The sequence below is a fragment of the Bos grunniens genome, chromosome 12 (genome assembly GCF_055505025.1).
Source record: "Bos grunniens cultivar Pamir isolate PY7600 chromosome 12, Bosgru_T2T1.0, whole genome shotgun sequence".
NCBI classification, from domain to species: domain Eukaryota; kingdom Metazoa; phylum Chordata; class Mammalia; order Artiodactyla; family Bovidae; genus Bos; species Bos grunniens.
This window is the reverse complement of record NC_141176.1, coordinates 36,270,678-36,334,454: the sequence shown is the minus strand read 5'-3', so window position 1 is coordinate 36,334,454 and position 63,777 is coordinate 36,270,678. Positions and strand designations below refer to the sequence as shown.

Below are 63,777 nucleotides of genomic sequence, written 5' to 3'. Positions count from 1 at the left end.
CATATAAATTGGAATTGTCATTTTAAAGCAAATTCAGGTATTATCTTTATTCTTGCTTAGTGAACAAAACGCACAGCCTTATAATTATGGCATTTTATTGTTCCATTTATATTACAGACACAAATTACATCTGTCAAAATGTTTTATATGTTCTGCAGAAATAATAATTTATATAGTATAAATAGAATCTGAATTTTCTTATTTGAATCTATTTCTATTAGTACAAAGCAGAACTCTCTTCTCTGTTCTAGAATAAAAGATTCATTATAAAACTAAGAGGAAATGGAGTTTCATGAACAGATGAGCATTCAGGAGCTAATCATGTGATCTGAATGAAAAAAATTAAGTGATTTTTACATTAAGCATCATTTATCAATAGTCTGTTAACAGGAAACTTAAAGCAAGCCACAAACTTCAAATTAAAGAACATGTAAGAATGCAGAAACCTTACATGAACCGTTAGTGTCACACTTTTGAAGACGCAGAGATCCCAAAAAGCAAGCTGCTGCTGCTGCTGCTGCTAAGTCGCTTCAGTCGTGTCCGACTCTGTGCGACCCCATAGATGGCAGCCCACTGGAGTGGGTTGCCATTTCCTTCTCCATTGCGTGAAAGTGAAGTCACTCAGTCCTGTCGGACTCTTAGCAACCCCATGGACTGTGGCCCACCAGGCTCCTCCGTCCATGGGATTTTCCAGGCAAGAGTGCTGAGTGGGGTGCCATTGCCTTCTTCGAAAAAGCAAGCATCATAGTACTAATCTAGGTCTCAAGATAAATTTTCCACCAGTGTAGGAATGAAAAGTAACATGAAAATCTATTGCTATTTTATTGCTTTTAAGAATTACATTGAAATTGCAAAAACATAGTGTTTTTAGAGATGTGTATGCTATTTAGGGACGCAGGTATTGGATTTTTTGCCCTCTTTAAGTTAGTAAATATTTATCAAATGCTTATTACATGTGTGGGACTGTGCTACACATGGAGTGACCAAAATAATCCAGATCCAGTCCACCCTCTCAGACAGCAGGAAAGGCATGCTTGTCACACTGCTCAAAAGGTAGCACCACACGTGTTACACAGCCCTGGGCATGGCCTTGGAGGGTGGGGAGACCTGACACAGTACAGGGAGAAAGAGGGAGTACACTAAGATGGCAACTGAGTTTGGCTGAATTTTTTCCCATACGGACCCTGGGCAACCTCAAAGGCCTTCACACTGTCTAGAATGTTCTGGGAATATTTTAGTACATTACAAAGACTATGTGCTTATTGATATATTTATGTGCTGTACTGAGGTAAAGTCCTAAAGACATGTATGTCCTATTTATTCTGTGTTAGATGTGTGTTCAAGTAATGGTAACAAGTGAGCGGCAAATTAGATTTAAATTCTTGACTCATGTGAGACTGTGTAAAATGGCTGTGACTATAATTATTTTAAAGTTTCAAATGTGCAGGGTAAAAGTTATCTTAGTTAAGAAAATGAACACAAAATGTAAGAACATTCAAAGAAATTATGTCAAAATTCTCTTTCTCGTTGGCCAACAATGAAATCCTGTTACACGCCATTATTATAAGGCAGCTTTAAGCCAGTTAGCATTTGCTGGTTGACACGAACAGCATTGTCTAATCTGTTACAGTTGTAAAGTTTCTGTGAATTACTTTTCACTACAAAACACGTGCACTGCCCTCAACAGATGCTTATCTCGGCAAGAACCAAACTGCTGAACCAGTGGAATCGGCGCCAGATTAGCTGAGGTTTACTTTGAATACACTGACCTTCGGGAAATTAGTCCGTTTTCCACTCTAATCTTTTAATGTCTGATTTGCAATACATTTCCCAGCACCCGGAAGGCCTGCCAGCGAAGTGAAGCACATGTCATAAACCATCATTTTGAATTCTTGGGTGATTAAAAACCAAAGCACCATCCACTCCCCTGCTGTTGGCATATGAACATTTTTAAATGGCACATTTGGGCGAAACCTTGATTAAGCAAACCCTGGCGGACTGCCCTGGTCGCTGAAGTCCGTGTCGCAGCTGCTCTGGACCGAGGGGTCTGCCCACCGGGATGGAAGGGTCTCACCCGGCCGGACAGCGAGCACGTGCCCGCGTCCGCAGCCCCAGAGCGCTGCCCGAAGAGCGCAGACGCGGGACCAGCCCACTCGCCGCAAATTCTGCTGAAACCCGCCGCCACGCGTACACGCGGCAACAAACGAGGCCGAGGCGCTCAGAGCCAGTCTGTCTTTAAAAAAACTTTCAGAGAGTTTCTTAAAGGAGCGCAGGCGAGCCAAGACCTTGGGGAAGAGCGGCGCGCGCCCCGCGGGAGTGCCGGCGCCACAGGGGCGCAGCCCAGGGAAAGGTCTGATGCCATCGCCGGCCACCCCCCACACCCCGAAAAAGCCATCGCCGCGCCAAGCTCCAGAGTTCCCCAGGGAGTGCCCAAGTCGCGCCGACCTGCCCGCTGCTCCCAAACTTGCCAGGACCCTGAGGGGTAGCCCGCAGCCCACGCTTACCCGCCGCGCCGACCCGGTCGCTTCTCCCGCGGGCAGGGCTCGGGCCGCTCTGCTGGACACCCCGTCTCCGTGCGCTCGGCTCGACGCGTGCGCCCGGCCACCCGGGCTCCCCGCCCCGGCGCCATCCCCGCGCCCCGCGCTGCGCCCCGCGCCCGGGCCCCGCGCCCCGCCCCGCGCCCCGCCCCATCCCCCGCCCACACCCCACATCCCACACTCGCACCCCCCATCCTACACCGAGCGCCAGGGCCCCGCGCCCCGCCCCGCCCGGCCCCGCGCACATCACACATCACACATCCCACTCTGGCACCCCGCATCCTACACCCGCATCCCGCTTCCCGCCACTAGTTCACACGCCGAACTCCCGCATTCCACACCCGCATCCGCCTGCTTCTCCCCGGCCAAGTTGTGGCTCCACGTCCCCCACCCCCCACCCCGCACCTCCCGCCCGCTTGCTTAGGGCAGTAGGGGTGCGGGTGTGGGACTTGAATGCGGGGTGCAGGTTCCACGCCGGGTGCGTGTTGCCTAGTCGCAGCGGCCCACGCTGTCGCGGGGGCGGTAGTGGTGCCCTGGCCGGGGGCTATAAATAGCGCAGCGAGCCTGGCTCGCGTCAGACACACTTAATTCAGTCCAGGGCACTGGGATTCCTGTTGGTTTTTTTTAAGAACAACCGAGTCTCTGGTTGCTTCCAGGGTTGCTTGATTAGCGCTCAGATCTGACGAGCTAGCTGCGCACCCCGCAGAGTTTACCTGTTCAGGTGGGATCTGAACTTGAGGGCAACCCAGGGGGAAAGAAAGCTAAGCTGCTAAAGGCTCGTCTAAAACACCTTCCCTTGTAGAACTCGGACGTGTGTGTGTGTGTGTGTGTGTGTGTGTGTGTGTGTGTGTATTTAGTAGGTGGTGGTTACCTGGACCTAGGTTTTTTTGGTTGTTAGGGGTTTTTTTTTTGTTTTTAGGTTTTGTTTTTAAATTGAGAAATATTACTATAGAAGTCTTCCCTGGTGGCTCATACAGTAAAGAATCTGCCTGCAATGCATAATACCAGAGTTCCATCCCTGGGCCAGAAAGATCCCCTGCAGGAGGGCATGGCAACCCACTCCAGTATTCTTGCCTGGAGAATCCCAAGGACAGAGGAACCTGGCAGGCAACAATCCATAGGGTCACAAACAGTCAGACACGATTGAATGACCAACACACACACACACACACAATAGGTCTTCAGGTATTTTCTCACTTTTTAATTCTCTCTGAGAAGTACAAGAATGGTTTTATTTTTTCTTGATTATAGAAGAACTAAAATTTCTTAGTATTTATAGTCTCTTTGCGGGACACTTATTGGTATTCCAAGGCTAAAACGTGTAAATACAACATTGCAATGATTTAAAAACTTTTCATTAAAAATGCAGATTTAAAATGATGTTGTGTCACTCAAATACTTGCACACCATGTCATAGCAACCTGATTCACAATCGCCAAAAGGTAGGGACAACTCCATGAATGGCTTAAAAAATGTGCTTCTATGTAGAATGAAATATTATCCACCCTAAAAAGGGGAGGAGATTCTGACACAGGCTGCCACACAGATGACTCTTGAGGACATGATGTTAAGTGAAGTCAGCAGTCACAAAATACTGTATAATTCCACTTATGAAGTATCTAAAGTTGTCAGAAAGTAGGGTGGTGGATGCAGCGGCAGGGCTGGATGGGAGTTAGTGTTTAGTTAGTGTTAGTTTCAGTTTGAGAAGATGAAGTTACGATGGTGGTTGCAGAGCAGTTCGAATGTACTAACACAGAGAACTGAATGATTAAAGTGGCTAAAATGGTAAATTTTATATTATGTAGGTTTTATTACAATGAAAAGTTTCAGGGACATTGTGTAAAGACTACCAAAATTAGGAAACAGTGGTTTCTTTGCACGTATACTCTCTAGGTAGACAACTAAGATGTTAATCATATGGTTTCGGTTTTAGATGTGAAGACTGCCCATTTGGTTTCAAGAGAGATTGTGCTTAGGATAATTTCAGGGGAAAATACATATATATACATATACATACGCATATGCTAACCTGCTTAGAGCTGAATCCTCAAACGATAGACCCCATTTCCACATGCTATTAATATGTGTATCTGAAAAAAGCATGCAGTGAAGACAGCCCGGAGACCCCAGCTCGTGGTCCCGCGAAGGCATCGCCCTCTCTGGTCTTTCCCGGAGACCGCGAAGATGCGCTCGCCTCTGCTGCCCTCTGGCGGTCAAAGACGGAACTAACCTTCAGGGCCTGTTGAACCTGGGTGCATCTGCGCTTTGTATACAAAGAGAAGTTCAACAAATATTCAAATATTCGTTCAATATAGATGCCCTTCCTGGACACGATGGCCCAGAGTAAACACAGTGACCCTGCCATAATCGTGTTCAGTAGAATTTAATGGTGTGGCTCAGACGATAAAGGGTCTGTCCGCAATGCGGGAGACCCGGGGTTCAATTCCTGGGTCGGGAAGATCACCTGGAGAAGGAAATGGCAATCCACTCCAGCACTCTTGCCTGGAAAATCCCATGATGGAGGAGCCTGATAGGCTACAGTCAGTCCATGGGGTCCCAAAGAGTCGGACACGACTGAGCGACTTACTTCATTTTCACTTTTCTTTAAATAGCCAGATTTAAGGTTCATAAAAAGTTGTTACTTGGTTTTTTCCTTTTAGTTTAAAATTCATTACATACTTATACTAATAGGTGATGCGTGGTATTTTAGTTACTCGTGAGGTATACATATCTTCTACTGTACTTTTGAAAATTAATTTAATTACTATTTTTATAAAACATCTGCTCATTCAAGGCCGTGGATGAGTGCTGGAAGAGGTGTGATGATCCCCACTTTCTCCACTCAAAGAATTTCTAGTGCTGAGCTCTGGGCCCTATCCTGCCCACTGGAGCAATTTGCAGCCTATTCTGACTTGCTGTTGTTGTTTTGTCGCTAAGTCATGTCTGACTCTGTGACCTCATGGACTGTAGCCCTCCAGGCTCCTCTGTCCATGGGATTCTCCAGGTAAGAATACTGGAGCGGTTGGCCACGTCCTCCTCCAGGGGATCTTCCCGAAGCAGGGATTGAAGCCGTGTCTCCTGCATTGGCAGGTGGATTCTTTACCACTGAAAGAACCGGGGAAGCCATGGAAAACAGTATGGAAGTTCTTAAAAAAATTAAAAAAAAAATAGACTTACCATACAATTCAGCAATCCCACTTTTGGGAATTACCAAAAAAATTGAAAGCAAGGTCTCAAAGAGATGTTTGTCCACTGGTGTTCACAGCAGTGTTAGTCACAGTGGCTTTAAGGCAGAGGGAAGCCAGTGTCCACAGACAGATGAATGGATTAGCAAAATGCAGTCCATGCATACAGTGGAACATAATTCATAATTCAAAATGTGGTCCATGCATATAGTGGAGCATAACTCAGAATTCAAAAGGGAGGAAATTCTGATGCAGGCTGCACGTGGATGAATTTTGAGAACATTACCCTAAGTGAAATAAGCCGGTCACAAAAAGACAAATACTGAGTGATTCCTCGTAAAGGAGGCCCCTAGATTAGTCAGATTCAAGGAGACAGAAGGTAGGATGGGTGAGGGCAGGGAGGGAGGTGGGGAGCTGGTGCTTAAATGGGGGGCAGAGCTTCAGTTTTGCAAGATGGACAGAATTCTGGGGACAGATGGTGGTGGTAATTGCACAACATTTTGAATGTATTAAAACCATTTAACTGCATACTTAGAAATGTTTACAATGGTACATTTTATGTTATGTGTATTTTACCACAATAAAAAAGTGGAAAAAGCCCTCACACTTACTGTATGACCCTAAAAGAAACGTGAACAGAGAAGTTAACAGGGAGGTGATCCCGGTGGCTGAATTCCATCTCCTCAAATTGAAGAGTGTGATTTCTAAAGCAAGTAGAACACAGCTGATAAAACAAGCATGTGGGAGGCCCTGCTTGCTGGGTTATCACCCCAGAGCACAGGCCTCTTCCTGGCGTTTCATGCTTTTCAGAAATAAAGACCGTTTGGGTTGAAAATGATCTTCCCTCCGACAATAACAATGCAACTGCCCACAGCTGCTCGGTGGTTTTTAACTTTTAGTTTTCAAGCTGCTTGATCAGACCTGAGCCTCACAACACAGGTGTGAGGGCAGGGGCACTTCCTCGTGTTCTGGAGAAAGAAGCCGAGTTGCAGGGAAGCGACCTTTACCACTGCTGGTAAACAACTCAGCAGCTAACACTTTGGACTATGAATCTATTCATAGTACTTTTTGTGTAACACCTCAAGACTTGTGAGGCTGATGAGGAGAACTTTGTCGTTTATGAATGAGGAAAGTCCTGTAACACCAGGGAAGGGTCAGGCCGCGGGTTGTGATGCTGGGCTGGTGTTTCTGGGGTCCTCACGCACTTCCATCTCTCACTGTCTGCAGAAGCTTTATCCTCTGTCATTGCCTGGGGAGATGTTATGTTATTTTGTCTATTTGAGAACTGGGGAAACTAAGACAGTGCTGTGAAATGAAAAGATGCTTGCTCCTTGGAAGGAAAGCTATGACAAACCTAGACAGCATATTAAAAAGCAGAGACATTACTTTGCCAACAAAGGTCTGTCTAGTCAAAGCTATGGTTTTTCCAGTAGTCATGTATGGATGTGAGAGTTGGACTATACAGAAAGCTGAGCACTGAAGAACTGATGCTTTTGAACTGTGGTGTTGGAGAAGACTCTTGAGAGTTACTTGGACTGCATGAAGATCACACCAGTCTATCCTAAAGGAAATCAGTCCTGAATATTCATTAGAAGAACTGATGCTGAAGCTGAAACACTCCAATACTTTGGCCACGTGATGGGAAGAGCTGACTCATTGGAAAAGACCCTGATGCTGGGAAAGATTGAGGGCAGGAGGAGAGGGGGATGACAGAGGATGAGATGGTTGGATGGCATCATGGACTCAATGGACATGAGTTTGAGCAAACTCTGGGAGATAATGAAGGACAGGCAAGCTTGGTGTGCTACAGTACATGGGGTAGCAAAGAGTTGGACATGACTTAGTAACTGAACAACAAAGACAGTACATGTGTACTAAGTCACTTCAGTTGTGTCCAACTCTTTGAAACCCTAAGGACTGTAGCCTGCCAGGCTCCTCTGTTTATGGGGTTCTCCAGGCAAGAATATTGAGTGATTTGATTCTTCTCTATTTTTATCTTGATGAGTCTGGCTAAAGGCTTGTCAATTTTGTTTATCTTCTCAAAGAACCAGCTTTTATTGATCTTTATTATTGTTTCTTTCATTTCTCTTTCATTTATTTCTGCTCGGATCTTTATTATTTCTTTCCTTCTACTAATTTTTTTTTTCTAATCAACAAAACTAGAAATGAAAAAGGAGAGGTTACAACAGACAATGCAGAAATACAAAGGATTATAAGAGACTATTATGAACAACTAAATGGCAATAAAATGGATAACCTGGAAGAAATAGACAGATTCTTAGAAAAGTTCAATCTTCCAAGATGGAATCAGGAAGAAATAGAAATTATGAACAACCCAATTACAAGCACTGAAATAGAAGCTATGATCAAAAATCTCCCAAAAAACAAAAGCCCAGGACCAGATGGCTTCACAGGAGAATTCTATCAAACATTTAGAGAAGAGCTAATGCCTATCCTAAAACTCTGTCAAAAAATTACAGAGGAAGAAACACTTCCAAACTCATTCTATGAGGCCACCATCACCCTGATATCAAAACCAGACAAAGACAACACAAAAAAGGAAAACTACAGGCCAGTATCACTGAGGAACATAGATGCAAAAATCCTCAACAAAATTTTAGCAAACAGAATTCAGCAACACATCAAAAAGCTCATATACCATGATCAAGTTGGTTTTATTCCATGAATGCAAGGATTCTTCAATATATGCAAATCAGTCAATGTGATATACCATATTAACAAATTGAAAGATAAAAGCCATATGATAATCTTAATAGATGCAGAAAAAGCCTTTGACAAAATTCAGCACCCATCTATGATTAAAACTCTTCTAAAAATGGGCATAGAAGGAACCTACCTCAACATAGTAAAGGCCATATATGATAAACCTATAGCAAACATTATTCTCAATTATGAGAAACTAAAAGCATTCTCTCTAAGATTAGGAGCAAGACAAGGGTGTCTACTCTTACCACTATTATTCAACATAGTTCTGGAAGTCCTAGCTACAGCAATCAGAGAAGAAAAAGAAATAAAAGGAATTCAGATCAGAAAAGAAGTAAAGCTTTCACTGTTTGCAGATGACATGATATTGTACATAGAAATCCCCAAAGATAGTATTAGAAAATTACTAGAGCTAACCAGTGAATTTTGCAAAGTTGCAGGATACAAAGTCAATACACAAAAATCACTTGCATTTCTATATACTAACAATGAAAAATCAGAAAGAGAAATTAAGGAATCAATCCCATTTACCATTGCAACAAAAAGAATTAAATATCTAGGAATAAACTTACCTAAGGAGACAAAAGAACTGTACACAGAAAATTATAAGACACTGATGACAGAAATCAAAGGTGACATAAACAGATGGAGAGATATTCCATGTTTCTGGGTAGGAAGAATCAATATTATGAGTTTAGTTCAGTTCAGTCGCTCAGTCGTGTCCGACTCTTTGCAACCCCTTGAATCCCAGCACTCCAGGCCTCCCTGTCCATCACCAACTCCCAGAGTTCACCCAGACTCATGTCCATCGAGTCAGTGATGCCATCCAGCCATCTCATCCTCTGTCATCCCCTTCTCCTCCTGCCCTCAATCCCTCCCAGCATCAGAGTCTTTTCCAATGAGTCAACTCTTCGCATGAGGTGGCCGAAGTATTGGAGTTTCAGCTTCAGCCAGAGAAGGCAATGGCACCCCACTCCAGTACTTGCTTGGAAAATCCCATGGACGGAGGAGCCTGCTAGGCTGAAATCCATGGGGTCTCGAAGAGTCGGACACGACTGAGCGACTTCACTTTAACTTTCATGCATTGGAGAAGGAAATGGCAACCCACTCCAGTGTTCTTGCCTGGAGAATCCCAGGGATGGGGGAGCCTGGTGGGCTGCCGTCTACGGGGTCGCACAGAGTTGGACACGACTGAAGTGACTTAGCGTAGCATAGCATTCAGCTTCAGCATCATTCCTTCCAAAGAAATCCCAGGGCTGATCTCCTTCAGAATGGACTGGTTGGATCTCCTTGCAGTCCAAGGGACTCTCAAGAGTCTTCTCCAACACCACAGTTCAAAAGCATCAATTCTTCGGTGCTCAGCCTTCTTCACAGTCCAACTCTCACATCCATACATGACCACTGGAAAAACCATAGCCTTGACTAGACAAACCTTTGTTGGCAAAGTAATGTCTCTGCTTTTGAATATGCTATCTAGGTTAGTCATAACTTTCCTTCCAAGGAGTAAAATGACTATATTTCCAAATGCAATCTACAGATTCAATGTGATCCCTATCAAATTACCAATGGCATTTTTCACAGAACTACAACAAAAAATTTCACAATTCATATGAAAGCACAAAAGACCCTGAATAGCCAAAGCAGTCTTGAGAAAGAAGAGTGGAGCTGGAGGAATCAAGCTTCCTGACTTCAGATTATACTACAACGTACAGTCACCAAGACAGTATGGTACTGGCACAAAAACAGAAATATACACCAGTGGAACAAGATAGAGGGTCCAGAGATAAACCCATGCACCTATGGGTGCCTTATTTTTGACAAAGGAGGAGAGAACATACAAAGGGGCAAAGACAGCCTCTTCAGTAAATGGTGCTGGGAAAACTGGACAGCTACATGTAAAAGAATGAAATGAGAATACCTCTAACACCATACACAAAGATAAACTCAAAAAGGATTAAAGGCCTAAATGTAAGACCAGAAACTATAAAACTCTTAGAGGAAAACATAGGCAGAACACTTGATGACATAAATCAAAGCAAGATCCTCTATGACCTACCTCCTAGAGTAATAGAAATAAAAACAAAAGTAGAGTGAGACCTGATTAAACTTAAAAGCTTTTGCACAGCAAAGGAAACTATAAGCAAGGTGAAAAGACAACCCTCGGAATGGGAGAAACTAATAGCAAATGAAACAACTGACAAAGGATTAATTTCCAAAATATACAAGCAGTTCATACAACTCAATACCAGAAAAACAAACAACCTAATTAAAAAGTGGGAAAAAGACCTAAACAGACATCTCTCCAAAGAAGACATACAGATGGCTAACAAACACATGAAAAGATGCTCAACATCGCTCATTATTGCTGCTGCTGCTGCTGCTAAGTTGCTTCAGTCATGTCCGACTCTGCGACCCCGTAGATGGCAGCCCACCAGGCTCCCCCATCCCTGGGATTCTCCAGGCAAGAACACTGGAGTGGGTTGCCATTTCCTTCTCGACCCCATGAACCATAGGCCTCCCTGTCTATCACCAACTCACGAACCATAGGCCTCCCTGTCTATCACCAACTCCTGGAGTTCACCCAGACTCACGTCCATCGAGTCAGTGATGCCATCCAGCCATCTCATCCTCTCTTCTCCTCCTGCCCCCAATCCCTCCCAGCATCAGAGTCTTTTCCAATGAGTCAACTCTTCCCATGAGGTGGCCAAAGTACTGGAGTTTCAGCTTCAGCATCATTCCTTCCAAAGCACACCCAGGGCTGATGTCCTTTAGAATGGACTGGTTGGATCTCCTTGCAGTCCAAAGGACTCTCAAGAGTCTTCTCCAACACCACAGTTCAAAAGCATCAGTTCTTCAGTGCTCAGCTTTCTTTATAGTCCAACTCTCACATCCATACATGACCACAGGAAAAACCATAGCCTTGACTAGACAGACCTTTGTTGGCAAAGTAATGTCTCTGCTTTTTAATATGCTATCTAGGTTAGTCATAACTTTCCTTCCAAGGAGTAAGCGTCTTTTAATTTCATGGCTGCAATCACCATCTGCAGTGATTTTGGAGCCCAGAAAAATAAAGTCAGCCACTGTTTCCCCATCTATTTGCCATGAAGTGATGGGGCCAGATGCCATGATCTTAGTTTTCTGAATGTTGAGCTTTAAGCTAACTTTTTCACTTTCCTTTTTCACCTTAATCAAGAGGCTCTTTAGTTCTTCTTCACTTTCTGCCATAAGGGTGGTGTCATCGGTATATCTGAGGTTACTGATATTTCTCCTGGCAATCTTGGTTCTAGCTTGTGCTTCTTCCAGCCCAGCGTTTCTCATGGTGTACTCTGCATATAAGTTATATAGGCAGGGTGACAATATACAGCCTTGACATACTCCTTTTTCTACTTGGAACCGTAAAACAGATAGCCGACAGGAATTTGCTGTTATTACTCAGGAAACTCAAACAGGGACTCTGTATCAACCTAGAGAGGTGGGATGGGAAGGGATATGGGGAGGGAGGTTCAAAAAGGAGCGGATATATGTATACTTATGGCTGATTCATGTTGAGGTTTGACAGAAAACAACAAAATTCTATAAAGCAATTATTCTTCCATTAAAAAAAAAAAAAGACTACTGGAGTGGGTTGCCATGCCATCCTCCAGGGGATCTTCCTAACCCAGGAATTGAACCTGGTCTCCTGTGTCTTCTGCATTGTAGGCAGATTCTTTACTGTCTGAGCCACCAAGGAAAGAGAATGGCTTTTGCTTCAATCCATCACAGGTGCCTGGAGTCCTCTAGAAGGGGGTGGTTCCCGCTGCTGGAAGCCCTGCAGGGTCAGGCTGGGGGGCAGGAAGGACGCAGTGAAAGGTGCCAGGACTGCACCTGTGGAGAGGTGAGGAGGCCAGCCTTCCACAAGGGAGGAATGAGTTCAGATCCCATCAAGGCTGGATACCAGCTCGGTGTGTCAGTGCATTAAATAAAACCTACTAGGTGCCCCAGCTGACCTTGGACATTTGTCAGAAGGACATCTGAGCCATCTTGTGTAAGGGCAGGAGGTGGGGGGCTTCCTCATCCGCTGGGAGCCTGGGGTCCTCTGAGACCGAGCGTCCAGGGCACAGAGCGAGAGGGGCCAGAAGAGCACTGGCCGCCCTGGGCCCCCTGAGATGGCTCCTGATGCAGCCTCTGCCCTGGGGTGCGTAATGGGGACAGCCGTGTCTGAGGCTCGGCTCCACCGCAGCCTGGCTCTTGATTAACCGGACTTTTTTCACTGATCACCTGTTTCAACTGCTTTCTACTTGTTTCCTTCTTGACTTCTACCGGTTACATTTTCTTCTTCATCACCTTCTCATTTTAATTTTACTTTTGCCTAACGTGTCATTCTTGTTTTCCTCCCCTGACTCCTTGGGGTGGACGGCTCCCCCTCCACACCCCACACCTACACCTGTGATGGGAATGAGCACAGGTGGGTGGGCAAGCCCCCCTCCCCCCTATAACTCCTGCTGACAGAGTCCCTGCCCTCAGCAGCGATGATCAGACAAGAGCTAAGTATGTTCTTCAGATAACTGAGAGGATGTCTAAGCTCAAATCATAGACCTGACCCTTATTGTCTCCCCATTCATTAAGGTTCGCTTGCCCAAAATAGCACGAAATAGAGAGCATCTACGTAGTCTGTAGTTTTCTTTAAGAGGTCAGATTTTTTCCCTTAATTAATTTATTTATTTGGCTGCCTTGCATCTTAGTTGCAGCATGGGCTCAGTAGTTGCGGTGCACAGGCTTGCTGTCCCATGGCATGTGGAGCCTTCCCAGACGAGGGATTGAACCCGTGTCCCCTGCACTGGGAGGCGGATTCTCTGTGTCACCAGGGAAATCCCCGTGGGATGGTTTTGAAGATGAATCCAGGTGGCCCGGGTATGAAATAGTCTAATACAGTACACAGCTGCCGCCCCCAAGTGGCTCTTATTACTGGTACTTGGAAACTTTTCCAGCAACTTATCATCAATGCTGTGACATTTATATTGTAACTTACAAGAGTATCGGTCCCCAAGAGATGAGGGGGAAAAACAATCTTTCACTGCAGACAGTCTGAGAAACACTGGTCTGCACGTCATGATTCCTGTTCTTGGGGAAAGTTCTCTAGAGTGGCCAGAGGTGCATCTATAGTTAGTAAAGTCCTCAGAAAATTGCTGAAAGAAGCAACTGGGGACTAAATGTCACAGGTCAGTTCTGAGTGAACAGGCAGACACAGGACACCCTATTACATCCTCTTTCTCCTTTCTGTTCCTCCACGGCCCCCTGGGGGCCAGCAGGGCAGAGGCAGAAGGGATGCTGGGCACCTGGCCTGAGCCCCTGCCCTGTGCATGCACACCGAGGCGCCCAGACCAGGAGCCCCGTGTCCCCACACACGGAGACAGACTTACTTTTCTGCATGTTCCAGATTCATTTCACTTGATGCATGGGAACGTGTTTGTAAGTGGCTTGCAGCTGCTGGGAGTATGCAGATGTGTCATTGTCTTCACATCGCCGACCCTCTGGAGAAGAAAAAAAAACTGACACTGCTTTCAAGTGATTCCCGTGTAACGTCCCCGAGGCAGAGAGTGTTCCCACAAGGGTGACAGGAAAGATCATGTGTGCAGGTTTCAGGAAGCAGCACTCTCTTTCCAGAGGCTGGGCTGGCCTTTGGCCAAAGAAGAGAACACACAGGCCGTGTGCACTCTTGCCAGCACTTGTCCCTCGAGAAGAATGAGGCATGTTTAATCCTTTCCTTTCTCTCAATGAGCACAGGCCTGTTGGGGGTAGACGCTCTCCATCCAGCTTGAACGCCATTAACTCGGCAAGTGCCTAGTGCAGGCAACGCCGTCGCAGGGAATCTGAGCTCTGCTGGAAGTGGCGAGGACTGTCTGCTCCCTGTGAAGGATCCGCCACCCATCTGCCAGGAGCCCGGCAAGGCAACCACCAGGCTAGGGGCGAGGCCGCGGGCTGAGCCGGTCACTGCGTCCTGGAAACTCGCAGTCCAACGTGATGGCCACCAAACAGTCACCTTCCCAGCACACACGCTGAGCTCCGTCGACTCCAATGCACAGCTGATGGTAAATGGTCACGAAGGCAGGTCTTTAGTAAAAGCAAAGCCATGTAAAGTGAAGTTTTGAGAGGCAGGGATCCCTCTGCTTTGTTCCACTAGAATAAAGGCTCGGTCATGATGCTGAGATGTCGTCAGTGGTAGGACACAGCTCTCTGCTTCAGGGATGGTCAAATGCGAAAGAACCAAGGAACTGTTTGTCTTAGAATCTGCAAGTGAGCGCCATTCCCTCCCCAGTGCCATCCTCTCTGACTGAAGGGCCCACTGCTGCCTCTATCCTGGGGGCACCGCTCGCCTGCTCCCTCCGGCGCTGTCCCTGGCTGTGAGGAGGTGAGCAGTCCTCTCTCCTGCAAGGAGAGCCGTGTGGGGCCAGCCTGGACGAGTCTAGAACTGTTCCTTCTTCATCCCTGGGGTCAGCTGCGTTTCCTCACCGGCCTCTGGGCTTTCCTGCGCATGAAAGTCCAAGTGCTGAACATCTACCCGTTCAGGTCTCTTCTCCTTCCAACCGGACCACGTGTCCACCCTCTGCTCTGAGCTCCGGTGGAGCAGTGCACGCAGTCTGGACAGTGACCCGGGAGTTGGGACAGAGAAGCTGAGGACTTGAGGGTCCTGGAGGACAAACTGGGAGGATGGGTTGACGCAGGTGCAGAAAGAAGAGTGGGGAGGAGAGGCAGGACCTGGGTGCCCTTTATTAGGGTCTGGGGGTAAGGCAGGGCTGGTCAATTCAAACAAAAGACTGGGATTTTGTTCAGTTCCTTAGGGTCTCATCTCAGGGCACATGGGAGGCTTGGGCGGGTCAGGACAGAAGGATCACGGGGGCTCTGCCCCTGCTGTCCAGGGTCTGAGTGCATGAAGGGCTAGGGTCCCCCTACGCCACCACCTCCCACGCCCCCAGCCTCCTGGCCGCTCAGAATGGCGCTGAGGCAGCAAACACGCAGCAGCTCAGCTCTGCCTCACCACCTCAGGCAATAAACAGAAGGACTTTCTTGTCCTGACAAGACAGAGACAAATCACTTTTCAAAAAAGGACGACAACCACAGAGGTGTCCATTTTCTGCTTCTTGTAAAGATGATGGCTCTCTTTGCTGTTCTGGGAGCTTTGTGTACGTTTTCAGAAATGCAAAGGTAGTCATGATGCTTGAGAACAAAAAGCCCATCAAAATGCTTTTTGTGAGTAAAAGCTGTGCTGACTGTCAGGAGCAAACTCTTCCCCTACATGTTTCTGGACTTGTGTGAGTGTCACAGGCGCTTCTGTGTCTGTCTAGGGCAGAAGTGAAGCCCAGGCCGTCACTGCAGGGACGCAGTGCTGCAGTGCTCCACCTCTGGGGGCCCGGGATGTGCGTGAGCTCTCACGACCTGGCCACGGGCATTTCCTCTGCCTTTCATCTCTATCCCGAGAGTAGCTCTGTTTTCAATGTTCTCCTGACACAGGCGGCAGAGACCACGGTGAGCACTTCTGAGGTGAGGAAAAGTCCCTCCTGTGTCTGAACATGGGCTTCTTCTCTGGATGACCTGACCGCACTTGAAAAGGAGTGTTCTCTGTGGGGCAGGAAGGCTCCAGGCTCAGACTTGTGTTTGCGTCATGTTTACAGTTAATCTACGGGCTTAGGGAGTTATTTGGGGGCATTATAGCACTAATAAACTGGTTTGGAGACGTTCGTAGTGTTTGAGGTATGTCTGAGCCCAGAACTCTTCTTAGTGCTTATGGTCACCAGCAGTGTCTTGTGTGAAGACAATCCATTGTCTCTTGTGTTGAGAAAAGACATCTTAAAAAATTACAGTAAAATATACATGACATAAAATTCACCGTATTAGCTATTTTGTGTGTGCACTTTGAAGCACACTCACATCACTGTGAGACCATCCCCAGCACCAGCTCCAGAAGCTTTTCATCCTCCCAAGCTGAGACCCTCTGCCCATTAGTTATGCCCCGTCCCCCGGCCCAAGATCGTGGAAGCCATCCTTCTATCTCCGTGAATGTGACTAATCTGGGGACCCCAAGGAAGTGGAATCTTACAGTCTTTGTCCTTTTGTGTTTGATTTATTTCACTGAGCATAATGTCAGGTTTCACCCATATGGTAGCCTGTGTCATAATTTCCTTTTTTTTTTCAGGCTGAGTAATATTTTATTGTGTATGTGAGCCACATTTAAAAAAATCTGTTCATCTGTTGATGGACACCTGTAGTGCTTCTAGTTTTTGGCAAGTGTGAATAAAGCTGCTACGAACACAGGCAAACACATATCTGTTAACACTGAGATCTGTTTCTTTTGGAAAAGGTAGGGCAAATGAGAAAAATTAATGCTTTATTGAGTTCTTGTGAGTCACAATTGCCCAAAACCATTTTTAATGTCTTGTAAATATTAATTGTGTAAATATCACAATTAATAAAGTGCCTGAAAATTTTGAGTGGAATGTTATTAGGTGATTTTCCCATCTATAACAGAATTAAGACCAAATAACACTGAATATTTAGAGCTGCTGTGTTAATATTAGATGATGGTTTAAAAAACATTTTAAATACGAGACTTTCCTGCCCCATAGATGAGTCCTGAATAAGAAATAATCTCAGCAGAGCATTTACGGCCCTGGATGGTAAGATTTCAAAATACTGGGCTCCCCAGAAACCGGCCAGCCAGTCGTATCACCAAGTGGTAGAAAGAGGCCTTGATAAGTCATGCAGCATCTCAAAGAAAAGGAAGAATGCCAGGCTGAACACTGTCTCCCTTCCTGGCCAAAGGCTGCATCTTCCTTGGTTTACTTTGTGCTCCTTTCGGCCCCAAAGAAACCATTTCCAGCCCAGTTCTCTCCTGTGGTGCTTGGCGTGCCCATCACCCCCAGCACGTTTCTGTTCTGTTTGGACACACCTGCCCTCCACACCATGACTGCTTCTGGAATCATCTGTGTTTATCAGTACCCCCCACCTGCGGGGACCTCGGTGAGTGTGTCCTTGGAGAGGATACCAGATTCGTAAACACACTCAGGCTGTTCGCCCAGTCTGTCATAATATCCTTACTCTTAAGAAGAAAACGTGGGAACCAGAGACAGCTAAATACATTTACCTGGAAAACTCCAAACTCAAATCCTGCTGGTAAATGAACTGTGGTGGAGCGCAAAGGAAGAGTCTGGAGGCATTCCACGGTCAACACTTTTACTGGCTGAAATGGCCTTAGGCGCGTTAAACCGACAGGTGACATGAAGTTGGAAGGAATTGCTTCCAACATATTCATATAAACTGAATATGCGGCCTGCTGCTGCTAAGTTGCTTCAGTTGTGTCCAACTCTGTGCGACCCCATAGAGGGCAGCCCACCAGGCTCCCCCGTCCCTAGGATTCTCCAGGCAAGAACACTGGAGTGGGTTGCATTTCTTTCTCCAATGCATGAAAGTGAAAAGTGAAAGTGAAGTCGCTCTGTCGTGCCCGACTCTTAGCAACCCCATGGACTGCAGCCTACCAGGCTCCTCCGTCCATGGGATTTTCCAGGCAAGAGTACTGGAGTGGGGTGCCATTGCCTTCTCCATGGAGGGTCTAATGAAGCCGAGGGATAGGCCAAGGTCAGCAGGTTGGAATCCACTTGGGAAAACGCAAAGCCCTGAGTTAGGCTTGAAAATCCACATGGTGCTTGCTACAAAGGGAAGTGTAGTTTTCAAGGAGATGGAGGTGCCAGGGAGCAGGGAAAGGGGGTTGCTCTTTGTGAAAAACTGGTAACAGTGTGACAGCTAGGCACTAACAAGCCACAATTGCCGCTCTGAACATTCAGTTCAGTTCAGTCACTCAGTCATGTCCAACTCTTTGCCACCCCATGAATCGCAGCACGCCAGGCCTCCCTGTCCATCACAAACTCCCAGAGTCACCCAGACTCACGTCCATCGAGTCAGTGATGCCATCCAGCCATCTCATCCTCTCTTCTCCTCCTGCCCCCAATCCCTCCCAGCATCAGAGTCTTTTCCAATGAGTCAACTCTTCGCATGAGGTGGCCAAAGTACTGGAGTTTCAGCTTTAGCATCATTCCTTCCAAAGCACACCCAGGGCTGATCTCCTTTAGAATGGATGGTTGGATTTCCTTGCAGTCCAAGGGACTCTCAAGAGTCTTCTCCAACACCACAGTTCAAAAGCATCAATTCTTCGGCACTCAGCCTTCTTCACAGTCCAACCCTCACATCCATACATGACCACTTGGAAAACCATAGCCTTAACTAGACGGACCTTTCTTGGCAAAGTAATGTCTCTGCTTTTGAATATGCTATCTAGGTTGGTCATAACTTTTCTTCCAAGGAGTAAGCGTCTTTTAATTTCATGGCTGCAGTCACCATCTGCAGTGATTGTGGAGCCCAGAAAAATAAAGTCTGACACTATTTCCACTGTTTCCCCATCTATTTCCCATGAAGTGATGGGACCAGATGCCATGATCTTTGTTTTCTGAATGTTGAGCTTTAAGCCAACTTTTTCACCCTCCACTTTCACTTTCATCAAGAGGCTTTTGAGTTCCTCTTCACTTTCTGCCATAAGGGTGGTGTCATCTGCATATCTGGGGTTATTGATATTTCCCCCCACAATCTTGATTCCAGTTTGTGTTTCTTCCAGTCCAGCGTTTCTCATGATGTACTCTGCATAAAAGTTAAATAAGCAGGGTGACAATATACAGCCTTGACGTACTCCTTTTCCTGTTTGGAACCAGTCTCTTGTTCCATGTCCAGTTCTAACTGTTGCTTCCTGACCTGCATACAAATTTCTCAAGAGGCAGGTCAGGTGGTCTGGTATTCTCATCTCTTTCAGAATTTCCACAGTTTATTGTGATCCACACAGTCAAAGGTTTTGGCATAGTCAATAAAGCAGAAAAAGATGTTTTTCTGGAACTCTCTTGCTTTTTCCATGATCCAGCGGATGTTGGCAATTTGATCTCTGGTTCCTCTGCCTTTTCTAAAACCAGCTTGAACATCAGGAAGTTCACGGTTCACATATTGCTGAAGCCTGGCTTGGAGAATTTTGAGCATTACTTTACTAGCGTGTGAGATGAGTGCAATTGTGCGGTAGTTTGAGCATTCTTTGGCATTGCCTTTCTTAGGGATTGGAATGAAAACTGACCTTTTCCAATTCTGTGGCCACTGCTGAGTTTTCCAAATTTGCTGGCATATTGAGTGCAACACTTTTACAGCATCATCTTTCAGGATTTGAAATAGCTGAACTGGAATTCCATCACCTCCACTAGCTTTGTTCGTAGTGGTGCTTTCTATTTAACTAAGATGACCATTATATCTACTACTGCGGGCAGGAATCCCTCAGAAGAAATGGAGTAGCCATCATGGTCAACAAAAGAGTCCAAAATGCAGTACTTGGATGCAATCTTAAAAATGACAGAATGATCTCTGTTCGTTTCCAAGGCAAACCATTCAATATCACAGTCATCCAAGTCTATGCCCCAATCAGTAACGCTGAAGAAGCTGAAGTTGAACAGATCTATGAAGACCTACAAGACCTCTTAGAACTAACACCCCAAAAAGATGTCCTTTTCATTATAGGGGACTGAAATGCAAAAGTAGGAAGTCAAGAAACACCTAGAGTAACAGGCAAATTTGGCCTTGGAATACGGAATGAAGCAGGGCAAAAACTAATAGAGTTTTGCCAAGAAAATGCACTGGTCATAGCAAATACCCTCTTCCAACAACACAAGAGAAGACTCTACACATGGACATCACCAGACGGTCAACACTGAAATCAGATTGATTATGTTCTTTGTAGCCAAAGATGGAGAAGCTCTATATAGTAAACAAAAACAAGACCAGGAGCTGACTGTGGCTCAGATCATGAACTCCTTATTGCCAAATTCAGACTTAAATTGAAGAAAGTAGGGAAAACCACTAGACCATTCAGGTATGACCTAAATCAAATCCCTTGTGATTATACAGTGGAAGTGAGAAATAGATTTAAGGGCCTAGATCTGATAGAGTGCCTGATGAACTATGGAATGAGGTTCGTGACATTGTACAGGAGACAGGGATCAAGACTATCCCCATGGAAAAGAAATGCAAAAAAGCAAAATGGCTGTCTGGGGAGGGCTTACAAATAGCTGTGAAAAGAAGAGAAGCGAAAAGCAAAGGAGAAAAGGAAAGATATAAGCATCTGAATGCAGAGTTCCAAAGAATAGCAAGAAGAGATAAGAAAGCCTTCTTCAGCAATCAATACAAAGAAATAGAGGAAAACAACAGAATGGGAAAGACTAGAGATCTCTTCAAGAAAATTAGAGATACCAAGGGAACATTTCATGCAAAGATGGGCTTGATAAAGGACAGAAATGGTATGGACCTAACAGAAGCAGAAGATATTAAGAAGAGGTGGCAAGAATGCACAGAAGAACTGTACAAAAAAGATCTTCACGACCCAGATAATCACGATGGTGTGATCACTGACCTAGAGCCAGACATCCTGGAATGTGAAGTCAAGTGGGCCTTAGAAAGCATCACTACGAACAAAGCTAGTGGAGGTGATGGAAAAAGAGGAGCTACACACAGACCTGGAGAGAGTTCTGGGGCGTATTACTGAGTGAGACACCATCACAGAGAAAATGACCTAAGAAAAGCAGACCGACATGGCCGTGTGCGTCTGTGCGGGTTTGTGTGTGAATATCTGCAGTGCAGGACCTCTGGGGCAGGTTTGCATCCACGGGTTAATACGGACATCGAGTAAGGCTGCAGAGGAGACCTGCACCTGGACTTGCTTCCGTATTTAATCTCAAAGCCAATGTACTTCTATATTAATTTCACAATCTCATACATCACATCACTGGCCTTTTTGATTGATCATGAGGAAAGATGGGGCGGCTGTTAAAAAGCAAACTCGAGATCCCACTGCTTTAGCCACAGGCTGCGTCCATCTGTGGCCGGGCTATCTGTGCTCAGAGGACTGGGAAGAGCCCCTGCTGCTGGACCTGGGCGGGGACTAACCGGGGCTCCACTGCAGAGGACAGGGCGAGGCCTGTCTTGTTCCTTCTCTTCCTGGACCTGGTGGATCCGGACACAGGAGCTGTTTCATCGTGATGAATAAACGAGTCAGAGTCTGCTAACGGGAACGCAGACCCATGTGGCTGGAGAATGAAGTCAGGGTTGAACTTGGACATGTTCTTGGTGACGGGAGGTTCCTGAGAGGCAGACAGACTCCTCTGGGTCCAGCAGAGGGCAGGATAGATGCTGGAAGCAGGTGTCCTGGAGGAGGCGTCACCCCAGCCCAGAGGCCTCCCCTTGGGCACGCTGTACCGCCTGGCCCCTGGCACCACTTCTTTCCCTTTTATTTCTCTCCAGTGCACTCATCTTCAGGTATTTGTTGGTATTTTGTTTGCTCCCAGTCCTGTTGCCCAACAGTTCCTGGTGCTCAGTGGGCGCTCTGTAAATCTTGGCTGAGTAGATAAATAATTAGCGACAGGCAGGAACGGAAGGCGGTGTCACCAGAGCGGGCCCCTCAGCCCTGCCGGTGCAGGGTGAAAAGGCTGCCAGCTTCCGGAAGTAACTCCCCAGCTCCAGAATTGCGCGCCCCCCACCGCCCCCGCTGTGCTCCTGCCCTGAGCTGCGCCCCCCACACGGAGGAGGCGTGGCCACCCCAGCTCAGGAGCACTTGGTAACTCGGAAGGAGGTGTGAAGTGACCCTAACAATATGAATCAAAGCTTTTTTCTTTTGAGATCTTTCTCCAGGTGCAGGGTAACAGAGCCTCTCCTCCCCTTCTTGGTGGTCTCAGCCACTCCACCCCCTGCCCCCCCAAATTGTACTTATTTCAGGCTTTGAGTAAATGGACGCTTTCCCCAAGCTTTGGGAGGGTCATTCCTTCTAGAACCCCATCCATCCACCCCCCAGCCTGGGATCCACCTGGTGGAAAACAGAGACAAGTGTAATCACTTAGCGCTTTGCTGCGTGGACACTTTGATGTAAATTATCTTATTGGGTTTCTGTGACCCTCAGATACTGTTCAGCTGGCGCTTTAAGATGAGGAACCAAGTCTGACAAGTGAGTGAGCTCCCTGTACCCACGACAGACCCCTCAGCACCCTACCTCCCCTCAGGCTCTTCCCTGAGGTCAGGGACAGCGTGAGGGACCGCTCAGGCCCTGGCCACCCCCAGATTCCCACCTTCACCTTCCTGATTCAACCCAGATTTACCTGCCCACAGCTGCCCATGCATGGAAGGGTTGAGGTGTCCTAATAAACCCTGAACAAGAAAGCCTTAGCAGCTGGGCTGTTCCCACTGCCTCTTACGGGCTTGCTGTGGCCAACCTGACACAGGGAACTTGGGTGGACTCTCCACAAATAACACAAAAGTAGAGCTTTTTTTCACCTACAACAAATTAGAAATGAGTGGCTTGAGATATATATTAGGATGATCGTTTTTAGAGTTCAAGCTCTAATTTTCAGGCATGAGGCCAAACCTGTCTATAAACTCTTAAAAGTGGTCAGTAGTCGTCTGTAATTATTTTGACCCAGTCTTTTAATACCCAAGAGTCATAATCTTCATAGCTTGTGAGTGCATCTATTTAAAAAGTCACATGTTCCTGTAACAGGCTGTGTGGAGGGCAGCCTGGAAGGTGGCCAGGGACCATTTCTTATCCCTTCTCTATCATCTGGAGGAAAAGTGACTGCTTTCTGTCCTTCTAAACCTATCTACAAATGATATGGGCTTCCCAGGTGGCTCAGTGGTAAAGAATCTGCCTGCTAACGGGCAGGAGATGTGGGTTCAATCCCTGGGTCGGGAAGATCCCCAGGAGAAGGAAATGGCCACCCGCTCCAGTATTTTTGCCTGGAGAACCTCACGGACAGAGGAGCCTGGCAGGCTACATTCCAGGGGGTCACAAAGAGTTGGACATGACTCAGAGGCTAAACAGCAACAAAGGAGCGTATGGTTCCTCATAAACACACTTGTAATTACCAATGTGTAAAGCGCTTTCAGGTCCCTGGATGAGATCTCTGACCACCTTGGGTGTTTCTGGCATCCCAGGAGTGCGCTGGGCAGCAGGCCACACACACGGACTGGAAGGTGCTCCCGGAACAGAAGGCAGGTGATAAGACCAATTTGGTTGCACACAAATGGACATGAAACCCCATAGAAAACCCCATAGAAAAGACACCTGATGGAATTTTTCTCATGGCTCAGCCAGCCTTGACTGTGAATAACATTTTAACATCTTTAAATGATTCTTCTAGGAGCCAGCCTGGTCACATGACCCCAGCTCAGCATCCTCCAAGCAGCAAAGCCTGTCCACACCCACACTGTGCATATTTCTCAGGAACCCACTAGTGGTGAGCATAGGGCAGGAATAACCCTTTTGTCTCCTTCCCCAACTATCTTTCTGGTGACACAGGCTTTTCCGTAACTCAGGCAGAAGGATCCCAGAGTCTCAGACAGACACAGTGGTAACTTACCCATTTAGTGTTATGAAATTTTTCATATACTTTTACAAAACCAGCTATAGATGAAATTAGAAGCTACTATTCTATTCTATTCAAAGGGCTTCCCAGGTGGTGCTAGTGGTAAAGAACCTGCTGGCCAATACAGGAGACATGAGATTCAAGCAGCACATCCCTGGGTTGGAAAGATCCCTGGAGGAGTGGCAACCCTCCACTATTCTTGCCTAGAGAATCCCATGGACAGAGGATCTTGGAGGGCTACAGTCCATGGGGTTGCAAAGAGTTGGACGTGATTGAAGCTACTTAGCACACATTCTGTAATAGATTTTAAATAACCATTATATGAATCAATTATATTTTAATATTTAAATGATATATGAGATGTTACAAAATTATTTTAATTACAAGTATGTAATTTAAACTATTATGTATTATTACAAAATGTTTTTATAAACTATTCTTGGCAACAGTAAAGTATTTACTCTCATTGAAGTATACTGAGTACCATTTTTTTGAAACCATGTCAAGCATCACGAAAATATTAGGATTCTGTCTGTCCTATAGAACTGCTAAATAGTTATCTAAACCCTAGTTTCTACTTTTAAAAAAATGTCTATTAAATCTATTTTCACTTTAAAAGCCTGGATGCTGAAAAGGGAAGTGAACAAACCTTTGAAGTAGATGAAACTCATTTTTAATTGTCAGAATTTAGAGTCTAGTTTTTACACCTCTTTTTTAGAAACAGTTACTGCCCCTTCCCCCTCAGTTTTCCATTTTCTTCTGCACCATTAAATCATACTGTGGCAATAAAATAGTCCCAAGCAATCTCTGTAAGTCAGCATTCTACCCGTGGGAGTGGAAAAGGCACCATGGTAAGGAAGCTCAGGGTGTCTTGAACCACCCCACCATTGGTAGTAACTCATGGTATATAAAGTCTTCATTCCTCATGCAAAATCACATCTAAGCTTTTGAAACGAGGCTGTTTGCTATTAGAAGCCATCGCCAACTATTAGAAGCCCTAGTCTGTTTCACTGAGGGAAGCTGAAATGCGTTCCTGTAGCATACACCACATGTCACACAATGGACAGCCTCTTGGGGGCAGTGTAAACCACTCACACCTGAAAGGCCATAGTTAAATTCAACAAGAGCATCTAATTATACCCCGTTTACATATCATAATCTGAGCCTTTGAAATAAGAGGAACCTATAATGAATGGTTCCTTGCAGATCAAAAGAACACGTCATATTTTAAATTTTCACTTAAAAAACGTGTAACAGAGTTTGAAGCATTAGGGAGCGCGTCCACTGTTGAGGACTGAAACGTCAAAGCAAATAAAAGAACCAAGATTCTCTGTGTTCACCTTTAATGCAGGGGAAATGGCAAAGAGAGCCCTAAGTGGATCAACCAGACCCTGTGCTCTTCAGGCCCTGGCGTTTCTCTCCTTTCCTCAAAGAAACGGAGACAAATGCCATGTCCTTTGCCTAAGTAGGCATGGCCACCAGGGCCAGCTTTGCCCCACGAGGACTGGTTTTAGAGAAAAGTGGCAGAGGCTCTGAGTCTGCCTTCAATGTGACACTTTCAGGGGTGGGGTAGGGGGCACAGCCTCTAGGGGCATCTGGGGTTGCATGTGCGATCTACTGGGGAGGGGGTCAAAGGTGGCCCTGAAGCCGAGCTGTACCCGGGGCGGGGTGGGGGGTACCACCGGCTGACTGTGCCCCACGGCCGAGCACAGATCGCACTCCTCTTCTATCTAAACACGACGACCACTATAGTTACACTGGTTTTTTGGACTTTGCAGAACAAAATCGAATCAGCAAGTAACACAGCTCAGTGACATTGAGCAGGATGCAAATTCCAGACACTGCGATCATGAAGACTGTGAAGACGGTCTTCTCTGTGGGCCTGGACACGAAGCAGTCCACCGTGTTGGGGCAGGGCCAGGCATTGCACTTCACCAGGCGCTGCATGGCGAAGCCATCATACATCACGTAGAAGACATACATGAAGGCAGCCTCGAAGATGACGCGGAAGAAGATGCTGCCCGTGTAGGTCCACCACAGAGAACCCTCGATCCGGACCTTTTGCTTCTTGATCTCTTCAATGTCCTTGAACTCGGTCTTTATCTCTCCCCTGATGAACTTGCGCTTCTTCTCGTGCCTGTAGTAGGCCACGTGCATGGCCACCAGCAGGGCAGGTGTGGACACAAAGATGAGCTGCAGCGCCCAGAGCCGGATGTGCGAGATGGGGAAGTAGTGGTCGTAGCACACGTTCTTGCACCCAGGCTGCAGGGTGTTGCACACGAAGTCGGCCTGCTCGTCCCCCCACACCTCCTTGGCGGCCACCACCAAGATCATGATTCGGAAGATGAAGAGGACGGTCAGCCAGATCTTGCCGATGCTGGTGGAGTGCTTGTTCACACCCCCCAGGATCGTCTGCAGTGCGCCCCAGTCCATCGTCTCGTTTGGGCGGCTTGTGCTGGAAAAGAGAGCGACACAGCGCAACACGGGGTAAGCATGTGGGACCAGCTTGGGGAGGCTCAGAGAGGCTGGCCCATGAGCACCAGCCATCTCAAAGGGCCAGTTCTTACACAGCCTCCCTCAACAAGGGGAAACAAGAGCAACCAGGCTTGCCATGGGGTTTGCAGTGCAGCAGGCAGTCGACCGTGGACGCGTTCTCTGTTCTCTAGAAAAGAGGGGTGTACTCACCCCAGTAACGCACCCAGCCTTCAGCACAATGAACTCGTGGGGTGGGGAGGGAGCACCCCAGCAAATGTGCCCACTGACCCAGGGCCCTGGGTGTGCTGACCAAACCCTCAGCAGACACCCCGTTTGGGTCTCCCTGACCCTCCAGCAGCATTCAGCACTCCCAAGTGTTTGCTGGCCTCCAGCTCTGGATGGTACTCTGGGCTCGTGCCTCCTGGGGCCAACCTCGCCTTCAAGGCCAAGAGGCCATGTCTCCCCACAGGACCTCCTTCCTTAAGTTATTTCAGTTTTCTGGACATGGGATGCAGTGGCGAAATGACTGTCCCCAAGGGTAAAATTCATGTTTAACATTTCCCAATGGGTTTCACTTCCTTTCCCTGTACAAAAGGGAGCCAGTTAGAAACGGTCCTTCCTCAGGGAAGAGCCAGTGTGTGCCTGGGTTTCTGTGTGCGCTCTGTGTGAGGGCTGGGGTTCTCGTTGTCCTGCTGGGACTGACCAGTCAGTCAGTACTCAGGTTTGAAAACTGTTCAGATGGTACATTTTTATTGTGGCTATGGTTTTAATTTAGACGTGCTTCTAAAGAGGTGCATCGTAAGAAAATAAATAAAAGCTTAACTCAGTGAGTCCCCAGGGACTGGCCGTTGCAGGCACCCTCACGGTATTGAGGGTCAATGTGGACGCTGGGAGGTGACATGCTGCTCACTGGAGAGGACCTGGGGAGCCCGGGCATTCGCCTCCAGGAGCTGGTGGCCTTCTCATCGCAGGGTATGAACTGTCTTCATTTACGTGCAGTCACACCCGTCTGTCTCAATCAAGCCTCTTATAACAAGGCTCCACCCTCCACACAATCTGATGAGTAATCTGTGTCTACACCTTCCGAACTGGTTCTCAGTGCTTCTTCTTGCTTAAAAGCTTAGTGTTCTCCTTATTCTGAGCAAGTCGGGTCCTGTTTCCCGCTGGACTTCCCGAGTAGCCAGGGTAGGGGGGGTGTGCAGTCTGATCACCCAGCCGCCTATGGGGCACTGCTTGGGGCACCCAGGCCTGGCTGAACCATCCATGGCCACTCCTTCAGAGGAGGCAGCCCAGACACGAGAAAGTCAGGACAGGAGAGCTATGAGCACTGAGACACTTGGGCAGCTTGGCTTGAAAGAGGGAAATGTCACCTGGAAAAGGCTCAGCCCTGACCCTGAACACAGATGGCCTGGAGGCCTTGAGTTCCTCTGAGCTGGCCCGTCCTGGCCGGCAGCGTGACCACCATCCCTGTGAAATCAGACCCTCCACTTCTCGGCCTCATTTACTAAGGGCCAACAGGACACTCTCTGAATTAGCCCGTGTGACTTGTATCAGTGCATCTGGCTAAAGATTCGGGGTGGGTGGGTGCCAGCTCAGGACCCGCATTCCTTTAACCAGTCAACCAGTGGCTGATGTTCAGAAAACAAAGTGGAAAGTAAACCCTCCATCCTTGTCCTTTTGTAAAAGCTCTTGGTTGGGCGGCAGCTTCCTGTCCAAAGATCCCTGAGGCAGAGGAGCTAATTAAAGTTTGACCCCCATGGGACAGGGTGACAGGAGAGGAGGGCTGGCCTGGTGACCAGGCCGGACAAAAGCATTCTCAACATTCATCCTGGCACTGACCCCTGCCCTTCCTGACCTGTCTACACCACCTGCTCGGTGGGCGGAGGGGCGACCTTGTCGGGGGGTGGGGGGGTTGCTGCTGGGTGAGGCGCAGGTTGTATAAAGGTCACCAGGAGTCCTTCACCCGTTAATTCCTCAACCCTCACTTTTTGGGTGGTGGCCCTTGTCTCCACAGACTCCGCCCCCGACTCAAAGAGGGGATGGGGACGCGGCTGTCACCGCATCTAGAGACGGGGGGCGCGGGGTCAGCTCTCAGGATGCGGGAGGACGGTGAGGCCTGGGCCCCGGCAGGCGGGGGAGCCCCGAAGCACGGCTCCCCGTGTGTAACCGGCGCCCCGAAAGCCGCCCCCACGACTGCGCTTGGAAGCCCAGCTAGGAACTCGAGCTCGGCGAGGGAAAGAGGCCATGCCGGCCGCTGGGCTCCCGCTCCGCCGCGGAAGGTCAGCTTCCTGCAGGTTGAGCTTCCGCTTCAAGCCCGAGACCGCGTTTTCTTTCTGAGCGAAACCTCCGGCGACCGGAGGCTCCGGGTGAAGAGCCCGGCGGCCGCGCCAGCCTTGCCGGAGGAGCCGCGAACACCCCGGGCGAGTCCGCGCACCTGTCCGCTCCCGGCCCTGCTCCCGCTCGACCGCGCGCTGCGCACCAGACTCGGCCCGAGGAGCTCCGGCCACAGGTTCGCGATCGCCTCCCGCCCGGAGCCCAGAGCCGCTGTGGCCACTGGCCCGGGCGCGGGGCCTCGGTGCGCGCCGGGTGCAGCCTGGGGACCCGGGTCCCTCCCCGCGGGGTTCCAGAGCCCCTGGCGGTCCCGGGGTCCCTCTCCGAGGGGCTCCACAGTCCCTGGTGGTCCCAGGCTCCCTCTCCGAGGTCCCTCTCCCCAAGGGGTCCCACAGCCCCCTGCCTTTCTGGGCAGCCGAGAGTGGTCGCCGGCCTTACCGGTGGGAGCGGGGCGCACGGGCGGAACGCGCGGCGGCTGCGAGGGAGTTGCGGGGATCGCGGGAGTCGCGGGGGTGTCTGAGTCCGGAGAGCGCGGCGCGCGGGGCGCTCAGGCCTTCGACACCTGTTGGACCGGCGGCGCCTTTTAACCGCGCCCCTCACCCCGCCTCCTCCCGAGAGGTGTTGAGAAAGTTCGGAGGGGGCGGCTCCTCGGCGTCCGGCCGCCCCCAGCGCCGAGGGGCGGGGCGCGCCGCCGGGGGTCCGCGGCGCTTCCCCCGGCCCGAGCGCGGTGGGGCTGGGGTTCCCAGCGTCTCGGGCGCAGGGTTGGGGGGGTGTGTGTGTGTGAAGTGAAAGGTTTGGTGCCGTTGCTGTTACTGTGGTTTCTGCCTGGACGGGTCCTAGAGTGCTGTGGTGGTCAAAGCTCGGATTTAATTAATTAATTACTGCAAAATAGTTGAAGAGAGTGTTCAGGCGCGGAGGGCCGTTACCTCCGAGGCTCTGCGGGCGCGCGGGTGCCCGGGCCGCTTCCCTTCTGGGAATGTGGGTTCGCGGTGGGCGAGGAGGGGCAGCGCTGCGCTTGGCCGAGTGCCTGCTTGTTTCTCCCCCAAACCTCACAGGCAGACTTAACAAACGTCTCCTTGAGTTTCCTGTGTGACTCGATCCCTCAACTATGCGCCGAGGGCCGGGGCTGGCGGTGGTGGGGAGACCCTGCGGGCGCACCCAGGCCTGCGCCCCAGCGAGGGTGCTCAGGGCCCTGCCGGTGTACTCCGCCTCCCACGGCCGAGAAATCGCGAGGATGTTACCCAACTCGGGGTCGGGGGGCCGCCACGAATGAAGTCCCCAGACCCCTGCCCTGCACACTCGCCGGGAAGGGGAGCGCGACTCGGGTTTCTGGAGACGATCCTGGGGAGCCAGCTCCTCTCCCGGAAGCCTGGTCTCGGATTACAGGGTTCATTGTTCCCCTGTGGTTGGGTATTCTGAGGTCCACAGACAGCGGATGGAGAATTAAAATCGCAAGACTGGGCCGGGTCTGGGAACCTGTGTCTAGCATGAGGGGTGGGAGTGGGGGCCAGGATCTGGCTCCAGGATTCCCTCAAAGAGGGCCGCCGCGAGGTGCGGGCGTACTCTCTCCCACCTCCGCTTTACTTGAGTCGTCTTTAAGTTGAGCAGAGATGATTCACCCTGACAGGGCAGATCTGGCCTTACAAATGAGTTTCCCATGAGTGCCAACACTGGCGTAAAGATATTGACTTTTCCTTGTAAAATTTGTACCCCATCGTCACGGGCCAGCTTGGACCTTTCTTGCCTGGAGAACCTGAGTTTGTCCCGCGGTCACTACCCGACCTTGCTGCCCAAGGTCTTAGTTCGGGAGGGAGTGTTCACGAACAGAGAAGTCCAGGAAGGCCCATCTGAGAGATGTGCTGAATCGGCAGGTTGGAAATGACGGCAAAGGCGGGTGGCTGGGGGAGAGCTCGCTGCCCACCCGCAGCCTGGGGCCACCCTTCAGGTGGTCAGGGGCAGCGCTCTATGGGGGGTCTCACATTGGAGTGAAGGAAGGATCTGGCATCTTTGTAGAAAGCCAGCTGATAAAGATGGCTTGCAGATTGAAAGTTGATTCGCTTTCTCCCACTGACAAATTTCTCCTGGCTTTTTGTGTCTATAGCAAGATTGCAGGTTGCTGTTCAGCTTCTCTTTCCTGTTTTCCCTGACTTATTCTCCTGATTTGCATAATGACTGCCGGGTTGTTGGCTAATTGTATATCTAGCCACTCTGCGTTTTGGGTTTTATAGTTAGAATGCCTACAGCTCTTAACTCTTAATTACAACTCAGCACTTGGTTTCCTTCTGTTTGTTGTGACTTTTGTTATTTTCTGTGTGGGTGCTTTCTTCCCAACCAGACTTGGATTCCAGTGGAGCAGGAAATCCCCTGGAGGTATTTCTGTGTCCTCCAGAGCAGAGAAGGGGAAGAGGAAGTGATTGAACAGGGTCTCAGGTCTGGACACGTGGAGTCACCATCACATGATCTTAGATGGGTATGCACTTAGCAGATCACACCAGGGGTTAATCATTTTTCTTTATAAATCCTGTAATTATGTTGTGAACAGTACACTCATGTTGCTGCATTATTTTTGGTTAAAAGCATTACTGTGTTATACATAAACATTGAAAATGAGCCTTCATCCTGTGACCCTGGGTTCAGGTCTTCATTTTGAATATAACAGCCCCCGGAGAAGGCTGCCTACCCCCACCCTGACCTCAGCTCCGGCCTCCCCAGCCTGATGGGCGCACCTCTCTGGCCTTGTCTACTGGGCGCCGAACACAATAGAGGATAGGTTTGGAGTCTGATGGAAGAGCTTGGTGTCTCCGGGGTAGGGCTCAAATGAAGCTGATATGGAGGACTGGCCCTTTCCAGGGATGGCCAGGCCCTTCCTTGCTAAGTCACTTCAGTCGTGTCTGACTCTGTGCGACCCCATAGACGGCAGCCCACCAGGCTGCCCCGTCCCTAGGATTCTCCAGGCAAGAACACTGGAGTGGGTTGCCACTTTCTTCTCCAATGCATGAAAGTGAAAAGTGAAAGTGAAGTCGCTCAGTCGTGTCTAACCCTCAGCAACCCCATGGACTGCAGCCTACCAGGCTCCTCCGTCCATGGGATTTTCCAGGCAAGAGTACTGGAGTGGGGTGCCATTGCCTTCTCCGAGGCCCTTCCTTACTGAGTAACTATTAATGACTAACTGGTACGCACCTGTCACTTCACAGTGTCAGCGCTGTGTTGATGAAGCATGCTTTGTAGCAAGCAGTCAAATCCCAGGTGTTCACAATTGAGCTGAACCTTTGTGCAATTGTCAGGCTGTAAAGGGAAATGCTAATGTGAAAAGCTATTTGATATTTTAATTTGACAGTTGTTTTTATCAGTAAACCAAAAAAGTTGCTATTGAGCAAGAAATCAGTGTGAGACAAATATGTATTTCTTAACATATTGTAATGAATGATTGCCTGCCAGCTGCCTGATGGGGCAGCCCCCGAAACTTCCCTTGGGGAGGATGCTCTGAATGCATGTAAAGAACGTGTCAGTGAAATTTCTGACTCACAAATTCTATGTAGGTGATATCAGAAATGCTCCAGACAAGAAGGGACTTGTGAGAGGTGGGCGCTCTGCCTTAACTCTTGGCAGCTTGGGGGTCACTGGATGTCTCTGAGCTATTGGTTATAAGCCATTAGCTATTGGTCTGCATGCACTTTCTTGACTTTGCTGTTGAAATATTAATCATATTAATAATTGACAAAAAGGGAAAATTCAACCCTCAGATGGGCAGATATTAAGAAGCCCTGGAGTCTCTGTGTAATTAGTTAATAATGACTTACATATGATAATATCATTTTAAAGCAGGAATGGCCCTGGTGTGATCCTTTCACAGTCTTGTGGATAATTATCCCAGGAGAACAGCATCACACTAAGATTTATCCCTGCACCATATTTAGCAACCCACACCCTCACTTGTACACCCTGAAAATTGTTAATGTCAAATAATTTTGGGGAAAAAGACAAACTGTTCCATTCCAAGTAAGTAGAACAGAAAAAGACTTCAGATATCACTATTTAATTGTTTTCTTCACTTTCAAATTAAAGTCATAAAAATTCCAACTTCTGAGTTGTGACTGAAACTGTTAAAGGCCTTTCCGTTTTCCTCATACTATTTTTGGGGGCGAGGGGTGCCCCCCACCACATGGCTTGTGTGATCTTAATTCCCTGACCAGGGATCAAACCCAGGCCCTTGGCAGTGAGAACGCAGAGTCCCAACCACTGGACCAGGAGGGAATTCCCCCTCACTCTATTCTTATGTTCATACATAAACTATTTGGGGGAAGTTTGAATTGTTGGATGTGTTGGTGGCAAGGAAGTGGTAAACAAGTTGATTTCCTTGGCCTTACTGGATGGGTACATGCTCCTACTGGCAAATGCATTGTGGAGTTCTTGTTTGCAAACTGTGGAGAAAATACAAAGATGTTTCCAGATGTATTTGTATCAAGAGCTTGTGTTGGTCAGAAGTGAATCAGATCAGATCAGATCAGATCAGTCGCTCAGTTGTGTCCGACTCTTTGCAATCCCATGAATCGCAGCATGCCAGGCCTCCCTGTCCGTCACCAACTCCCGGAGTTCACCCAGACTCACGTCCATCGAGTCAGTGATACCATCCAGCCATCTCATCCTCTGTCGTCCCCTTCTCCTCTTGCCCCCTCCCAGCATCAGAGTCTTTTCCAATGAGTCAACTCTTCGCACGAGGTGGCCAAAGTACTGGAGTTTCAGCTTCAGCATCATTCCCTCCAAAGAAATCCCAGGGCTGATCTCCTTCAGAATGGACTGGTTGGATCTCCTTGCAGTCCAAGGGACTCTCAAGAGTCTTCTCCAACACCACAGTTCAAAAGCATCAATTCTTTGGCACTCAGCCTTCCTCACAGTCCAACTCTCACATCCATACATGACCACAGGAAAAACCATAGCCTTGACTAGACGAACCTTTGTTGGCAAAGTAGTGTCTCTGCTTTTGAATATGCTATCTAGGTTGGTCATAACTTTCCTTCCAAGGAGTAAGCATCTTTTAATTTCATGGCTGCAGTCACCATCTGCAGTGATTGTGGAGCCCCCAAAAATAAAGTCTGACACTGTTTCCATTGTCTCCCCATCTATTTCCCATGAAGTGATGGGACCGGATGCCATGATCTTCATTTTCTGAATGTTGAGCTTTAAGCCAACTTTTTCACCCTCCACTTTCACTTTCATCAAGAGGCTTTTGAGTTCCTCTTCACTTTCTGCCATAAGGGTGGTGTCATCTGCATATCTGAGTTATTGATATTTCTCCCGGCAATCTTGATTCCAGCTTGTGTTTCTTCCAGTCCAGCGTTTCTCATGATGTACCCTGCATAAAAGTTAAATAAACAGGGTGACAATATACAGCCTTGACGTACTCCTTTTCCTATTTGGAACCAGTCTGTTGTTCCATGTCCAGTTCTAACTGTTGCTTCCTGACCTGCATACAGATTTCTCAAGAGGCAGATCAGGTGGTCTGGTATTCCCATCTCTTTCAGAATTTTCCACAGTTTATTGTGATCCACACAGTCAAAGGCTTTGGCATAGTCAATAAAGCAGAAATAGATGTTTTTCTGGAACTCTCTTGTTTTTCCATGATCCAGTGGATGTTCGCAATTTGATCTCTGGTTCCTCTGCCTTTTCTAAAACCAGCTTGAACAGCAAGAAGTGAATACAAAGCTGTAACTCCCCAGGCAAACTGGTAGGGAGAACTGACTTCTATTAAATATAAAAATTAAATTCTGTAAGCTCTGGTGAGCTGGTCAAATGGAAACTCTGCACAACTCATAAAGGAACAAAAGAGAGTTGTACATTTTAGTTGTGTTAGGACAATATTGTGTTATATATCATCTTGAAGAGGTCCCTAACTTAGAATAAGTTAGGATCTAGTAAATACACTGGCTTTCCTGGTGGTGCTAGTAGTAAAGAACCCATCTACCAATGCAGGAGACCCAAGAGATGCAGGTTCGATCCCTGGGTCAGGAAGATCCCCTGGAGGAGGGGATGGCAACTATTCTTGTCTGGGAAATCCCATGACCAGAGGAGCCTGGCGGCTGTGGTCCACAGGGTCCCAAAGAGTCAAACACGACTGAAGTGACTTAGCACACAGCACACACACAGCACCCTGGTGGCTCAGTGCAGGCCACCTAGTTCGATCCCTGGGTCAGGAAGAACTCCTAGAGAAGGGCATGGCAACCCACTGCAGTATTCTTGCCTGGGAAATTCCATGGACAGAGGAGCCTGCTGGGCTACAGTCCATGGGGTCTCAAAGAGTTGGATAAAATTGAGCAACTAACACTTTATATGGATTGCTTTAGTAAAAAAAAAAAAGAGAGAGACATAGGTTTGATAAAGGGCAGCAGAGCAATGAGTCCTGGTGTGAACTGAGTTTGCTGGACCCTGGCAGATTTTTGTGCAATGCTCGTGTGGACTGTTCTGGTTTAAATCTGATACTATCTGGAGTCCACTGTTCCAGGTCAGTCTTGCACCAGGCGGCTATCTGTTCTCTGGTTGAAAGCCCTCTTTGGGAAATGGACATGGAGTCTTTGATATTAGAATTGAGAGCTGGGTTTGTCCATTAGCCACCCACCTAAACCTCTCCTTGAACTGTTTCAGAAGCTTTCTACTTTGGGGGAAGAAGTACATAGTGGTGTATTGAGTTCTTTGATTTCATCTCATTTTTGCAAAATCACTTTCATGCATTGGAGAAGGTAATGGCAAACCCACTCCAGTGTTCTTGCCTGGAGAATCCCAGGGACCGCGGAGCCTGGTGGGCTGCTGTCTCTAGGGTCGCACAGAGTCGGACACGACTGAGGTGACTTAGCAGCCCCAGTGCTGGGAAAAAGGCACTTGTAACACCCAGAGTACCCAGTAGATGGCACTAGGAGGACTCGACCAGGGGACACCGGGAGGATCCAGGGCCAAAGAGTATCTTTAAGTCCTAGCATTACTGTGAACAGCTCCTCAACAGACTGGGAAACAAATGTCTTTCTTTCATTCACAATGGAATGAAATAGAATAGGAAAAATCAGAACATGGTGCTCTTAATAAGAGTTAAGTCATGTTTCAGGCAGTGTTTGTTTCATGAGTGTTTTCATCTTCACGTGGGTGCTGGCTCCAGGGTAAAATGTACCTGCTGCTATAGATTTGTCATTCCCAGGGTGACAAGATAGTCCCTGTGGCCTCAGGGGAAGTGGTGTCACAGCAGGAGAGAACCCCGGCCCCGAGCTCGGCCGCCTGCTCTCCTGGGCCTCCTCCAAGCTTGGCTCCCAGGTGCTGCAGACCCTTCTCAGGCTGGCAGCGGACCGCCTCCATTAGACTTGTTTCTCCAGGGCTCTTCTTTGGTCTGAGGACGTAGGTTCCAGGGGTGGAGGAGAAGCAGCAGCACCATTTGATTGAATCTTTTACAAACTTAATAAAATTATTTGTCTAAAAAAGGAGCCACGTATAATGCTCTGGTATCCAGCATACTCAGGAGTCATGGGTCAGCTGTTTTAGTGGATCACGTATTTAATGTCAAAAGTGTGGGTTGGACTACTGTGCTGTGGGAAATAGGAGAGATAAATATACAGCCTTTCGTTGTTTCTTTGTGGCCTTTGATCTGTGGTGGTGGCGCTTGGACCCCCTCTCCTTAGTGATGCTCCATCTGTTCAGTGGGTGGTAGGTGGAGATGCTGTGGGTCAGCCTGGAGGATCTGAGCATCATCTGGTGGGAAACATCCATCTTTCCTCACAGGCTCCATGACATTGCACACGAGGTTATTAGGTTGCTAGGCTTTGGAACAACATAGTCCCTGCCTACAGTTTACCAAAGGAAAAGATAGACTGTTGCAGAGGTAATGGATCTGAATGACTAACTAGGTTGTGTGACTGACATACAGAACGCACAGACACAAAGGAAGGACTCCCTGGGTATAATCCAGTGCGAACGGGTGAGCCACTGACACGTGGCTGGATTTCCTGAACTGTGCTCAGTGCTTTAGATTTACCTCATCACACAACTCCAAGAGGGTATTTCTAGTCCAGCCTAGCACCCGGCTTGCAGGAGAAGCTAGAGAAATTAGAGTCCTCCTGGGTTTAAAGGGATTCGATTTGATAAAGGAGGGAATAAATGTTGGGGAAGAGACAGCTGTGGGAGACATCTGCCTCCATCCTCGAGGGAAGATGTGGTCCAGACATCCACTGTGGTTGAAACCGCGGGCCCAGGCTCACCTGCCACCACGCCCCGGCTCTGGACCTGCCAGAGCCGCAGCCCCCTGACCCAGGGCAAACTGGGACGACGGGCTGTCACCGCATGATGGACTTGGCTCCTGACCTCCTGCCTATGTCAGGGAAGATAAGGAGAACCCTTTGAAAGGGAGGAGAAAGCAGATAGCAGTCAGAGAACAAAGCAAAGGAGCTGGCAGGAAAGGGCGGCTGAGGTCTGGTTCCGAGGAATGAAGAAGGACGGCAGGTCCCCAAGAGCGCTTCTCAGCAGCTTTAGTGCAGTTTCATCTATGCAGAGAGTGAGGGCCCGGCTGCCCGCAGGGTGTGTGTTGAGTGACCACACCCGACGCCCTCCCAGGGCAGAGACAGGACAGCCAAGACACTCCCCACAAGTGGGACTGGCTGCTTAAGCCACTGGGAGGACAGACTCATCTTCTGTCCATGGGGCTGCAAAGGGAAGAGTCAGGCCCTCGGGTAGGTGCAGGTTTTATCATCCTGCGTGCCAGGGTCTCAGAGGTATGGGATACAATTGTTTTTGAAATTGTTCCTGCCTGAAATTCCACGTGTCTGTGAGTCTAGCATGAGGCTCCCCATGCAGGGGAGGTGGGAATGTAGGACCCCCAACCCTGGGCTGGCTGAACTTGACCCTGGAATGACCCTGGGACAGGTGCTATGAATGACACTGAGATCTGACTGTTCTGTGGGAAGGTGGAACCAGGCTGGCCATGTAAAAACCAGCTCAAGAGCTTGTTAAACATGCAGATTCCCAGGCTGTGGGGCCGGAGAGGCTGTCCCAGTAGAGGTGGGAACCGTGGTCTGTGATCCACGTTAGTTTGTCCTCATGGTTTTGTGACTGAACTTGGCATTGTCTTGACAGACGTGCTTCAGAGAAACTCGGATCCTGACCCTACGATGTCTACTCTGCCTGCACAGTGTCTGCCTCCTGTTTGGATCGGAACCATGGCGTCCAGGGCAAAGGCGCAATGGGATAAAGCCCCAGACCCCAGCGTCTGGTGAGGAGGAGCCTGGCAGGTGGCCAGGATCATCTCTGTGGTGTGAGCACTGAACACAGATGTTGGCTCCTGACGACTGCTGGGCGCCCCTGCCCCTGGCCCCCAGAACAGAATCCAGGCCGTTCCAGGTCCTTTCGGGGCTGAAGTTCATCCAGAGAAAACCAATTCCCTTCTTGACTTAGGTCTTCCTCTTTCTGAATGTCAACACTGTCTCCGGTTGTATTCATGTTTTGGGTAGAAACTAATCTCTTAGCTAATGAGGTGAGTAAGGGTAACCGCATACAAAGAAACCTCACTTACAGCTGAGTGCTAACTACATTTTAAACCACCTTAACCCCAAATCCAGGTATGATAGCAGAAAAGCTAGAAATAAATTATTTTCGTGTCTGTCTAATAAATCACACTCAGAAATGATTTAGGTTAACAAGAAGCTTCACATTTCTGAGGTTGATTAATGATGGAGTCTATGAGGTCTGCAATGTAGTCTTTACAAAGACTCTTGGCTTTGGTTTCACCGTTAACTTTAGTTCCTCACGGTGGAGAGTTTCCTGTTGTGCTCTTACATCTGAATGGCTCCAAGGCATTCTGTCACTTCTCCTATGTCCCCTCTGACAGTGACCTGAAAAGGCCTTGGGCAGCCGTGTCTGCAGATAGGTGTCCTGGGTGCTGAGGCAGCCTCGGCTGGGAGGTCTTCTCTGAGACCTCAGTCCCCCTCAGGAGGGCGGGGGATAAGCTTCCCACAGCCCTGGCCCCCAAGCTGGGGAGAGAGGGTTGTGAGCAAGACCCCAGCAGATTGCACACACACCCCCACCGGTGCTCGTGCTCAGTGCTAGTGCTCGTGCTTGGTACTCGGTGCTTGTGCTTATTGCTTGGTGCCTGGTGCTCATGCTCAGTGCTCGGTGCCCAGTGCCAGTGCTTGCGGTGTGAAGGACTGTGTCTTGAGGGTACAGGGAGCAGGGTTGGCTCTGCCCTGCACAGAGCCCCCACCCTAGTGGAGAAGCAAGGACCCTGGAGCACAAAGCCCACAGTGACCCTGCGGTGGGGGGTGTCCTGGGAAGGAGGAGGACAGATGGGAGGAGGGAGCTGGCATGATGCCCGGGAGGTGGGGGGTGGAGGGGGGTGAGGGGTGGGGGGGGGAGGGTGAGGGGTGGGGATGGAGGGGGCTGAGGGAAGGATGAGGAGTGGAGGAGGGTGGTGGCTGGGGGGCTGATGGAGGGGTGGGGTGGCATAAATGGCCCTCAGGAATGCTCCATACGGGAGCACCAAGACACCAGTAAGAGAGACTCTGGAATAATCCCAGTGTCACGTCGACTCTTGGTTTATATTGTGGAAAACACGAGGATGGAAGACCATGTACACCACATGAATATGCAATCCACAAAGTCCAGCCTGTGAGAAACTCTGGGAGACAAATGACCCAGATTCTGAGGAAAAAAAACTCGCAGGAAAACAGAAGGGGAGGGTAATGAGCAGCATAAAGAGGTGCAGGAACAAGTTGCTGCCTGGGCTTCAGTGATCTCGGGTTGGCTGCTGTTTCAAAAGGGAATTTTCACTTCCAGGAAGGTGCTTGATGTACTTTTCCTATTCTTCTAGCCAAGTAAAACTTAAATCCTGGAAATCAGATAAAAAATAAATGTACTTTACTCCAAAAAAAAAAAGCAATAGCTGTAAATGCTGGATAGAAGTCCAGGCAGGCCCTGGCCTGTGGTCCTGGGGAGGGCAGGTGACAGCCTGGCTGAGGGTGGGTCAGTGTGAAATGTTCTGGTGGCTCAGCTGGGGCCTGGCCTGGGGTGATGAGGACAGGGGGGGGTTGTGAGGGCAGGGGGGCACTGGCCGGGCAAGTGACAGCCTGAGGGAGGAGGTTGCAGGAGTGGGAGAGGGTTTGGGGTTGGTCAGTGGCTCATGAAAAGTGCACATCACAGAAGAGTTGTCTGCTGTCTCTAGGAATTCCCCAGCCCTGGGAGGGGCCATCTCCCCAGAGTTAGGGAGGCCACAGGCACCAAAACATCAGAAGGAAAAGGTGGGCTTAATACAGGGCCACTGAAAAATCTCAGAACATTTAAAATAATTGAAACGGTAGTGTGTTCTCTGATCACAGTGGAATCAAAGTGTAAATCAACAATTATTAATCAATAAAAAATGGAAAGAAAGAAAACAGAAAAATCTCTGAACACTTGGAAACTAAAACACTCTTCTAAATAAACCATGGGTTGATACAGTGTATTGAATGAAAATTAAAAATTGATTGTATCAAAATTTTGGGGATACAGTACAAGTGTGTTGAGAGGAGATTAATGCAAACAGGAGTGAAGAAGGAAAGACTCAACCATCTATGCTCCCATTTCAATAAATGGAAAAGTGAAAAATAAGCCCAAGGAAAATGAAAGAAAATAATAAAGAGCAGAAATCAATCAAACTGAAACAGAAAAAGAATAGAGCAAATTGAATAAACAAAGAGCCAGAAATATCAATAGAATTGATGAACTAGCAAGACTGACAAAGGGGGAAAGAGAGAGAAGACAAATTACCAGTAACAGGCATCAAGAGGGCACATCAGTATAGACCATAAGGACATGAAAAGGATAACAAGGAGTACTATAAACAATTCTATACTTATAGACTTGCAAGTTAGATGAACTGGGTCATTCTCTCAAAAAACACTCACCAAATATGAAATAGATTATATGAAGATCCTTTTAACTATTAAGGATTTTGAATGTGTAATCTTAATTACATTTCTTGAGAGTTTCTTAAACTCTCAAGAAATGTCCAGACCCAGATAGTTTTACTGGGAAATTCCACCAAACGTTTAAAGAAGGATCACACCTGTTCTGCATGACCTCTTCGAGAAGACAGAAGAGGCGAGAACATTCCCAGTTCGTTTTGTATTGCTGGTGTTACCTGGACACCAAACCAGACAATGACAGAAAAAAAAAGCGGGGGGGGAGGGGAAGCTACAGACAAGTATCCCCCACAAATGTTGATGTAAAAAGGCTTAATAAAATATTAGCAAATGAATTTTTCATTGAATATATAAAGAGGATCACACACCGTGACCAAAGAGGTTCATTTCAAGGATGCAAGGTTGTTTCTGTATGTTAATGGGCTAAAGAAAAAGTCACACAATCATATCATGCAGTGCAAAAGTTTTTTCCACAAAATTCCACACCTATTCATGATACAAACTCTCAGAAAAATAGGAACAGAGGAGAACTCTCTCAACTTGATAGCAAGCATCAACAAAAACCCTACAGTTAACATCATACTTAGTGGTGAAAGAATGAACCTTCCCCCTTGAGATCAGGAGCAAGAATTTCTGCTTTTACCATTCCTATTCAACACAGTGCCTGAGGTTCTAGCCAGGGCTACATGGCAAGAAAAATTAATATAAGATACCCAAACCATAATGGAAGAGATAAAACTATCTCTTGTGGATGAGATAGTTGTGGATGAGATATCTCTATCCTGGTGGATGAGAATCCACCTGCCAACGCAAGGGACGTGCGTTCCATCCCTGGTCCAGGAAGATCCTATGTGCTGCTGCTGCTGCTGCTGCTGCTGCTGCTGCATCGCTTCAGTCATGTCCGACTCTGTGCGACCCCATAGACGGCAGCCCACCAGGCTTCCCCATCCCTGGGATTCTCCAGGCAAGAACACTGGAGTGGGTTGCCATTTCCTTCTCCAATGCATGAAAGTGAAAAGTGAAAGTGAAGTCGCTCAGTTGTGTCCAACTCTTCGTGACTATTTGCTATGGGGCAACAAAGCCTATTCACCAGAACTACGGAAGCCCCGGCGCCCAGAGCTTGTGCTCTGCAACAAGAGAAGCCTCTGCAGCAAGAAGCCCGCCCACCACAATGAAGAGTAACCCCTACTCTCCGCAACTAGAGAAGGCCCACGCCCAGCAGCAAAGACTCAGCGCAGCCAAAATAAAAACAAAAACACAAACTACCCCTATTTGCAGATGATATGACTGTCTATACGTAAATCCTGGGGAAACTGTAAAACTCCAGAACTGATACATGAATTCAGCAAGATCACAGGATACAGCAAATAAACCAAGAAGTACATTTATTTCTATATACCGGCAATGAACATGTGAACACTGAGATTATAATGCTATTCACGATCACTCAAAGAAAATGAAATACTTAAAAGTAAATCTTTTTACTTTTTACATAAAATAAAATGTTTGTGACTCCTATGCTGAAAACTATGAGATGCTGATGAAAGAAATCAAAGATGATGTAAATAAACAAACATGCTGTGTTTACGGATAAGATTTGACAAAATAAAGATGTCAATTCTCTCCAAATTGATATACAAGTTTAATGTTTTTTAATAAAAAAACACAGCAATAAAAAATGCAGCAAATTTTTTTGTAAATATAGACAAAATTATTATAAAGTTTATATGGAAAGACAAAGGAAATAGAATAGCTGAGAAAGTTTGAAAAAGGAGAATAGAGAGGGAGGAATCGCTCTGGCATTCATGACTTATTTATGTAGCACAAGAGTCTGGTCCGTGGTGCTGGTGAGAGAACAGGGGTCAGAGGAACAGAGAACCAAGAAGTAGCCCCACACAAAAAGTGCCCTGTTGATTTTTAACAAAATGCAAAAGCCACTCAATAGGGGAAGAGCACCTTTCATCACGTAATGCTGGGCAGCTGGATGCCGGCAGGCTACAAATGAACCTCATTTGTTAAAAAGTCTCAGACCTTTTATAAAAATTAACAAAAAAACGACCACAGGCTTCAATGTAGAGCATAAAACTAGACGGCTTTTAGCAAAACCATAGGAAAAAACTTTGGACTCTAGGGCTGGGCAAAGAGTTCTTAGACTTGACACCAAAGCCACAACCCATAAAGTGAAAAGAACTTTCAACTTCATTAAAACGAAAATCTGTTGCTTTTCAGAAGACCCTATTAAAAAGACAAAAAGAAAAGTCACAGATTGAAAAATATTTACAAACCACTATCTCTGTCCAAGGACTCATATTTACAGTATATCAGTTCAGTTCAGTCGCTCAGTCGTGTCTGACTCTTTGTGACCCCATGAATCGCAGCACGCCAGGCCTCCCTGTCCATCACCAACTCCCGGAGTTCACCCAGACTCACGTCCATCGAGTCAGTGATACCATCCAGTCATCTCATCCTCTGTCGTCCCCTTCTCCTCCTGCCCCCAATCCCTCTCAGCATCAGAGTCTTTTCCAATGAGTCAGCTCTTTGCATCAGCTGGCCAAAGTACTGGAGTTTCAGCTTTAGCATCATTCCTTCCAAAGAAATCCCAGGGCTGATCTTCAGAATGGACTGGTTGGATCTCCTTGCAGCCAAGGGACTCTCAAGAGTCTTCTCCAACACCACAGTTCAAAAGCATCAATTCTTCGGTGCTCAGCCTTCTTCACAGTCCAACTCTCTCAAAACTTCAACAGTAGAAAAACAACCCAATTAGAGAATGAGTGAAAGACATGAAGAGGACAGAGAGATGGCAAATCAACACCAAAATGTGGTCAAGTTCAATAGCCATTTAGGAAATGCACATGAAACATGCCTATCACAATGACAAAATGACATGGAAGCTATATTCAGTGTCTTGTAATAACCTATAATGTGAAGCAATCTGATAAAGAATATACATATATTCAGTTTATATATATAAACTGAATCACTTTGCTGTTCACCTGAAGCTAACTAACACGTCACTGTAAATTAACTGTTAACTATACTTCAATTAGAAAAATGGTTACTAAAAAAAAAGGCTAAATGAAATATAAATGGAACGTAGTGACCACACCAAATGCTAAAGAAGCTCAAGAAAGACCTGGTGACTCAGATGTTGCTGGTGGGGATGTGTAATGATGCAGTTACTCTGGAAAACATCTTAGTGATTTTTAAAAACTGAAATGTGCAACCACCATGCAGTCCAGCCATGGGGACAAGCTCTTGGTGTCTGGCCCGTGTAAACCTCCAGAGAATAACACTGAGGAAAAAAAGTCCAGTCCCAGTCCTTGCACACTGCATGATTCCTTCCATGCAACTTTTGGAATGATGAAATCAGAGAAATGGTGAGCAGATTAGTGGTTTCTAGGAGTGGGTGGGATCGGAAGAGGGGGTTACTGGGTGTGGGTATAAAAGGGCCACGGGCTTCCCCACTGGTTCAGTGGTAAAGAATCCGCCTGCAGTACAGGAGATGCAGGTTCCATTCCTGGGTGGGGAAGATCCCCTGGAGGAGGAAATGGCAACCCACTCCAGCATTCTTGCCTGGGAAATCCCCTGGACAGAGGAGCCTGGCAGGCTACAGTCCACAGGATTGCAAAGAGTCAGACATGACTGAGCACTCAGGAAAGGAGCACACCAGTTGTGTCTGACTCTTTGAGACCCCATGGATGTAGCCCACCAGGCTCCTCTGTCCGTGGGATTTTCCAGGTAAGAATACTGGTGTGGGTTGCCTTTCCCTTCTCCAGGGGATTTTCCTGACCCAGGGATTGAACTGGGGTCTCCTGCATTGTAGGCAGATTCTTTACCACTGAGCTACCAGGGAAGCCCTATGTCTATATGTGAGTCTATAATTACCTCAAAATAATAAGTTTAATTAAAAAAAGAAAAGAGCATCAATAGGACAATTTGGGAATTATGAACACAGACTGGCTTTTTAGTGTGAAGGTGGCATTGTGTTTTTGTTTTAAAAGTTTAGTCTATGCTCCTTAAAGATCCATACAGAAATATCTCCAGATGAAATCATCTGTCTGGGATTTGCTTTAGAGTCATCCAGGTGGTTGCTGGAGCCAGGTGGGAGGGGATGGCCTCGTGGTGTCATGGTCCCTAAGCAAGGAGCTTTGGGAGCCCGCAGTGAGGGCACCGACCCCGGACACCGTCAGCCTGCTTTGAACCTTGGCTCTGCTGCTTATTAGCTGGGTGAGCTTGGACAAGTTATTTGACCTCTCTGACCGCAGTGGCCTCATCTGTCAAGTGGGGATAACATCTCATAAGGAAGGGTGCAGGAAGGGAAGGAAAGGTCTCCCTCAGAGGAGGGGAGGAGCCAGTGCAGGGTTGGGGCAGTGCCTCAAGGAGAAGCCACTGCGCTGGTGTCAGAGCGTCACAGGCCCTCCGGGCTGGGGGGAGGCGCTGGGAGGTGGGGGGCGGGGGAAGGTAGGCAGTGTAACCACCGCCTCAGACCCTGATGGGTGGCCAGAGACGGCTCTGGGAGCAGGAGCATTGAGGATGGTGAAGGAGCAGAGAAGAGATGGAAAATGGAAGAGGCAGGGGCCGGCTGAGAGCCCCGAGAGGAAATGCCTCTCCCACGCGGAGGGGGTGCTACCAGGGCCGTCTCACCCACCTCCCAATGCTCCCCCTTCCTGTCTGTGGGCTTTGCCGGAGACCTGTGCAAACAGCCGTTTATCCAGAAAAATCGTCACCGGGATTACGGATGCCGGCTGGATTTTGCACGTGGAGATTGTAGTTTTGCTTTTATTGGCTGTGCCATGTGGCCTGTGGGATCTTAGCTCCCCAATCCAGGATCTAACCCAAGTCCCCTGCAGCGGAAGCGCAGAGTGCTAACCACTGGACTGCCAGGGAAGTCCTTGTGGCTTTGTTTTTATAGGTTAGATCTTGATTTTTGTGGATCACTACTTAAATATTTATGGATGAGAGAGTATGTCTGAAATTCAGACTCTGAAGGAAATGAGACTTACCGTTTTGTTTTTCTGGGGTCTACTCCAGGGTCTGGAACCCTGGAGACCATCCCTTGCTTTCTAGGTGTCTCTACACTTAGCCCGTGTGCCAACTGCATGCTTTCACAGGGGTGGCCCTAGTGTGCAACATCTGCGGAGTGACCGATCCTGGGTGGTGCCCCAATGCCCTCACTAAGAGCATCTGTGTCCACCCATGAACCCCAATACCACCTGTGGGCATAGAGCTGGGTGCTTGCTGGTCACCATGGACCGAAGGGGCCCCTCCCCCAACAGAAGGGTGTAACCTCCCCATCCGCCTCCGTCAAGGCTGGGCTGACCCTGAGGACACTTTCCTTGTCCTGGAGCAACTGACCCTAACCCTCCCCTCCTCAAGGGACGTGAAGAGAGAGCAGGAGTCCATGGACTCCAGCCACTCCGGCCTCAAGCCCGCAGCCTCCCCGGCAACTGCTCCAACCCACTGATCAGGTCGCCAGGGATGTGACGCCCCAGATGGAACAGAAACCCTGAGCCAGGTGGCTTCAGCAACAGACTCATCTTTATTGAGAGTGTATTCTTGCATCAGCTGTTCATAAGGATTGCAAATCACCCATTTGAAAAGCTTCCCCCTTCCATATAGCTCTGGCCATGCCCAGAAAGCAGTGAAAATACATTGTACAGCAAACACTTTCCACCCTAACAGCCACGACAGCTCACGACAATGCAGATATCTACAACAGGACAGAGTAAGTTCAAATATTAGACACTTATGGGATGATTCGAAAACTAACTGTGTTTTTCCAGGTAAAGAAGACCAGTCATTATAAAAATACTTTATATAAATTCAGAACTAAAACATTCAATCCTATAAAAATATCTTCTCCTAATAAAAGTATCGATTTCTAGATGAATGTCCTTTATCGACATCAGTTATGTCCTTAAGTTTTCAGGAAATACCCCCATGTCAGACTGTCCATTGAAACCCACATGTAAAGTCACACCATGGCCTGGTTGTCAAGAACGGACCACATGGTCCCGTCCCGGTTATTCTACAGGAAGTTAACTCAGGTGTCTATGAATTAGGAAAGCCAGTTATGCGGTGCCTTCCACTGTTTAACTGGGAAACCCGGTGATGGCGTTCTGCCCGCCCTCGGAAATCAGCTCGTTCATCTCGTTCTGTTTACTCTCCTTGAGGGCGTGGTTGGGGGGTGCTTTCTGCGTCTGCGCTCGCTTGGACCTCCTGAAACACACTTTGAGCAGCAGGTAGCACAGCTCGGCCACGTTGAGCAGCATGCAGATGACGGACGCGGAGATCATGAAGATGGTGAAGACCGTCTTCTCGGTGGGCCGGGAGATGAAGCAATCCACCAGGTTGGGGCAGGGTTGAATGCCGCACTTCAGCACCCAGGGCAGGTGGTACCCATTGTACAGGAAGTAGAAGACATACATGAAAGCAGCCTCGAAGACGATGCGGAAGAAGATGCTGCCCGTGTAGGTCCACCACAGCGAGCCCTCGATCCGGATCTTCTGCCGCTTGATGTCCTCCAGGTCCTTGAACTCACTCCTCGTCTCGCCCCGCCTGAATCGCCGGGCAGCCTCGTGCCTGTAGTAGGCCACGTGCATGGCCACCAGCAGGGCAGGCGTGGACACGAAGATGAGCTGCAGCGCCCAGAGCCGGATGTGCGAGACGGGGAAGAAGTGGTCGTAGCACACGTTCCTGCACCCGGGCTGCAGGGTGTTGCACACGAAGTCCTCCTGCTCGTCCCCCCAGACCTCCTGGGCGGCCACCACCAGGATCATGACGCGGAAGACAAAGAGGACGGTGACCCACACCTTCCCGATGCTGGTGGAGTGCTTGTTCACGCCCCCGACGAACGTGTGCAGAGTGCCCCAGTCCATGCTGCCGCTTCACCCTGCTCAGGTGAGAACAAAGCGTTGTGAGTGGGGTGGTCCCTCCGTGTAAAACAGCTCTAATGTCACAGACGGGAGCCTTTCTCTTGACATCACCCTCTTGCCTGCAAGTAGGCAGGTCTCTGGTGGCGGGGAATACCCACCCTGAGAACACTCTCAAGTTCTCATAAGGGTTTAGGATCATCTTTTTAAAAAAAAAAGGAATATAATTGCTTTACAATGCTGTGTTAGTTTCTGCTGTACAACAAAGTGAATCAGCTATATGTATACATAAATCCCTTCTCTCCCACCCTCCATTCTACCTGTCTAGTCATCACAGAGCAGAGCTGAGCGCTCCGTGTTATACAATAGCTGCCTGCTAGCTATTAATATCTATTTTACACATGGTAGTGTATAGACATCTGGAGAAGGCGATGGCACCCCACTCCAGTACTTTTGCCTGGAAAATCCCATGGACAGAGGAGCCTGGTAGGCTGCAGTCCATGGGGTCGCTAGAGTCGGACACAACTGAGCGACTTCACTTTGACTTTTCACTTTCATGCATTGGAGAAGGAAATGGCAACCCACTCCAGTGTTCTTGCCTGGAGAATCCCAGGGACAGGGAAGCCTGGTGGGCTGCCGTCTCACAGAGTCGGACACGACTCAAGCGACCTAGCAGCAGCAGCAGCAGTGTATAGACGTCAATTCTAATCTCCAAGTTCGTCCCTCCCTCTCTTCCTACTCTGTGTCCACAAATCCGTTCTCTACGTCTGTGTCTCTATTGCCGCCCTGGAAATAGGTTCATCTGTACCATTTTTCTAGATTCCACATACGTGCATTAACACAGGATATTTTTGTTTTTCTCCTTCTGACTTCATCTTGATTCAGCTGAAGTCGAATTATAAGTTAGGTTGCTGCCTGACACTGACCCAGGAACACAGGCAAACACATTCGTTTATAAGCTCCCTTTTAATTCTTGTTTCACTCTGGTCAAGGGATCACAGAGGTTTCTCAGTAGATTTTATGCATTAAATGGCTTATCCGAGGGGAAAAAAATCATTCATTTTACCCAGCAAACTAAGAAGGGACTCGAACAACATTATTTGTCATAATCACGTGCTCTCAGGAAACCTAGTACCATAGCTACTCCAAGAGCCTCTTCCAGAAGAGAACCACAGGCCTCTACAAACAGGCTGACTTTGCTCTCCCGTCACTGGAAGTGCCGGTCCATGCTGATGGGCTCCAAGTTCACACCGAGAGCCACAAGTGGAGGGCCAGCCCCTCCTGCAGTGGGGTTCCCCCCGACAACGCCCTGATCCAGCATCCTGAGGTAGAGCCTCCACTGTGAACCTGCACAGTTCACATGGTGGATGCCTCCGCACCGCCAAAAGCAGACCTGAGAGCTGGTCAGCATCTACTCAGAACAGAGGAGAATGGACCCTTTGAGAATCTTCTAAAAGGGAAAGACCATCTCCTCAGAAAAAACATGCTCACCAGGTTCTCATGCCCATTTACAGGGAGATGCCCCCAAAAGCCTTTTGTCCACCACCCCAGGAGACTTTCTTGCACTTGAATGTGGGTCAGGCCCCTCCCTTTCAGGCTGACTCCCCACAGTCTCTTTAGGGTCCCCCACTCTGTCCACCACCTGCTTCCTTGGCATCATACTGGCTAATACTAGGAGGCAACTGGGGAGGTGGAGGTGGTGCCCAGTTGCACTCAGGTGAGCCCAGGTGAGTCCAAGTGTATCCAGTTGAGCCCAGGTATACCCAGGTGTGTTCAGAAGCCAGTTCTCTCACATCCTATACTGTGAAAGGATGCCCCCATTTTGGTTGGCGGTCTGAGAAATTAGTCTTTTGCCCTTGGTTTGACTTTTAGAGCACATGTTCTTGGGAAGACTCAAGGTCTCAGGAGGCCGTGCCTCCATCCACGTCACCCTGTGTGGGACCCTCCTCTACTGTCTGGTGGGGGTGAGATGGGCGCTCACTGGGCAGGGGGATGGAGCACAGAGTGCTGGAAGCATCCTCTTCTGTCTTTTTCTTTGTCCAGAACAGTCAGAGCCAAGTACAGGGAAAGCCCTCCCTCCCTCCCTTCCGTCACCAGGGCCAACCAAACGACAGACCCTAAGCGCTGGTCAGCACTCATTGAGCATCTGCTGGATGCAGACATCAGCCATCACCCTTGAATCCCCAGGCCCAGCAGGGTCCCGGCCAAGGGGGGCTCTCACACTGTGAGAAGCTGGCTGTGTGTCCAGGGTGCGCCAACTGCTGCAGCCAGTGTTCTCGTGTCCCTCATGAGGGACACCCGCATGACAAGGTGTCGGGAAGGTTCGAGAGCTCAGGCTGGTGAGGACAGTGGAGCCCAGTTTCCCCAGGCAGCTCTTCACTCATGTTCCCGGAAAGACCTGTACGCAGAGGGGCATCGACCTGGAGGTGGGGCAGAGCTGGAAGGAGCCCCGCGGGTGCTCGCAGCCAGAGGCTTGACTCCTATGTGGATCCAGGACAGGACCCAAAGGCAGATCTGCAGTCAGAAAGCCAGGTTTTTGCTTTTTTGAAAAAAAGAGCTGAGGAAAAACAAGCACACCTCTTTAAAAGCACACTCTTTAAAGTTGCGGTTTCTGGTCCTTAAAGTTTTGATTGGAGTCGGTATGAGTGCCCAGAGGGTGGGGACATGGGGACCTTGGTGGGGAACACTAGTCCCAGGCTCAGACCACTGACCCCATGGGCTGATGAATTTCCAAGTCCACGGTAATGAGTCTTTGATCTAAAAGCCTTGTTGGAGACGATGTGGACTGTAGGATTGACTCAGCTCCTGGTGAAAGTTGTCAGAATAAATCCTCCCAGCCATCATCCTCGCCCTCTGGAAGCACTGGGATACGCCCAGTGGGAGGAAGAAACGTGGTCGTCTGATGTCTGGACATACTTCACAGTGGCCGCTCACCCGGAAGTCCCTTCTGTCTGTTCACAAGGTGGAGATGTTCTCCGGTTAACCAGAAGACCTCTCCCACAAAAGTGGGGTGGACTCAATGCCCAACCAGCAAGCTTTTGATTGATCAAATAAAGGTCACAGTTTCTCAAACTCTTCGAAGCGTAGAGAATTTAAACTCTCCCACCTGTAAGAAGGCTCTTTCCTCCCTGAGTTCTCTCTTCACAGCTGCCTGAGAAAGGCACAGCCCCCACCCACCCCCCAACCCAAGAGCCAGAGGCCACACTGGTTAGGAGGGATTCAGAGAGGCTGACGTCAAGGGAGAGGTCAGGAGGTCACCCCCCAAGTAAGGACCCCACTTTCTAGAGCAGATTCCTTCACTCCTGCCCCTGGAGCATCTCCTTAAAAAACAGGGACAATTATCCTGGCGGCAGCTTTATTTCTTTCAACTTCTCTGGGGACTTTGACTAAAATCAGCAATTTGCCTTTAAATAAAGAAAGAGTATCTTCCTAGGCTGTCCGCACCCTTCCTGGTGTCTGTCATCCTGGAGGCTTCTGTACTAGGAGCACTAGGGGACTAGCTGGGGGTGTGGACCCAGCAGCTGGGCAGTAGCTGCTGCCCCCAGGCCTCTTCCACGCCAGGACCGAGGGCAGTCCCCCATCCCCTGAAGGAGAGCCAGGGCTGAGCCTGTTGGAAACATTTTGGTTGCAGGAGACCTGCAGGCAAAATTACTTTCCATAATAACTGCCTCCTTCGGAACCACCACAATTAGTATTAAACAAAGTGCCTCTTTCCTTTCAGGCTTCAAGCAGGCTGCAGCCAATGGGAGGAGCTTTTTCAATAAAAAGTATAATATTAACTCTTTCCTTGTGGCCCAGATTGGTTTCTTTCAACTGGCGCCTTCCTGACTCTCCTTTAAGGAAAGAGTAGGTTTGCTTGGCCCCAGTCTCCAGCTGTAGGAAGATGGTGACGCTCAACCTCCTGGAGGCAAAGACCACTGGGCTGTGTGGTGTCTGTATTCACTGGACACATGGCTGCAGCCCAAGTGCTTTGCTCTGAAAATAGGGAACCAGGGACCTGACTTATGAAGAGACAGTGCTAGGAAGAGAGACTGTGCTTCCCTCTTACAATTCAAATAGTTTAGGTCCATTAACATTCCGCCTCAGCAATAGTTTTTTGTTTTAAAACTTATTTATTCACAACTAGTTTGGCTGACAAAGCTGTTTCAGTGTCACTGGTGACAGAAGCTAAACTAAAGGCCCAGGAACGACCGCATCCTTCAGCACCCGCCTCCAGGCGAAGATTTCCCAGGGCAGGACTCCCTCCAATGACTCCTCCCCGAGTCTCTGATGGACCTGAGGACAGGACACTCCTCACTGCGTCTGCATCAGCTCTGGATGATGGAAAAGCCTGTGCTGATAAGAGGCAATCAGGCCAATGCAAAACCAGCACCCTGGGCTCCGGTCAAGGACTCACGGCTCTTCGGCCAGAGAGGACTCCAGGTGAGGGTCCCTCTTCCAGGCCATTGTTTTCCTGCACCATCAATTACCAATCACCCATCACCCCGCCTCCAGCGGCACTCAGCATCCCCCAGGAACAGGAACCCAGTGCACCTTTGGAGGGCAATGAGGATGTGACCCAAGGAGGGAGAAAGAGTAGCTGTGCACAGCCCTTCGGCTCCTCCCTGGGTGTCCACTGCACGACCCTGGTGTGCCAGTTTTCCTTCATCCCCAGAACTGTTATGGGGGTTGTCTAGCCCCTGCCAGTTTCCTGATGCTGCATACTTCAAATACACAATAAAATAAAAATAAAATTTTTAGTGTGGATTCTTTTGCTTATCAAAATAATAATAACAAAAAAACAATAATGATAAGAATGCCCAATGCTGAACCTCAAGCCCATTCCCTTCTTTAAGAAAAAGAAGATGGAATTTGAGGAATCAAATATACTCCCTCAGCCCCAGGTCAGCAGCCTGAAAAAAAAAACAACCTTAAACTCTCTCCTTAATCAAAAAGAGTCTTTTCCTTTTGTCTCTAGAAATCTCAAGTCATCCAAGGGACAATGTGATAGCTGATTTTTAAATTTTAGTACTCAAAAATTCATCAACTGTCCATTCAAAGTAATGACCAGTAAAAATAAAATGGATTTAGGACTCATATACTTCTTCAAAATTAACTCAGTAAAAATGAAAAAAAAAAAATCCAGTCTATGGAGTCTAAATATAAAAGTGGATACTTCATAGAATTATATGTACTTCTTAATCCATTTAAGAATTCAAAGAGTTAAAAAAAAATTTTTTTTTCCCATTTAGCCGTTTCTGTTCATTCAAGCAAACCTGTGTGCCTTCCAAACATTTAGGTCCAGCTGGAGTTAAATGATCCTGGGAATAAAAACAGAAAAAGCCCTCAGGGACCCAGTTTCATTCTCACGGATCAAGTGTGTCAAACAGAAATCTTAACATGACAATGGAGTCACCTTTGCAGACTTGGAACCCTGGGCTGGAAATTATTTTCCCACAATTTCATTCTAACATTTTAACAAAAGTATACAAACCACTCACAGCTCCTGGGACATTCAGAACTAGCTGGGGAGTGTGGTGAGTCTCCTCACACCCTATTGAAATTGTTCAGTCAGAACCTCTGCTGGTTCTTTTCCTTCTTAAAGCTCTCATAATTCAGAAAAGTCAGAAAAGGAGAATGAAGTGCCCGTTTCCGGTATCAGACTTTGTTTTCATACAGTGGAGCAGCTGAACCGACTGGCATCTTCCGGGTTGGGTCAACGGGGTGACGGCAAGTGGGACCCCCCCAGTTATGTTGCAGGCTCCTCTCTTCATAACCCATCTCCCCTGCCTGGCAGGGTTCCCATGTCACCCCAGAGTCTCGGGACGAGCAGCACACAAGGCTCTGTGAGTCCTGCAATTCTAAGGAGCCTGGCTGGGGCAGGAGTCTCTTCTAGAACACTGGCCAGAGCTGGGGCAAGAAAAGGCTTCTGTAGCATCAAGTCTGCCTGAGAAAGAGAGCAAGGGCGCCTGGATGAATTCAACCAGGCACTCAACTCACAGTGAAATGCCACCTGGGGAGGCGATGCCAGGGTCGCTGGCCCCTGCCTGTGTGGTTGCAGGCCCCCAGCCCCTCGGGGTCCACAGATGTGTCCAGCTCACACTCATCTTACACTCCGTCCGCACTCACCTCACACTCTGTCCACTCTCCAGGAAGGGCGGCCAAACCGGTCACAACCACACACCTGTGCCAGGTGATACCCGGCCCGTCTCCCCCACCAGAGGGAAGAGGTCTTTGGTGCCTCTGCCTTTTAACTGAGATGTGTCACCAGTGACACTTAATTACTGTTGTCCAGTGACTGTTTTCTTGTCACGTGTGGCCCACAGGCGCTCCGGCTGACATCACGGGCCACTCCCGCCAGTTCTCCCTGGGCTTGTTGGTTAGTCCCGCGCCCCCAAACGCGAGCCCGACCTTGCCAGTGACCCGTGAAAGCCAAGACACACCAAACCGCAGCAGAGGAAGTGGGGGAAAGGGGCCCTTGAACACACTCGGCGTGAGGCTTCTATAAAACCTGCTGTGCAAGTCCGGGGGGACCCGGGAAAAGTCAAACCAGTCCATCCTCGTTCCTGAGAGCAAGCCGGCGGCGGGCGGGAGGATGCGGGGCGCAGGAGGATCTGGCCGACTGTACGCCGGAACAGGGTCGCCGACAGGGGCGCGGAGGGGGGTTGCTGAGGGCCAGGGGACCGCGGGCGCCGACCTACCTGCTCCGGCTTCTGGATGCAATTTCTGCGGCCGAGATGGATGGCGCGCCCCCCTCCCGCCGCTCGCCTACTGCGCGCGCTCTGGGCGCGGGGTCCCAGGGCGGCGCCCCCGCCTCGGTCGCAGCCGGACTGGCAGGAAGGGCCGGGCGCCGCGGGCTCGGCGGTATGGGGCGTCTGCAGGGCCCTCCGCCCGCTCCTCTTGGGGATGGCCCGGCTCCCACCTGCAGCGCCTTTTAACCGCGCCCCACCCCGCCTCTGTCCTGACGCTTCTCTGGCGGGAGGCGAGAGGCCAGCGCGCGGGGATCAGAGAGCGCCCGCCCCGGGGCACACGGGGGTGGGGGGCGCGGGGCTCACGGGGATGCACGGGGGTGCGGGGCTCACGAGGGCGCATGGAGGTGCGGGGCTCACGGGGTGTGGGGCGCACGGGGGTGCGGGGCTCGGGGTGCGGGGCAGGCCTCCTCTTCTTCCTCCATTTGGGGTCGCGGGGCGCGCGGCCTGGCTCAGTCTGGTCCCGGACTAGTGAAGCGGCTCAGGTCTCCCCGCAACACCGGGGACTGGGGGGCCAGAGCCCGCCCTGGGGCAGGGCGGCTTCTTGACTGAGAACCTGGGGGCCTGACTGGGGTCCCCCAGGGACCTCCCGGGCTGGTGGGCCCGCAGCGAGGCTTCCGAGGCCGAACGGGTTGCGCTCAGCGTGAGGGAGGCGGTGTCTTTGCCCGACGCACCCCCGCTTTGCCAGGTGCCTGCAGGGCCCTCTCTCCGAGAGCAGCCTGGAGGCACAGAGACTGTGGGTCTTCATTCATTACTGACGGCTTGTTAGAATTATACAGGATGCTTGGGGCTGGTGCACTGGGATGATCCAGAGGGATGGTATGGGGAGGGATGTGGGAGGGGGGTTCAGGATGGGGAACACGTGTACACCCGTGGCGGATTCATGTTGATGTATGGCAAAACCAATAAAATATTGTAAAGTGATTAGCCTCCAATTAAAAAAAAAAAGAATTAAAGCGGTTGTTTTACTGGTCACTTCCACCCTTTGCCACCTCCTCCGGAGGAAGCAGAGAGGGCCTTCTCCGCCACCCCCGCACCACCTCCAGCAGGTCACCTTGGAGCCCCAGGGGCGCCCCAGGTAGTGGCCACAGGGTCCAGTGCGGTGGGAATGGTGGAAGTCACTTAGAGACCAGGCTTTACAGGTTCAAACCTGTCCCACTGCAGACAGGGGACGTGTCTTGCTTATTTCAATGAACTGGTAACTGAGTCCTACCCTCTTCCCCAAACCAGGGGCTGCCATCTGCACTTCTCCAAGGCAGAGGGTTGGTGGTGAGGCCTGAGATGTCTCTCTGGGGTGGTGGAAGCTGAACCAAGACTCTATATTAAAAACCCTTCTTCCTAAATACTGTATTTGAAGAGAAGGAAGTTCTCTGAAAATTGCTTCGGAGACAGAGAGAGAACACAGTTGGGCCCCTGGAATGTTTTGTAGGTAGGGGTGGAGAGAGATAAAAATCTGTTCCAGGGCTTTTCCAGGAGACAGACCTGCTGCCATCATGCGTTTGTGGCTTTGAAGGTTTGGCGGGTCCTCTATCACCCTCCACCCTCCTCCAACAGGCTCTTTTCCAGTCTCCTTCCCCGCCTCCCCACCAGACAAATGTTCCAGCCAGGCACAGCATTAGTGTAGTAAAATACCTCAACTTTATAAGCAGGCTGTAAACATCTTTGGGGATTATAAGCATTTCAAGACCTTTTCTGGGCTTCCCTGGTGGCTCATCTAGTAAAGAGTCTGCCTGCAATTCAGGAGACTTTCGTTTGATCCCTGGGTCAGGAAGATCCCCTGGAGAAGGGCATGGCAACCCACTGCAGTATTCTTGCCTGGAGAATCCCGTGGACAGAGAAGTCTGCAGGCTACAGTTCATGGGGTCACAGAGTCAGACACGACTGAGCGACAAGCGGGCAAGACCTTTTCTAATTTCCACAGCACCAGGCAGGGTGCTTCCCACTCAGCAGATGAGGCTCCATCAGGGCTTGCATCTTGATTGATTTGTCTCTCGACACAACAGCTGATCCTAGAAACGGCTTTTGCTCTTGAAGAAGGACTGCTTACGTTCCCACTCCAACATGGGATCCACGCAATGCCGCCTGAGCAGTTTTGCTCTGGAGTGATGGCAGCTGTTCCAGGACCATCGAGGAAAGAACCTTCCAGAGCAGCCACAAGATTGTGTTGCATTTGCTCGGGTGACCAAAATGGGCCAGCTCAATGCCAGACAAAAAGCGTCTCTTTCTCCTGTTCTTGTGATCTGTACCAGCCCCATGGTGCTGACTTTTTTCCTGTTATTTGTTTCTTAACGTTTCAATGCTTTCTCCTAAGATCAGGAACAAGGCCGCACCATGTCCATCAACATCCTACTGGAGGTGCCATTTAATGTAACAACACAAGAAGAGGAAATGCAAACTCTTACAGATATGGAAGGAAGTGGAATTAACAAAACTGTCTTATTTTATACATGACAAAAAAGAATCAATAAAAATTCTCTTGGAGCTAATAAACAATTATAGGAAAGTTACAGGATACAGGATTAATATGCAAAAGTCAATTGCTTCCCTATATGTCAGCAATGAACAACTGGAATTTGAAGCTGAAAACACTGTAAGCTTGTATTAGCACCAAAAAATTAAATGTGTATTATGTGTGTGTACTACAGAGAAGGAAATGGCAACCCACTCCAGTATTCTTGCCTGGAAAATCCCATGGACAGAGGAGCCTGACAGGCTATAGTCCACGGGGCTGCAAAGAGTTGGACACGACTTAGCGACTAAACCACCACCATGTGTGCATTAGCCACTTGCAACCCCATGGACTGTATCCTGTCTCTGTCCATGGGATTCTCCTGGCAAGAATACTCAGTGGGTTGCCATTTCCTTCTCCAGGGGATCTTTCCAACTCAGGGATTGAACCTGGGTGTCCTGCATTACAGGCAGATTCTCTACCATCTGAACCACCAGGAAAGCTACCTCCACTGCCCCATCCTGGCCTTCAAAAAAAAAAAAAAAAAATTAAATGCTTAAATATAAACCTAACTAATGTGCACTATATGGAAAAAAAAAAAAAAAACTCTGGTGAAATAGATAGCACATCTAAATAAACAGAGATAGTTCATGTTTGAACTAGATTTTTAGTGCTGCTGTAAACAAGCTATCAGAAACCAAGTGAACAAAACAACAGAATTTTTTCTCTCACAGTTCTGGAGTCTAGAAGTTCTGTGCAAAGTTAGGGCCAGGCTGTGCTCCCTCTGAAGACTGCAGGAGCCGCTCCCTCATCTGTCCAGCTTCGGGTGATGGCCTCCCTCCTGTCTCTACCTCCGGTGTCACACGGCCTCCCTGGCTGTCTGTGTCTCCCCTGCGGTCACTGTTCATTCCTCTTGAGAAGGCCATGGTCATGTTGAGCTTCAAGGCCACCCTAATCCAGTGCAGCCTCATCCTCACTAATCACACCTGGAAATCTCTCTTTTCAAAGAAGTTCACATTCACGAGTCCTGGGGCGTAGGACTTCGGCATATCATCTGGGGACCCAATTCAACCCACAGTAGTGTTCTTGCACAGGGTGACTCAACCTTACCAAGATGTCTGCTTCTCGCAACTTGGTCTCTAGATATAGAGCTGTCTCCATCTAAATCTCAGGGAGATATTTGTGGATACATTAACAAGCAAGCTGATTATAAAACTTATACCAGAAAAAGAGCAGTGGGGCAAAAGTCCCAGAATAGACAGCAAAATACTGAAGAAGAACAAAGTTGGAGGATGTTTGCCATCCAGCTTGAAAAGTTACTCTAAAGCTACAGGAATCAGGATAGTGTGGTGCTGGTTAAAGAATGGAAAAACAGATCAATGAAGGAGAACAGAGAGCTGGAGACAGACTCAGGTAAATAAAGTGAACTGAATTTTGATGAAGGAGCAAAGGGAATTCAATGGAGAAAAGATAGTCTTTTCAATAAATGGTTCTGAAACACCTGGACTTTCACATGCAAAAAAAAAAAAAAAAGTGAAAAAGGAAGAAAGAAGAAAGAAGGAAGGAAAAACAAGGAATCTAGACACAGACCTTTCACAGAAATAAATTCAAAATGGATCACAGCTCTAAATGTAAAATACAAAACTGTAAAACTTTAGAAGACAGCCTAAGAGATGAGATCTAAAGGTGACCTTAGGTTTGATAATGACTTTTTAGCTACAACACCAGAAGGATGGTCCATGAAAGAAAACATGGCTAGGCTTATTGTTGTTTAGTCACTAAAGTGTGTCCAACTCTTTGTGAACCCCATGACTGTAGCCTCCCAGGCTCCTCTGTCCATGGGATTCTCCAGGCAAGAATACTGGATTGGGTTACCATCCCTTCTCCAGGGGCATCTTCCTGACCCAGGGATTGAAGCTGTATCTCCTGCATTAGCAGGCGGATTCTTTACTGCTAAGCAACACGCTAGTAAAGTAATGCTCAAAATTCTCCAAGCCAGGCTTCACCAATATGTGAACCGTGAACTTCTTGATGTTCAAGCTGGTTTTAGAAAAGGCAGAGGAACCAGAGATCAAATTGCGAACATCTGCTGGATCATGGAAAAAGCAAGAGAGTTCCAGAAAAACATCTTTTTCTGCTTTATTGACTATGCCAAAACCTTTGACTGTGTGGATCACAATAAACTGTGGAAATTCTGAAAGAGACGGGAGTACCAGACCACCTGACCTGCCTCTTGAGAAATTTGTATGCAGGTCAGGAAGCAACAGAACTGGACATGAAACAACAGGCTGGTTCCAAATAGGAAAAGGAGTACGTCAAGGCTGTATATTGTCACCCTGTTTATTTAACTTATATGCAGAGTACATCATGAGAAACGCTGGACTGGAAGAAACACAAGCTGGAATCAAGATTGCCGGGAGAAATATCAATAACCTCAGATATGCAGATAACACCACCCTTATGGCAGAAAGTGAAGAGGAACTCAAAAGCCTCTTGATGAAAGTGAAAGTGGAGGGTGAAAAAGTTGGCTTAAAGCTCAACATTCAGAAAACGAAGATCATGGCATCCGGTCCCATCTCTTCATGGGAAATAGATGGGGAAACAGTGGAAACAGTGTCAGACTTTATTTTTCTGGGCTCCAAAATCACTGCAGATGGTGACTGCAGCCATGAAATTAAAAGACGCTTACTCCTTGGAAGGAAAGTTATGACCAACCTAGATAGCATATTCAAAAGCAGAGACATTACTTTGCCAACAAAGGTTCATCTAGTCAAGGCTATGGTTTTTCCTGTGGTCATGTATGGATGTGAGAGTTGGACTGTGAGGAAGGCTGAGCGCCGAAGAATTGATGCTTTTGAACTGTGGTGTTGGAGAAGACTCTTGAGAGTCCCTTGGACTGCAAGGAGATCCAACCAGTCCATTCTGAAGGAGATCAGCCCTGGGTGTTCTTTGGAAGGAATGATGCTGAAGCTGAAACTCCAATACTTTGGCCACCTCATGCAAAGAGCTGACTCATTGGAAGAGACTGTGATGCTGGGAGGGATTGGGGGCAGGAGGAGAAGGGGACGACAGAGGATGAGATGGCTGGATGGCATCACTGACTTGATGGACGTGAGTCTGGGTGAACTCTGGGAGTTTGTGATGGACAGGGAGGCCTGGTATGCTGCGATTCATGGGGTCACAAAGAGTTGGACACGACTGAGCGACTGATCTGATCTGATCGATCTGAAGCAACCAGGGAGGCCCATTGCTAGGTTGGGGCTATGTTAAAATTAAAAATATCTGCTCTGCGAAAGAGCTGTTAAGAGAAGGAAAGGACAGGCCACAGACCTTAACTGCTGCTGCTGCTAAGTCACTTCAGTCGTGTCCAATTTTGTGCAACCCCATAGACAGCAGCCCACCAGGCTCCCCCGTCCCTGGGATTCTCCAGGCAAGAACACTAGAGTGGGTTGCCATTTCCTTCTCCAATGCATGAAAGTGAAAAGTGAAAGTGAAGTCACTCAGTCGTGTCCGACTCTTTGCAACCCCATGGACTGCAGCCTACCAGGCTCCTCCGTCCATGGGATTTTCCAGGCAAGAGTACTGGAGTGGGGTGCCATCGCCTTCTCCGACAGACCTTACCAGACCTCACCAAAGGAGACACACAGACGGCAAATAAGCACATGAAGAGATGTTCCACATTGTATATCACCAGGGAAATGCAAAGAAAAACAGCAGCGAGATCCCACTACACACCTATGAAAACGTCTGAAAATCCATGGAAGTCCAAATGCTGTGCGGCAACAGGAACCCTCGCTCCCTGCTGGTGGGAATTCAAAACTTATAGCCACTTTGGAAGATGGTTTGGCAGTTTCTTACAAGTCTCACCACAGGAATCCAGCAACTGTGCTTGTGGCATTTACCCAAAGGAGCTGGAAACTTATGTCCACATGAACATAAAAACCTGCACACAAATGTTTGTAGCACTTTTATTCATAATGGTCAAAACTTGGAAGCAACCAAGATGTCCTTCAGTAGGTGATGGATAAATAAACTGTGGTGCATCCAAACAATGAAATATTATTTAGATATGAGCTGTGAAGCCATGAAAAGACATGGAGGAAACTTATGTGCACACAACTAAATGAAAGAAGCTGATCTGAAAAGGCCAAACACTGTATGATTCCATCTACATGACATTCTGGGAAAGGCAAAACTATGGAGACAGTAAAAAGATCAGTGGTTTCAGGGTTTGAGGGAGGGAGGGATGAACAGGTGGAGCACAGAGGAATTCCAGGGAGGCTTGCTTTGTATGAGATGATGATGGTGGATACACGTCATTGTCCATGTATCCAAACCCGTAGCAAGTCCAATGCAAGAGTGACCCCCCAGTGTAGACCACGGACTCTGGGCAACGATGACATGTCAATGTGGGTTCGTCCACGGTATTAATAACAAGGATACCATGTGTTTGGAGGATGTTGAAATTGGGAGAAACTGTGTAGGGGAGAGGTGGTATATGGGAGCCCTCTACACTTTCTGCTCAGCTTTTTTATAAGCCTAAACCTAGAAAAATAAAGTCTGCTCATTAAGAAAATCAATAAAGGAAAGCCCTGGGCTCTTTAGCTTAAGGTCTGGCATTAATTCACAGAAGAGTGTTCATTAACTAATAGCATTTGCTCACAAAAAATTTCAACAAAACATTGAAATGTTGAAACAGCTTGTTCTCCTAATAGACGTGTCTGTATCACACTGATCCCCACAGATTTTCTTTTCCATTTGCTCAGCAAATAGGTGAGGACTCGCCATGTTCCAGTCCTCACACAGGGCCCAGCACGTGTGGAGCGAGGGTGGGGACCCTGCTGTGGCCCCCAACCCTCTCCCCTCCGGCCCCTCGGCCTCCTCTCACCCTCCTGTCTGTCAGAGGTGCCCTGGCCTCCGCACTCAGGATCCCTCCTTTGCAGGATCTGTGTGGTGGCCGCTTGGAAGGTTTCAGTTCAGTTCAGTTCAGTCGCTCAGTCGTGTCCGACTCTTTGCAACCCTATGAATCGCAGCGCGCCAGGCCTCCCTGTCCATCACCAACTCCCGGAGTTCACTCAGACTCACATCCATCGAATCAGTGATGCCATCCAGCCATCTCATCCTCTGTCGTCCCATTCTCCTCCTGCCCCCAATCCCTCCCAGCATCACAGTCTCTTCCAATGAGTCAACTCTTTGCATGAGGTGGCCAAAGTACTGGAGTTTCAGCTTCAGCATCATTCCTTCCAAAGAACACCCAGGGCTGATCTCCTTCAGAATGGACTGGTTGGATCTCCTTGCAGTCCAAGGGCCTCTCAAGAGTCTTCTCCAACACCACAGTTCAAAAGCATCAATTCTTCGGCGCTCAGCTTTCTTCACAGTCCAACTCTCACATCCATACATGACCACAGGAAAAACCATAGCCTTGACTAGATGAACCTTTGTTGGCAAAGTAATGTCTCTGCTTTTGAATATGCTATCTAGGTTGGTCATAACTTTCCTTCCAAGGAGTAAGCGTCTTTTAATTTCATGGCTGCAGTCACCATCTGCAGTGATTTTGGAGCCCAGAAAAATAAAGTCTGACACTGTTTCCCCATCTATTTCCCATGAAGTGATGGGACCGGATGCCATGATCTTCGTTTTCTGAATGTTGAGCTTTAAGCCAACTTTTTCACTCTCCACTTTCACTTTCATCAAGAGGCTTTTGAGTTCCTCTTCACTTTCTGCCATAGGGTGGTGTCATCTGCATATCTGAGGTTATTGATATTTCTCCCGGCAATCTTGATTCCAGCTTGTGTTTCTTCCAGTCCAGCGTTTCTCATGATGTACTCTGCATATAAGTTAAATAAACAGGGTGACAATATACAGCCTTGACGTACTCCTTTTCCTATTTGGAACCAGTCTGTTGTTCCATATCCAGTTCTAACTGTTGCTTCCTGACCTGCATACAAATTTCTCAAGAGGCAGGTCAGGTGGTCTGGTATTCCCATCTCTTTCAGAATTTCCACAGTTTATTGTGATCCACACAGTCAAAGGTTTTGGCATAGACAATAAAGCAGAAATAGATGTTTTTCTGGAACTCTCTTGCTTTTTCCATGATCCAGCGGATGTTTGCAATTTGATCTCTGGTTCCTCTGCCTTTTCTAAAACCAGCTTGAACATCAGGAAGTTCACGGTTCACATATTGCTGAAGCCTGGCTTGGAGAATTTTGAGCATTACTTTACTAGCATGTGAGATGAGTGCAATTGTGCGGTAGTTTGAGCATTCTTTGGCATTGCCTTTCTTTGGGATTGAAACGAAAACTGACCTTTTCCAGTCCTGTGGCCACTGCTGAGTTTTCCAAATTTGCTGGGATATTGAGTGCAGCACTTTCACAGCATCATCTTACAGGATTTGAAATAGCTCAACTGGAATTCCATCACCTCCACTAGCTTTGTTCATAGTGATATTTTCTAAGGCCCACTTGACTTCACATTCCAGGATGTCTGGCTCTAGGTCAGTGATCACACCATTGTGATTATCTGGGTCATGAAGATCTTTTTTGTACAGTTCTTCTGTGTATTCTTGCCACCTCTTCTTAATATCTTCTGATTCTGTTAGGTCCATACCATTTCTGTCCTTTATCGAGCCCATTTTTGCATGAAATGTTCCCTTGGTATCTCTAATTTTCTTGAAGAGATCTCTAGTCTTTCCCATTCTGTTGTTTTCCTCTATTTCTTTGCACTGATCGCTGAGGAAGGCTTTCTTATCTCTTCTTGCTATTCTTTGGAACTCTGCATTCAGATGCTTTTATCTTTCCTTTTCTCCTTTGCTTTTCCCTTCTCTTCTTTTCACAGCTATTTGTAAGGCCTCCCCAGATAGCCATTTTGCTTTTTTTGCATTTCTTTTCCATGGGGATGGTCTTGATCCCTGTCTCCTGTACAATGTCATTCCATATGGAATGATGAACCTCATTCCATAGTTCATCAGGCACTCTATCTATCAGATCTAGGCCCTTAAATCTATTTCTCACTTCCACTGTATAATCATAAGGGATTTGATTTAGGTCATACCTGAATGGTCTAATGGTTTTCCCTACTTTCTTCAATTTGAG

The 63,777-nt window shown here is 48.3% G+C and overlaps 3 protein-coding genes across 5 annotated transcripts; 1 reads left to right on the top strand and 2 right to left on the bottom strand.

Annotated features, from left to right (window-relative positions):
- Window positions 1-24,557: 24,557 nt before the first annotated feature.
- GJB2 (gap junction protein beta 2) lies at window positions 24,558-29,270 on the bottom strand. Its single transcript, XM_086329822.1, has 2 exons — window positions 29,152-29,270; window positions 24,558-26,362 (listed from the first exon to the last, which is right to left on the bottom strand). Exon 2 carries the CDS (start codon window positions 26,338-26,340, stop codon window positions 25,660-25,662), a length of 681 nt encoding a protein of 226 aa, XP_086185948.1. The 5' UTR covers window positions 26,341-26,362; window positions 29,152-29,270; the 3' UTR covers window positions 24,558-25,659.
- On the top strand, window positions 28,284-38,378 carry LOC147361696 (uncharacterized). The gene is made up of 2 exons (XM_086329823.1): window positions 28,284-28,891; window positions 37,819-38,378. Exons 1-2 carry the CDS (start codon window positions 28,422-28,424, stop codon window positions 37,844-37,846), a joined length of 498 nt encoding a protein of 165 aa, XP_086185949.1. The 5' UTR covers window positions 28,284-28,421; the 3' UTR covers window positions 37,847-38,378.
- Window positions 38,379-46,157: 7,779 nt separating this feature from the next.
- On the bottom strand, window positions 46,158-54,396 carry GJB6 (gap junction protein beta 6). 3 transcript variants are annotated; one of them, XM_086329818.1, is made up of 3 exons: window positions 53,618-53,756; window positions 52,765-52,809; window positions 46,158-47,529 (listed from the first exon to the last, which is right to left on the bottom strand). In XM_086329818.1, the coding sequence occupies exon 3, from the start codon at window positions 47,513-47,515 to the stop codon at window positions 46,730-46,732; it is 786 nt and encodes a 261-aa protein (XP_086185944.1). In that variant the 5' UTR covers window positions 47,516-47,529; window positions 52,765-52,809; window positions 53,618-53,756; the 3' UTR covers window positions 46,158-46,729. The 3 variants fall into 3 exon arrangements, with proteins under 3 accessions (XP_086185944.1, XP_086185947.1, XP_086185945.1); XM_086329821.1 differs by lacking the exons at window positions 52,765-52,809; window positions 53,618-53,756 and adding an exon at window positions 54,190-54,396; XM_086329819.1 differs by lacking the exon at window positions 52,765-52,809 and having other exon boundaries at window positions 53,618-53,763.
- Between the last annotated feature and the right edge of the window lie 9,381 nt (window positions 54,397-63,777).

Coding starts and splice junctions, on each gene's coding strand:
- LOC147361696 (XM_086329823.1), top strand. CDS start 28,422: ATGGGGACGCGGCTGTCACCGCATCTAGAGACGGGGGGCGCGGGGTCA. Junction 28,892..37,818: donor CCGAGGAGCTCCGGCCACAG/GTTCGCGATCGC, acceptor TTGTCTTGACAG/ACGTGCTTCAGAGAAACTCG.
- GJB6 (XM_086329821.1), bottom strand. CDS start 47,515: ATGGACTGGGGCACTCTGCACACGTTCGTCGGGGGCGTGAACAAGCAC.
- GJB2 (XM_086329822.1), bottom strand. CDS start 26,340: ATGGACTGGGGCGCACTGCAGACGATCCTGGGGGGTGTGAACAAGCAC.